Raw genomic sequence first — 72,089 nt, 5'->3', positions numbered from 1 at the left:
CGTTAGTTATTGTAATTGTTTATTGTTATTGTAGATGTCGCTATGGTAACGTCGCGCACTGCGATGCGCGTACGTGGGGTTCATCTTGTGGGCAGTTTGTGTTGAGCTGCGGAAGAAGGAAGTTGTGCCTTAATTTGTTTGGAAGTTCAGATTATTAAAGTTCTTGGAAACATTACTTGATCTGTAAGTGCATATTATTTCCTGTGTTGGTAACTTAATTTAGTTAAGTGATTGTAAGCTGATCTGAGAGTGTCTGTTGCACAATATATTTTTGTGAGAACGTCGAGTACAGAGAAAGAGCGGGTTCTGACTGAAGAAGTGACGCTACCCAGAGAGTGAGAGACCCGTTTTCGTTACATTATCATAATTTGCATGGGCGCAATCTTAATTTACGCTTAGCCTAAATACCACTGACGTGACCTCGGGTCATTGGCTTTGTTTACTCACCATTTAAAATGGCGCCCATGTCTGCGCATGCGCACTGATACAACTGTAAACTGGTGTATTGTAACAATCATGCTCTGCCAACCAATTTGTATAAATGCATGTTTTATCAGATCTTCAAAAAAACATATTATTTTATTTTTTAATTGAAAATATTCATTTGTATGTAGATATTTATATTTTTGTCATATTAAAACAGAATAAAACAGAGATTCATACATTTTCAAATTGGTTGGCAAAGCACGAACGCACACGTATGTCTAGTAAGGATATTTTACATTTTTAAAACCGTTATCACCGATCTTTGTGAGGGTTCGATGTGGTGCCTGTAGATCCCGTACTATCGCAGATGTATTTCAATCATCAAAACAAAAATAGAAATCATACTTTCGTACTGGTGGTGTATCACTATCAATTATTATGGATGGTCAGCAGCTATACCGTATATGCATTCGGACCGGTATTTACGGTTCAGGAAATGAGAATAGCTCTAGGCTTAACCTCCCGTAGTCAACTTCGGAAAATTGGTCACTGTAGAGGCCGTGGTACTGGCGGAGTACAGCTCCCTTCAGAACTGTTAAAGCAAACGATAACCGTCTTCTTATTTTGGAAACTTTAGTGAATATACATATAAACATGTCATGATCGTAAACTTAAGGTACTATGTCCCTTTTGCAGCCAACCTCAAATGCTGTAGAACTTTGCAGGACTATATATGAATATGTCATGTATATATGTCCTATCTGTGAAATCTAAACGTTAGCAGTGTCCTCATATTCAAATTATGCAAGGAAACCCGTTTACTTGCTAGACTTTACTGTCAGACACTATTGAGTGACTGACTGGTTTTTTTCTTCTTTGGTAATAACATATATGAAAAGAGTTGTAAATGGTACATGAGCATTTGTCTACATCAATAACCCACTTCTTGTGATGGCCAAGATTAAACTGATTGAATCTTTGCGCAGCATAAAACGTATGAACATTCGGTACAATTATTGTCTGAAAATCAAGACTATTACTTTTGGGCTCTATAGCCCTAAAGTCGATTTGACAACTAATAGTCGTTATTTTCCCACTTGAAGACATTTTTAAGCCCCACCTTTTTTAGGGAAGTTTTAAATTAGTATTATCTTTCAAATGCAGTTGGAATTTAACTTTTTCATTTTTTTGGCCTGCAAATGGGACATAGTACCTTTAAGGAGAAGATTTTCTGAGTCTGAAACAAAATTGAGAAATAATTGAGTCGTGTCCGACTTTCCAGCAATTGTATATTGTTCTACTTCATTTGTAGTATACGATTGACCGTAAGAATTTTTGGGCGAATGGCATTCCAATATTTCGGATCCAGGCGCGTACGCAGGGGGGGGGGGGGGGGGGGGGGGGGGGGGGGGTTAACCCCCCCCCCGGTAATTGGTATATGTGTATTTTGGAGAAACCCATCCCCCCCCTCTTTGTTTTTGTTTTTTTTTTAAATAAAAAAATTATACCAATGGCTGACCTAATAGGTTGACCTTACCCCCCCCCAACGGAGTGTCCTCTTCTCCCCCCCCCCCCCCCGCTTATTTAGCGGCTGGCTGAGTCGTTGCGATTTTTTTTTTTTGGGGGGGGGGGACATAAACCCCCCCCCCCCTGGAGGTGCTGCGATGTAGTGGTTCATTCACTCGAGTCCCAATCCAAGGGTTGTGGGTTCGAATCAAAGCCCGGCACTAACGTCTTTTGACAAGACACTAATCCACATTTGCAACTCGCCACCCAATATGATACTGATGTCGTAGTTTGCTCATCATTGTGAACGTCTGTAAAATTGCGCCTGGGTGGAATGCTACTCATGGGGGTGGAGATCGAATGTGTATACCTTATGCGCGGGGAAGCCTAGATCTGAATAGGGGTAATGACATATATTATTGTCGTGTAAATTGGATTTCGTTTACATATTATGAAATAATCAAAGTTCTATATACTTGTGAGAGAAGCAAAGTCCTCTTGTTATTCGAATAATATGCAAGTTCAAGGAGTTAGTTTTCTGGATTTCTTAAATAAACCATATATTGTCACAACCATTTTATTAAAAGAGGTACGATTATTAGAAATTTCATGGGCAACAGAGTATGCTTGCGCAATGCCAGAGAATCTAAAATTTAACGATCCATGTTTTTTTATGGGAATGATGTTAATGTTGTTTGTTTTTAAATAAACCCTTGCCAGTAAGTCCTAAAATGTGAGAACCTAACGGCTAATTTTGTCTTACTCCCTCTCCTGTTTGAAAGCATCATGCAGCGCCTCATTCAAATTAATGAAATCACTACTTTAGAAAGTATCAATCTCTTAAAAGTAGACTTAACGATTTGATCAATTTTAAATCCGTATTGAAATAAAGTGTTCGAACCGACAAATTCATTATGTTACTCTGTATGCGAAGGGAATATAAAGTGATTTAAATGAGTTAGTCCTCGCAAGTCAGAAACTGAAATATATCTATTCATATTCAGGAGTGTTATGGTCTTGCCAAGTTTTGCTTTTCACATTTTCGAAACAAATCACGAATTATGTGTGTGAAATGAAAACAAAGTAAAACAACGTTTCATTCCTACAGTACATTTGACTATGATAGTTTTTATTTTTGCAAATCTATTCTGCGTGATCAGAATGATAAGAAAAATGTCTCCCTCTGTCGTGTCTGTATCAGTAGGCCTATATCTGTCCACGTCGTGTTCTGTTTTTCTGTTACTCTCACTCGTCCCTCCCTCTCCTCTGTCCCTCTCTCTCTCTCTCTCTGAGAGAGAGAGAGAGATATCTTCCTTTCTCGACTACCCTACCCGTCTTCCTCTCTCTCTCTCTCTCTCTCTGTCACTTTCTTACGTTTATCTCATGTTCCATCGTTTTCCCTCCAAACGCTATAGCCTCTGCATGACTTTGCCCCAATTACTTTACCTGCCCCCTTTCATTTTCATCTCAATTTGTAGCAAATTTGGGTATCTATTAAAATACAATGTAAAAGGAGGTGCGATAGCTCAGTCGGTAGAGCAGTGGTCTCGTGATCCGGTGACCCGGGTTTGAAACCAAGTCGATGCGCTAGTGCCCTTTGGTAAGGTATTAATCCTTATTACCAGGTCCCTCGGAGAGGACCTAAAACCGTCAGCCGTCTAGTTGCTTAATTACAAGCATGTATTGCTTTCTTAGCTGTCAGGTAAATAACCACCACTATCACAAAGACCCTTTGGCTTAACTCGTGCAATTTAAGGGCCCCGTTTTTATAACAAGTAAAACCTTGCCCTTAACTTTGGCATATTGACAAAATGTTTACAGACTGGCGAAGGATACAAGGGACTGCACGTGAACAATGAAAATAACAAGGGAACTATTAAAACTTACCCCTTTTAACAAAAGTGTTTGAAATGCATCTAAAGAGTTAAACTTGCAAGATCGAGGGGAATCTTGAGTGTATTTAAAAAGGAAGCATAGCTGTGTAGCTAACGCTACCGTCCGCAGGCTAAGCTGGTGACAGGCTCAGATACCTGGACGAAATAATTATGACAAGAAATAGCTGTCGTGTTTAAATTTTACGTTTGTTGATACATTGGCTTCGGGGTCGGTTCATCGAGGTAAATTTGTCTGTCGCTTCTGAATTCCTAGGCCAGACTTTGGTGCTATTCATAGCTACCTCATACACTGTGCTGTTTAAGAGCAATTCAGAGCATGACGGACCTTGAACTTTAAACACTGTTGAATGGGTAATGTTTACCTAATCATTGAAAAGAAAATTATAAAGTTCTTAAGTAATCTGATATTAGGTTTTGAAACACTTTATAAAATGAAATTGTAATTTTATTTACTTTGTTCTATTTTTATTTTTCTTGTTATTCTGCTCGCTTGACAACGACTCATGTGCAAAAAGTAATACTTGTTTGGTCTTTTAGACTTGTTATGACATGAAGTAAAACTATATTTTTAAAACTATCGCTATTCAAACATTTCTGAATATTATAATTGCTCGGGTGGCGATTCCAGAGTGTTAGATGTGGCAGATATACCTCCTTACCTTTTTTTAAATATATGTCATGCCCCTTCTGCGATGAGCGGTTCTAGGACAGCTACCCCCTGGACATCTACCCCTCGGATAACCACCCCAAGTCAACTACCCCTAGGACAACTACCCCCTAGGACAACTACCCCCTAGGGCAACCGGGGGTGTATGTCCAGGGGGTTGGTGTCTGGATACGCTTGGTGACGTATACGGGACACCAACTGAACAAGTACCTTAGACTTGCCCCTTGATAATTTATTGAGAAGGTGCCCTTTTTGTCTTACATTCATACCCCAATTTCCTCTTGAATTAATTTAATTTTATATCTTCATAGACGAGATTTGCATGACGCATAGAGGCAAATGTGATTCCATTGGTTGAGGGACAATTAACCGCCTTTATCATGAAATACCATTAAAAAAGTGAGGGATTATTTTCTGTTATAAAGGTTTTAAATTTCATGTTATAATCGTTAAAGTCCTGATATCTACAGCGCTAAAGACTAATCTGCAGCAGCACAACATTTGTATTATGAAGTGAATTAAATTAAATGTATAAAGACATTCAATTAAAATCAATAACGTTAACTTCATAGTGCCGTTACATACAGTTCACACTAACGATTCTGGAAATTTATCAGACTTTTCCACCCACCAGTAATGGTAGTGTCCCTGTTATAATTAAATGTCCTTATTTGGCGCTACCCTTCCCCATTGGAAGTGTCGTTACCTCCTCATATTCAACCTGGGGGTGTTTCACAAAGATCCTAAGTGGAAATTATCTCTACGTTGGACTGTTATGAAAAGCTGTTAGCATCTCTGAAAATATTTTGTTAAAGTTATTTTAAAAGGCATACAATGTTGATTCAAATCATTCTTATCTTCTATTATCACGGAGATTTCATGTTCTTGATGTGGAATTTATGAAAAATTTAAATGTATTTTATTTTAAGGCTACAAATGGATCTCCATAATTTTTAAGTCCAACTTAGAGTTAAGTTCGACTTAGGATCTTTGTGAAACAAACCCCTGATGCACTTTGTACATATGATCCCTCATCTTCAATGATATCTTTTAATATGTTCTTTAAAAATAAACATATATATGCAAGTCTGAACAAGCTAGCTCGCGATTATCTTAAAATACCAATTATAGGTTCTCTCTCAAATAAATAGATATATATATATAATTCACTTTAACAAGCTGTGATATTATTTGGAAAAAGGTACAATGGCAGCAATAGCAGAAGAGTGGCAACTAATTGAAACCATCGAAACAAATAGAGGCTCTGGCCATCATCTAATAATTGGGTCAGTAGATGAACAGAGTGTGGTTCTTAAGGACACTCATACCGGTGATATTTTTGCCATCAACTTGGCAAATAGAGAAACAACTCGGGTGATTAGTAGGACAAGGAAAGCGGTGTCTAAGGACAATTTATTCCGTTGTGTCTCTCTCGGAGAATATAGAACAGAAGGTCACTTAGTCGCATTTGGCACCCGTGATAGAAAGATCATAATCATCAAAAACTTCAGGCTATTCGAATGGAAAGTCTTCAAAGAAATCAAATTGAAATTTCCAATAGATAAGAAATATAGTATTTTGCTAACTGTCGCTACAGACGGTACACTTATGGCAGCTGCCTATGGTTTATCTAATATCCATTTGATCAACCCAAATGATTGGAGCGTCACAGAGAGACAAGCTGCCCCTCGTGGGGCAGTGGTAATTCATGAGATGCATGCCATGGCAGATGGACATATTGCAATCAGGACAAAGTGCAGTCCCAGGAACAAGGATGTCTGCATCTTGAATGTCTCTGGAGCTATCGTCCGTACCCTACAAGGCCTGCATGACAAGGATGTGAACAGCATCGCCGTAAACAAGGCAAATAATTCCATTCAAGTCTTGTACAGAGACCGTGACCGTGATGACTTTGCTGTGGATGTCTATTCTTCAAGTGGGGAGTTATCTGCGCAAAGGATCTTGAGTTTCAGAAAGGCGGGAGTGACTTACCCATCCTTTCTCTGGATGAACCCATATCGCATTGCAGTCCATGAAGACGCTGGGGTGATATCTACGTATACAGCCAGGAAGGGCTGGACCTACTGTGATATAGAAAGGATATTCCAGGATAAAACATGTCACTGACTTGCCCACAGACACGAACATTATTCTCAAACGGCAGTGTCGATGGTGACTTTTGTCCACGGTCCGTTGACTCGTGCCACGAGTGAAACACAAAATGTACATAGTTCCTTGTAAATAATATGTAGCTCTTGTTAAAACTCACTGTGGATACTTCAGCACGAGGTACTCAAGCAGCAGTATGATAATACACCATGGGTGGAGTGTACTTATTACATAGGAAGAAGAAGAAGAAGAAGCGAGCGATTAACTATTTTAAACAAATTTGTATAGTGGCATCTTCATGTCTACATGGATTTGCTAAAGTATTAATTAACCATGAAACCATGTTGCTGCCCGAAATGGGAGATGGTTTCAAAATAATTCACGTACACCTGTGCTTTTAAAACAATTGTTTTATAGGCAGTTGATTTTAAAAGAAGGTTGAGTTCTGGGAAAAGGTGAAAGATAATTTGTGATCGTTATCATTGTTATTATGCAAGGATGGAAGAACATCAGATAAAACATGTTGCCTGAAAAGTGTGGCTCTTCAAATGCCTTCATATTCTAAATATGGCATGTAACATCGTACAAATCGGGACGGATTTTTACGTCACGTGTTCGTGTAGTCCTGTATACATCCTTTTGTGTACAGTGCTTGTAATTTTACCAAGACTTGGCCAAATTTCTTATCACTTTGATGATTCCAGAACCTTACAATACACAAGAATACTTATATGCTAGATGATCCTATTTTGATCGACTCCACACCATTTCCTTCACAATGCAATCGCATGACCAGAACTCAGCTGCTTCCCGTATCCTAAAAATGTCCTACTAAGTCTTGGCATGACTTTAACCCTTGGTTAAAGATTCGAGATTCGAGATTCGAGATTCGAGATTCGAGATTACAGATTACAGATTGTAGATTCAGTATTTCAGATTCGAGATTCAAGATTCGTGACAAAGCGTATATCTCGCGTATTAAAAGCTACTCTACAGATGAAAAAAAGTAGTTCTTTTAAAAACGACACGCTTCACTCTTCAACTTCCGTGATCTGCTCACATGCTTCTCAATCAGAATTTCTCCTTTATCTTTCCTGTTTCCATTCCACCTCATCGTTTGGTGTACAACCACCGAAAACAAAGCAATTTTTTTTCTTCTCATGTATTAAATGTCAAATGTAATACAAGTTCATTCCATTTAATATACTTCCCTCTTTTCATTTCCTTTAGTGTTCCTCAATTCATCTAAATGGCGCGTAAGCGGTAACTTTCAACGAAATGATATATCAAGTCTGCCACATGATATTAAGGAAAGCCTTCAATCTCGAATTAGGTAGCCTAGTTTCGAAAGAAGCTTCACCTATTTTGTCAAAGACAACGAATTTGTTTCAATTCTATGTCAGAATGGTGGAACATTTCTTGGCAAGGCAACGTTGAGCAAACCACATTATCGAATGAGTTCGCAGAGTGTAGAGGAGCCTCGCAGAGACGGGGAAGTGTGACCACTCAAAAGTGTGCCTTGCTCAAGCTGATAATATGCATACAAATTCATACTTTCTAAACATTGTTAGTCAAGATGTCCCCATAAAGGGTCTATACATATTTCGTACTTTTGATTAAGGTAACATAAATGTGAAATGTGTTAAGACGCCTAACAATGATTTGGTCTGGCTGTATGTCAGTAAAATAACTCCCCATAAAAGCAGACATGTAAAGGCATGAATCTACAGTTTAAACAATGGGCGTTTAAAAACAAAACTTATAAACAAGAAATTTAATACCTGAAAGTTTAAACAATCTAATTATTGATCAAAGGTTGCATCAAACCAATAACTTCATTTTATTATTGTGTAAGATAAGAAAGTAGATATGGAAAATTAGACTTAAAAACAAACAGTGACAGGGTCATGATTATTATGAAGGCATTGTTATTCTGCATTCTTATTGGAATATTGGCATCGCTTTATACGAGAAAAATATATATATATCACAAAATGAAATATAAGGTGATACATGCTAGCTTAAATGGAAACGCGTACAATCGATATTGAGATAAATATTAAAGGTAATAAAAAGTTTTGGTATGGGGTCATGAATTTGGTTCAAATGAACATATTTGAAGCATGTGCGATTTTACAATATTCAATGATCGTTGTCGCGGTTGAAATCAAGTCTAAAGTAATGAAATTGTAGATAATAAACTCTTTATGTTGTATAGCGCCATCTCAAGACTGATATTACTTTAGGTCTAAAACATTGTTCCCTGAATAGGATCGACCGATTTGCCATTACCGTTTGGAAATTATATATCAGAACTGAATATTCTGAGATTATAATGGTCGCAGCTACCATGGAATAGCCTTATGCGCTATTTAAAATATTTGAAATTTACCGGGAGCACCGGTAAGTTTGTGATTACTCAAATTCTGGAAGGCGGAAGTGTTTTAGGGGCTAAATTTTCTAGTGCTTATAATACATCCACAGGGCATCCAATTATATCGAAATTGTAAAGAATTACTATCAATCCAATTTTCGAGATTTCCCAAAACTTTGCATTACCTTTATTAATAAATACAATAATGATAACATTGAGATAATTCTAATAGCACATTATAATAATATACATGATATTGATATTGTATCTTCCAAAGCGTATTGCCCTGCTTTTGAACAGCTCAGGCATGTTTTATAGTTAGAAGTTGGAGAGAAAAATATGTCATATTTTAATAGTAGATAATCTTTTTTTTTTTTTTTCTGGCTTTAAAATATTACAGCGCTTGCATGTTTGATTGCCCTTCTCATAATAATGATCATTCTTATCAACGGATAAATGATAATTAAAACAAAATAATCTGTGGTTAGGTTTATTGTGTGGTGTGGTATTTTCTTTCCTATATTTCATACCTCGTACAGAATTCAAGATTTTACATATTGTACACATTAGCAAGTTCTTATTATGGTCAGTGGTAGGTACATAGTCATACCCAGAATTAAAATGCAAAGTGCAAAAACAGGAGGGAGAAAACATGAAAGAGCAGAAGCTAAAAAAAGGAAAGAGGGAGAGAGGGAGAGTGAAAAAGAAAGAGGAAGATACGGGAAAAGAAAATTATACAATATTACACTATAAATAATATGTCATGAATTGTGATATTTTCATTTGATTGCTGACGTCTGCACAATCATTCAACATGTCCAAACAAGAATTTTTTTCTCAGAACTTGATAAGAAAAGCTAAGCAAATATATGAAATAATCCCACATAATCAAAGCAAAGACATTTATTTACATTCCATTCATAGATCAATATGAACTAAAGGGTTCGGGGTTCGAACCCCTGCCATGACACCCTTTAGTCAGACATTAATCCACATGGCTGGTATAGAGGAATCCACAACTATCATTATTGACAACATATAGCGTATTACATAATTTGCTGTATCATACCTCATTTACTCTAATTCTGGTCATAATGTTCGCTGAATGTTATTCTTACAAAAGTGCAAAAGTTACTTTAACGTTATTTGTAGTAAGACTTATATACAAAATTATATAAACTGTTGGTCATAATGGTGGCATAATTATTTTTTATCCCAATTTATGGAATGATTTTGACAATAATTTATTCCTAATAGATCTAGATAATAGTATACATTCTCAGATTTTAATGAAAAGTGTTTTGTGAGTGTTTGTTTTGTGTGACTGTCAAAGCATGTGTGTGCTACTATGCTAATCAACTAGGGGACCTACGTCCTTAAGTCTTAACTGAAAGTGATGAAGACTAATGCCTCACAGAAGAGCACTTATATAGCTGATCGACACGGTTTTTATTATGGGGCCTCACAGTAACGAGGCCATTGCTTGGCCACTGAATCATGACTGTACGCAGCGGGGCTAGGGTACGTCGCCGCCCCCACAAATAACATAAAACAAGGAAAATGCAATAAATTATCAACAATTCATTGCTTTTCGCCCCGACCCCCAACATAGGAAATTCCTCTACGTGGGCATGCCTTGAACTATAATGCATGGCCCTAGAGAGGAATTGTTCCTGCTGGGGACCGGGGGGAAATGCAATGAATTATTGATAATTTATTGCATTTTCTTTGTTTCTTTGTATTTGTGGGGGCGGCGACGTACCCTGATTGATATGTACTTTGCATTAATCGTGTAAAGCAGATACAAGCATATTAACATAAAAAGAAACGTCATAACATCCATCCGTGCTTTTTCATTATTTGTTCCAGTGGTGTTCTTTTTTCACCGATAGATATTCAGGAGTTGCAGCATACAAAGGTCTTCCTCGTAAGCTTCCACAATTCTGCCCTCACACGTCTGTTTAGGAAAGCATATATGAGTGGATCGAAGAGGGCGTTACAGTATCCCAGCCACATCGTTAAAACACCAAACCAGTGACCCTCCCCCTCACTGACCCGAATGTAGTTTGAGTGATACAGGAAGTATGGAGTCCAACAGATGATCGTCGTGAAAACAAGCAGTGCACCTAGAGTCGAGGGAAAAGACGGATAGAAGATGCCAGTGTAAATGAACAGTTGAAATTGAGACTATACCAGCTTCCAATATCTAGTGATAATAATGACGTTGCACGTATACGCGACATGCCATTTTAGTTGCGCTATTTCCTACGCTAATGCAATTCGCGAATCGGCCTGTAATTCAAAAGAATATAAATTTTACACTGTTCATTTGCATCATTCACTTTGTGGACAGTGCCACTCTCAGCTCATCAAAATCCCGTAGCTGACGCAGCCCTGCGCCAGCCATCGTGTACGACGCGCATACGAGACGTCATTCAATGATGCTAGTGGTTCAGTTTATTGCTAAATAAGTCATACCTCAGTAAACACCGAATATGCTTAAAGCTATGAGACGCGCATAAAGATTAATACCTAAGCTAGACTGTCGAAGATAATGTGAAAACGAAAGGAAATGCAATCTCTTTATTATTTGTTAACGTTGATTATGGAGCTTTTGGAGGTAATTGGCCACACACAAGTAATTTTAAAGCAGTATTTGTCCTTTTGATTTTGAATTCACTCTTTGTATTGTGACTCTCGCATGGCACATCCGCAGTTTTCGTCACCTATACGACGCCTTGTGTGCAATGTGCAAACGATCAAACTACCTACCCATGAGAATGACACGTTTATGGGATTCATGTCGTTGACGTCGACGTTTCATCGTGACCCTTTTGTCCGTTCTAGTTGCGTTGACGTTCCTGGCGCTGTGTGCCTCTGTACTGGCGCTGATGTCTCCGTCGTTTTCAGCCGAATCTGACAAACGTCTTCCTGTTGCTGGGTGGGGAAGGGTCACATGCGTCCCCGATTCCTAATCAACGGGATGTAATTATCGTTATTATTCAGCTGGCCATTGTTACAAACTTCAATTTGCATTCAATTTAAATCAATAGAAATCAACGAACTGAATGTCATAAGGTTTGATTTTAAAGTTAGTATCTAACAGACACAAGAAAGATGGGAAAAGCGAAAGAAGGGAACGAAGACTTCAGGGAAATACCTGAGATATTGATAATTCATTAGCTTTTACTAACCATAAGATGATAAAGCGGATCCTAATCAAATGATTAGTTGAGAGCGTACACATGATCACGCATTTATTTTGCCTAACACCTAATTGTACTAATGACCGGTAATTAGTAAAATCACCATTTCATAAAACAAATAAAACATCAACTTATAAAACAAATAATGCACATCATTTTGTTCGGGCATTAGTAAAATTACCCACACTCGGTACTTTCGACACAGTCTAAATAACCCTTGGCTATCGCCTCGGAAGTGTTAGACTGTTCCAAAGGTACCTTGTGTGGGTAATTCTTACTAATGCTCTCACTGCCGTGTATTATTGATAAATCATTACAACTGATAATTATGTCAATTGTCCTTGAAACACCATTATTCTGATTATAGCTGCATCGATACATTATTACATTGTGTGCAGTTTAAGTTGTAATACTGAAACCGAATCTAATTAATCTTTTCTATCGGAAGCTTTCTCCAATCCGGTCCACTAAAATGGTATTTTCCATCTGCAAAAGTGCGCTAAGTTAAATGAAGAGAATGATTAATGAAATATGATTGCCATATCATTGAATTAATAATATATAGTTTAAATAATTTAGCAAGGTCGTCATCGCACGTTTCCTCAAAGTAGCTGCAGAATTAAAAAAAAAAGATAAAGGGAAAATGCATATCTAGATAACTATTCAGCTAAGAATGCCCTTAGTCAAGAAAAAAGTGACTGTGTGTGCAACTCCGGTACAATATGTAATAGAAAAAGATTAAAGGCCTTTACCACGAGGAAGGGGGAGGAAAACGCAAACTGTGAAAGAGAGTGAAAGAGAGAAAGAGAGGGGATAGAAAAAAAGAATTATATTAGGCAATGTAAGGAAACTCACTTCACATGAGTCCATCGATATTGTATTCACACTTCTATTCGGCACATTCGACAACGCCCTCAAAGTGGACATCGATGAGAAAAGTAGGTGACTTTGAAGACTCAAGCCCTTCTTCCGAATGAAGTAAGCGATGATGACGTACATGGCGATCAGACCTGGGATGGTTAATCCTAGATAAAAAGCACTGCAGCTGATCCGGAAAATGTCGCTTTCCCAGAGACGAGTGCAGTGTTTCGTGCTTTCGTCGTATTCGTAGTCGATCAGGAAACCGGCCGCCGCGATGGATGCGATGCCGATTCCTACGAGCCAGGACGCGACGACCATCACATAGATACGACGTCGATTTGGAGGAAAACGCCGCGATAGAACGACGATGAGGAGACGGTCAGTGGCGATGGAGAGAATGACGGCAAAGTTGGTGAAGGAGAACATGATGGAGAAGAATCCGTTCATCTAAAGGTGGAGATAAAAAAGGTTAAGTTCTGGGGAGAGGTGTAAAGAATTTGGTGAGCGTCATCATTGATATTTTGTGGAAGAACATCAGAGTAAAAATGTTCCCTGTAAAGCATGGCTCTTCAAAAGCCTTCACAGACAAGTAACAGCTTGAAAATGAGGTCCGATTTTTATGGCACATGTTTGTGTAGTCCCATATACATCTCTCTGTGTACAGTGCCTGCTACTTTATCAAGACTGGGCCAAATTTCTTTACATTTTGATGACTCCAAAACCTTGCAGTAAACACCAGCACATGAACAACTTTTCTGATCGATTCCTCTCCGCAGTATTTCTCAAGGCAATCGCATGACCAGAACTTAACTTTGTCTTTAATCCTAAGTCTTTTACGCCCACTGCACACTATACGATTCTCCCGCGATCCGTTTTTTCAAACAAATGGCAAGTATTTTAGATATGAAAAAATTAAGCAAACATTATTTCCGTACTTTCGGTTCTAAATAATGATAAGAATACTAACAACCAACCGCAATTTTAGTGCATTTAAGCCTTCTTTTCATAATAAAAGCCTAATCGGTTTCAAATCGTTTTAAGTGAGATGGCGACTTCAGGACACGTACTGTAGGGTTGTGTAGAGGTGTCGTGATTTAGTGGATACGTCACCAGACTTTTGATCATATGGAGCGTGGTTCGAGTTCCACTGCGGCACTAATATCCTCTAAGCCCCCATCACACCAAACTAGTTCGCACTACGTTCTCAAAAATGTTGCCAAACGGGCTCAAACTGTGTGCGAACGGAGTTAAACGTAATAGGAACTGTTTGCGACTTGTTTAAGGACTTTATGGATGGGCTCGGACTGGACTATGTCTCTAATACGATCCTAGTTCGTTCATTAACAGTCCACAATATGTTCAACTCGTCTGTACTCGTCCACAGTCAGTTCATATCAAGTTTAGATCGGATAAATTTGATATTTCCAAACAGTCCAAACCATTTTTACTAGTTCGGAACTTGTTTTAACTAGTTTATAACCCAACCACCCCGTTCAGAGACTCGTCCTCATCTCGTTCTTAGTGCGTTCGAACGCGCTTCTATCGTTCTTTGCAATCCCGTCCTGGTTCGAGTGCTATACAAACCCAGCGCGTTCTTCCTCATTGATGCTCGACCACATCACGTGGTAACACGTTCCTAGTAGGATCGAAGTACGGCAATTCCGTTCGTAGTACGTCCATCTCGTTTTAAGTACGTTGTCACTCTGTCCAATTACAGGACGGGGAGAAATTGGCCCGTTTGGCAACATTTTCCAAAACCTAGTGAGAACTAGTCTGGTGTGATAGGTGCTTGACCTGAACGTCTTGATCTGCAAAGCCTAAAGCGTTGAAGTTGAACGGGAATGAGGAATGGCGAGAACGCGCTGGGTTTTTATAACTCCCGACTCAGGACGAGATTGCACACGAGATGAGGAAGACTTGCACTGCGTCTGAACGGGGTGGTTGGGTTAAAAACTAGTTAGAACAAGTGGCGAACTAGTTAAAATGGGTTTAGACGTATTGGGAACGAGGTAGAACTAGTTAATAATGGGTTTAAACTGACTACGCACTGGTTTGGACTGCCTAATTTACCGATCTGAACTTGATATGAACTGGCTGTGGACGGGGTACAAACGAGATGGACGTATTGAGGACTGTTTACGAACGAACTAGGATCGTATTAAAGACATTTTTTACACACTCTGCCCCGACCACTACCCGTTTACGATTTTCTAGGACGGTTCCAGAACGTAGTGAGAACTATAGTTTGGTATGATGGGGCTTTAGCAAGACCTTATTTGTATATGCCACTCTCCACCCATATGGCACTGGCTGTATGGGAGGTCGCGCCGATTTCGTGTGAAATTGTGCCAATTTCAAGGTTGTGAATTGGCGCCATTTTTTTCGTGAGATATGGCATGGTTTTCTATAGGAGATTGCGCCAATTACATGAGATGTGGCATCAATTTTATATGAGATGGCGGCGATTTTTAATGAGCAGCCCATGGGCGCCTGCGGTGATACGGAAAAAATAAGAGGAGCCTCTGGATCAGTAATATGCCAGTGTTTGGGATTCTTACGTAATTATGTCTAAAATAAAAACTATGCCTATGCGATACCTATTGTCAATAAACTCACTTTGCACACTCCGTCATGTGTTGTTAAGAAATGTCCACTATCAAAGACAGATACCAATGAGAACGTCATACTGGTCAGCGCTACACCAAGATCCGCCACAGATAGGTTGAGGACCAACATGTTATGATGGTTCTGTCTCAGACTACGTACACGTAGGATGGTGGTGATGACGAGGATGTTGAAGAGTATTGCTCCCAGCATGATGATGATGAGACTGTTTGATGGAGGCGAGAGGAGTGACGAAATAAAGAGGCCAACATATTATATGAGAGAGGGGATAGAGGGATGAAGCAGGGATAGAGCTCGAATAAGCGGAAGGGAGGCATTTGGAGGGAGAGATATTAGGGGGAATAGAAAAAAGGACGAGACAGCGAATCAGACAGAGAGAGAGAGAGAGAGAGAGGGGAGAGAGAAAGAGAGAGAAGGAAAAGAGGGAGATGGGAGAATCGAAGCTTTAAAGTTGCACAAAACATAATACATTACAGACAGGCGAAAGAGAATTAATATCAGCACTTAATATAAGGAACCATACAATGTTCAGATGAAGGGTAAAGAAGAAGGTACGGCTCTATTCATTCTGTCACTGCATACTCACATTCTGATCACAAATTGTCTAAAAATAAAGAAAACACCATACCTTGATGACTCTAGCACAACTTGAACAATCGAGCTGGTCTTGTTTTTTCCAACAAGAGAGAGATGTGTATCATCCATAGTAAACATTATCACCTTTCTGAAGTCGAAAACAATGGTTCCCTGATCATCGCAGACCAATAACTATCAGGATCTGGAAGTGACTAGAAAGCAGAATGATTTTCTTTACAAGTTTCATATTGATTAAGGCTGAATTTCAGTTATATTTATTAATCTCAATAGAATTCATAAGAGTGCCCTTCAGTTTTTAAGAGAGCGTGGTATTAAAGTGAAACTAAATGTCAGATATATTTTTATTAGATATCAACGTATCATATTTTATTTCCTCGTTTTATTAATACACTATACAGATTATAAACAATTAATGTGTACAGATATAGTGCTATTATTTATGACCACCTCTTTTATCCTGTCCGTTTTATATTATTCTGGAGATAACCATCTATTTTCTTCCCCCCAAAATGCCCCCCCCCCTTCTGCTATCTGGAAAGTGTCATGCCGTCCATGCTTCTTTTTCTTTAACTTCAACAACTGAAGTCCGCGTCATGCCTTTAGCAAGCGGTTCTGTATCAAAATAAAAAGAGATTCAATCATTCACATTATGCCCTCTAAAAATACAAATATTGCACCCCCCCCCCTGTCACATACGCACAACCCACTCACACACACATATGTTTCATATTTTTCCTTTTGAAAGTCTAATCACTTAGCTCATTAGTAATTGTAGATATATTATTAAGTCCAACACCCAGGGCATGAAGGCCAAATACTAGACATAATTCAGCATAAGTTTAATATCCACTTAGACATTCGGACAAAATACGGCCTTCCCCTTCGTTTGTAATTTTGACCTGAGAGTATCAAGGAAATGCTCATAGGAAAAAAATTACTTATCAGTTAATGTTAAGTACTGTAAAAGGGTGAGAGTGCTGAGGCATTTTTGTCATAAATAACCTGTCCATCGGTCAGATGCTGAGAAATGAACAAATTAAAGAAGAAACTAACACAAGTAATTATTTCTAATATGATGCAAATTGATAAATCATATTTATTAAGCTTTTGTATTTAGTAGAAAATGTAAAAATTGATTTCACGGTAAAACAATTATTGAATGGCAGAAAAATAATTGATTTTAATCTGTCATTAAATATAAATAAATCAGAGAATGTTGCTAGGTCTGTAAATGTCCCAAATGATAACATAGAAATATGTTTTGCAACAGCCAATTTTCTAACGATAAAGTTAATGCATAAATTGTATATTTTTGTAAAATATCATCAAAATGGTTTAAATCAGGATTTCAATTTATTCAAAGTACATAAATTGAGTAGCAGTTATCGTTAGAATGTGCCCTCAAACATAATAATTTGAATTACATTTTAAAAATTAATACATTTTGTTATCCTTCGAAAAGAGTAGGTATATGAAGAAAAAAGCGACACTTTTACATGCATATTTTTGGATATTGATCAAGTCGATGATACAAATATCATGATCTTGAACTGAAAGAAAACCAAGATGATACTTTGGAGCAAAGAGACAGCACTAAGAACTTGAGTCTTGCTTTCTGTTTCGATATGAAATAGATTGTTTCATATTAAAGAAATTCAATCAATGAAAAAGTTATTTGATTAGGGAGCAATTTTTCCTGTCACTTTTGAAAGCTCAACTATTATGAAGGTTATTGTGTCATATTTGTTTCTATTTTTCATTCTAAAGATACCTTAACAATTTGATACACGTTGGCAAAAGTACCACATCTTCAGTCTTCACTCTCAGTTTCATTGCAACACGTGAACGAAGGTGTTAGCAATTCGTCATTGTTTTTGTGCTTGTTTTCAGCAAGGTTATTTGTGTCCCGTCACAGAATTAAGTTTAATGGATTAATTACATAATTGTGCATATAATGTGTTGATGATGTGATTATGAAAAAGAAGGTTAACTACAGTTATTGACAAAAGTTAAAGTTCATTATAAATGTACATTTGAAAATAGGTTGAACTTAGTGTACGGTCTTTATGTCAATATGCTTGTGTTGCCAACTCATGGATATTGTTGCCAATGTGTGCTGAAAGGATAAAAAGTCTCAAAAAATGTATATTTAATTTACACACAAAATTAACGAAATGTGTCAGTTGATAGATTTTGGTTTGTTTAAAAAGCTTATGGTGGTGAAAATATGAATAAAAAAATTCCAAGTAGTTATGGATTCTTTTGAAAAAAGCGATGTAAAGGCAATGTATTACTATTAGTGAGTTAGAAACATTGCTAAAATGATTTTGATAACAAGCAATCTTGTCTGCTACACTCAGACACCTAGACAATTTAGTGGATCTGCAGGATAAGACCTAATTTAGTCTGTTTACTTTAAAAATGGGATATATACTTGATGTTAGAATAATCAGTCAAATTGGATGAATAGATGTATCAACATCAATCGCAGTTGAGATTTATCAATGTATTAGAGGATAGTTTATTGACAATTCATGTTTTTGTAGATTCTTTTATATTTATTTACAAAGGAAATATTTAAAAAATATTGACTTATATCAACGAGAAATAAGAACCAGCTCACACAAAGAGGTGTACATTTTCAAACCATTTATTAAGTACATGTCAAACTCAAATTCATATGTATGAACAAGATGACTCAAAATATGTTATTTTCTGTGCATTATCTTTACATATTAAATAAAACCTACACTAGTAGGACTATCTCATTCTAATAATAATAATAATAATACTCAGTTTTTTTATATAGCGTTTATTACAATCACTAAGCGCTTCCAAACTTGGGGCTCATCTCGGCCTTTTCTGTTCTATCCAGAGTGCCCTCTGTACCTGCTCTGTTCTTATACACGCACCCACCCACACACAACCCACTCGCACACATAGGTTTCATATTTTGAAGGTCTAATCACTTAGCTCATGACTAATGATGATGATGATGATGATGATGATGATCTAAAGGAAGTGAAACGTGTCATATCTATTCCCTAAAAATACAAATGTGGCAACAATCCTGCATGACATTTAACATTGAATCTTGGCACCCCCCCCCCCCCCATAAACGAAACCGACATCCTACAAATCGAGCTGGTTCGAAGATGCGTCGGTGATTGAAGCAATGCCACTTCCGGATTCACACAATTCTGTTTCGACACACGCTAGACCAAGGGTTCTTTAACTTTTTACAAGATGGTCCAGATGTGATTTCCTTGAAAGCTATGACAATATGCAATTATTATTATTATTATTTTTTTTTTAGGGGGGGGGGAATACTTACACACGCACATTTGTGAGAATTACATATTTTGATAGACATGTGATGATATTCTGTCACCTATCACCCGAACCATAGGTCCGCCCATAACAAATTTGGTATCAAAATGTGCAGGAGCCATGAAGGGAAAAAAAATCATAAAATTTCAGCGCCAAAGGTTTAGGGGTTTTGATAAAGCGGCAAGAAGTCGACAGGGGGGGCATTATGCCCCCCCCCCGCCCTTATTAGGGTTAAGAGCTGTATACACAATATGATATAAAAGTTCGATATACTCGTGAGAGAAACAAAATCCTATTGTTATTCGAATAATATGCAAGTTCAAGGAGTTAGTTTTCTGGATTTCTTAAATAAACCATATATTGTCACAACCATTTTATTAAAAGAGGTACGATTATTAGAAATTTTATGGGCAACAGAGTATGCTTGAGCAATGCCAGAGAATCTAAAATGTAACGATCCATGTTTTTTATGGGAATGATGTTAATGTTGTTTGTTTATAAATAAACCCTTGGCAGTAAGTCCTAAAATGTGAGAACCTAACGCCTAATTTTGTCTTACTCCCTCTCCTGTTTGAAAGTATAATGCAGCGCCTCATTCAAATTAATGAAATCACTACTTAGAAAGTATCAACCTCTTAAAAGTAGACAGAACGATTTGATTCATTTTAAATCCGTATTGAAATAAAGTGTACGAACCGACACATTCATTATGTTACTCTGTATGCGAAGGGAATGTAAAGTGAATTAAATGAGTTAGTCCTCACAAGTCAAAAACTTAAATATTTCTATTCATTTTCAGGAGTGTTATGGTCTTGCCAAGTTTTTCATTTCACATTTTCGAAACAAATCACGAATTATGTGTGTGAAATAAAAACCAAAGTAAAAGAAAAGTGTACAAATTTAAAATATAAGGGATTCTCTGGACAATGGATGTCTTTATTCATACATCTAACTAGGATAGTTTTTGAAAGCAAATCTATTCTTCGTGATCATAATGATATGAAAAATGTCTCCCTCTGTCGTTTTTTGTATCAGAAGGCATATGCCCCTCTGTCCACGTCGTGTTCTATCCTTCTGTTAATACTCTCACTCATCCCTCCATCTCCTCTGTCCCCCTCTCTTTCTCTCTCTCCTCTCTTCTCGACACCCCTACGCGTCTCCCCCCCCCCCTCTCTCTCTCTCTCTCTCACTTCCTTACGTTTATCTCATATTCCATCGTTTTCCCTCTCAAATCTATAGCCTCTGCATGACTTTGTCTCAATACTTTACCCGCCCCCTTTTATTTCCATCTTTATTTATAGCAAATTAACGGCCCTTTTATATAACAGGTAAAACCATGCCCATAAATTTTGCATGTTGAAACAAATTGTTAACAGGTTGGCGAAGGATATAATGGACTGCACGTTGACAGTGACAATAAAAAGGGAATTATACTAAACACTTCTATCAAAAGCGTTTGAAAATGCGTTTTTAAAAAAACCGTTAAAAACTTGCAAGATCGAGGGAAATCTTGAATGTATATAAAAGGAAGCATAGCTTTAAGGCTAACGCTACCGGCGGCAGGCTAAGCTGATGACAGGTTCAGCTACCTGGACGAAGTATTTATGACAATATTAATTGGCTGTTGTGTTTTGACCAAACTTTTTGATTTTCACGTTTGTTGGTACACTCGCTTCGTGGTCAGTTCATCGAGGTAAATTTGGCCGGTCGCTTCTGAATTCCTAGGCCATATTTTGGTGCTATTCCTAGCTATCTAATAAACTGCGCTGTTTATGAGCGATTTACAACATCGTGATGGACCTTGAGCTTTAAACACTGTTGATCAGGTAATGTTTACCTGCCTATCGAAAAAAAAACGATTAGTTAACAACGCCTTGAAACACTTTATCTTTTACACTTTATTTACTTTTTTCTGTTCTTTTTTTTTCTTTTTTCTTTTGCTTGCTTTTCAACAACTCTTGAGACTTAACTAATGCTTCAATTTCTTTTGTCTCTAAGACTTGTCATGACATGAAGTAAATTTTTCTTTTGAAGCTATAACCATTCAAACACTTCTGGAAAAAATATAAGTGTATGGGTGGCGACCCTTAGGGTTAGATATGGCAGATATACCTCCTTGCCCTTTCTTTTGATGCAATTCCCCTTTTGCGATAGAGAAGTGGGTAAATTAACAGCGTCATCACTCTAACAGAGAGGCCCTTTTGACGAACTGCAACAAAATTGCTTTTCTTGACGACATGTCACCCTAGGTGCAAGTACAGGCTCCTTTTCCCACAAGTCACAGACCACATAATCTATGGCAGTAAAACAGTCTTAATTATGAAGCGAGCTCAACCACCAATTACATGTATAAAAGCATTTTACTAAAATTAATAATTTTATTTAACTGCTGTCACATAAAGTGGTTAGTGTTTTTATGGCACTCAGTAAATTTTGACTATTATCATCAACACATTTTGTTTATAGTTCATGTCAACAATTTATGTACAGTCTTGTTTCATTACAAAATTTATCAGACTTTTCTACCCTTCTGCCTCTTTTTGTAGATAAATGTCTTTATTTGCACTACCCTTCCCCACTGTGAAAAGACGTTACCTCCGCATATCCAACCTGATGCACTTTGTACACACTTCTTCATCTTCAATGATATTTTTTTAATTTGTCCTTTGAAAATAATTATGTGTAAATACATGCAAGTCTGAACAAGCTAGCTCGCGATTATCTTAAAATATAATTTATAGATTCTCAAATAAATAAATATATATATATATACACATACACATATAAAATATTCTTTAACAATCAGTGATAGGATTTGATGCAATGGCAGCAATAGCAGAAGAGTGGCAACTAATTAAAACCATCGAAACAAATAGAGGCGGTGGTCATCACCTAATAATTGGGTCAGTAAATGAACAGAGTGTGGCTCTCAAGGACACTCATACCGGTGATATTTTTGCCATTAACTTGGCAAATAGAGAAACAACTCGAGTGATTAGTAGGACAAGGGATGCGGTGTCTGAAGACAATTTTTTTCGCTGTGTCTCTCTTGGAGAATATAGAACGGAAGGTCACTTAGTCGCATTCGGCACCCGTGATAGAAATATTTTAATCATCAAAAACTTCAGGCCATTCGAATGGAAAAGAATCAAAAAAATTCAATTAGCAGATCCACCAGGCGTTGAACCAGGCGTTCTACCAGACGTTCCACTAAAAAAGAGTATTTTGCTGACTATCGCTACAGACGGTACACTTATGGCAGCTGCCTATGGTTCATCTAATATCCATCTGTACAACCCGAATGATTGGAGTTTTATGCGAAATGTCTCTACTGGGGCTGTGATAATTCATGAGATGCATGCCATGACAGATGAACATATTGCCATCAGGACGAAGAAAAAGGATGTCTGCATCTTGAATGTCTCTGGAGCTATCGACCATACCCTACAAGGCCTGCACGACAAGGATGTAAACAGCATCGCCGTAAACAAGGCGAACAATTCCATTCTAGTCTTGTACAGAGACCGTGACCGTGATGACTTTGCTGTGGATGTCTATTCACCAAGTGGAGAGTTATCTGCGCAAAGGATCTTGAGTTTCAGAAAGGCGGCAGTGACTTACCCATCCTTTCTCTGGTTGAACCCAAATCACATTGCAGTCCATGAAGACGCTGGGGGTGATATCTACGTATACAGCCCGGAAGGGCTGGACCTACTGTGATATATAAAGGATATTCCAGGATAAAACATGTCACTGACTTGCCCACAGACACGAAAATTATTCTCAAACGGCAGTGTCGATGGTGACTTTTGTCCACGGTCCGTTGACTCGTGCCACGAGTGAAACACAAAGTGTACATAGTTCCTTGTACTCACGCAGCAGTATGATAATACACCATGGGTGGAGTGTACTTATTACATAGAAAGAAGAAGAAGAAGAAGAAGAAGTATAAGAACAAGAAGAAGAAGCAAGCGATTAACTATTTTAAACAAATTTGTATAGTGGCATCTACATGTCTACATGGACTTGCTAAAGTATTAATTAACCATGAAACCATGTTGCTGCCCGAAATGGGAGATGGTTTTAAAATAATTCACGTACACCTGTGCTTTTAAAACAATTATTTTATAGGCAGTTGATTTAAGATGTAGACTCTATTCTGTGGTAGCTGCTTCCCGTATCCTAAAAATGTCCAACTAAGTCTTGGCATGACTTGCTTTAACCCTCGGTTAAAGATTCGAGATTTGAGATTCCAGACTCCAGATTACAGATTGTAGATTCAGTATTACAGATTGTAGATTCAGTATTACAGATTGTAGATTCAGTATTTCAGATTGTAGATTCAGTATTACAGATTGTAGATTCAGTTTTTCAGATTGTAGATTCAGTATTACAGATTGTAGATTCAGTATTACAGATTGTAGATTCAGTGTTACATATTGTAGATTCAGTGTTACATATTGTAGATTCAGTATTACAAATCGCAGATTCAGTGTTACAGATTATAGATTCAGTGTTACAGATTGTAGATTCAGTGTTACATATTGTAGATTCAGTATTACAGATTATAGATTCAGTATAACAGATTGTAGATTCAGTGTTACAGACTGTAGATTCAGTATTACAGATTGTAGATTCAGTATAACAGACTGTAGATTCAGTGTTACAGACTGTAGATTCAGTGTTACAGATTGTCGATTCAGTGTTACATATTGTAGATTCAGTGTTACATATTGTAGATTCAGTATTACAAATCGCAGATTCAGTGTTACAGATTATAGATTCAGTGTTACAGATTGTAGATTCAGTGTTACATATTGTAGATTCAGTATTACAGATTATAGATTCAGTGTTACATATTGTAGATTCAGTGTTAGAGATTGTAGATTCAGTGTTACAGATTGTAGATTCAGTGTTACAGATTATAGATTCAGTATAACAGATTGCAGATTCAGTGTTACAGATTGTAGATTCAGTGTTACATATTGTAGATTCAGTATTACAGATTGTAGATTCAGTGTTACAGATTGTAGATTCAGTATTACAGATTGTAGATTCAGTATTTCAGATCCGAGATTAAAGATTCATGATTCATGATTCAAGATTCGTGACAATGCGTATATCTCGCGTATTCAAAGCTACTCTACAGATGAAAACGTACAGTTCTTTTAAAAACTATACACACTTTACTCTTTAACTTCTGTGATCTGTTCACATGCTTCTCAATCGCAATAACTTCTTTATCTTTCCTCATTCCATTTCACCTCATTTTGTTTGTGTACAAACACTGAAAACAAAAATCAAAAAATGTTCTCATGTATTAAGTGTTTAATGTAATTTAACTTCATTTCATTTTAATATCTTTCCGTTCTTTCCATTACCTTAAATGTTCCCTAATTTCGTAGATACCCTTCGGTATTCGTTACTTGTACGATTCAATAATTTTATTGGATTTTGTAATAATATATGGTTTATGTATATATGTTATTAAATTTTTGATATTTGAATGAGAAAATAAATAAAACATAACAAAATCTACATCTGTTCCTCTAAATGGCACGTAAGCAATTCGTTATTTGTATAATTCAATAATTCTATTAGATTTTGTAATAATGTATGGTTTAAGTATATGTTATTAAATTTTTTATTTTTGAGTTGAAAAATAAACGAAAAGGTATATCAAGCCTACCACATAGTATTAAGAAAAGCCTTCAATCTCGAATTAGGTAGCCTAGTTTTGAAAAAGGCTTCAATCATTTTGTCATAGACAACGAATTTGTTTCAATTCTATGTGAGAATGGTGAAACCTTTCTTGGTAAGGCAACATTGAGCAAACTACAATTTCGAATGAGTTCGCAGAGTGACCTTGCACGTTGCAGAGGAGCCTCGCAGAGACGGGGAAGGATGCCCTCTCAAAAGTTTGCCTTGCTCAAGGTGATAATACGCATACAAATTCATACTTTTTAAACATTGCTCGTTTAGATGTCCCCATAAAGGGCTTATAAGAATAACATGTAAAGACACGAATATACAGTTTAAACAATGCCAATGGGCGTTTACAAAACAAACATAAACTTATAAACAAAAAATATAATACCTGAATGTTTAAATAATCGAATTATTGATCAAAGGTTGCATCGAATCAACAGCTTAATTCTAGTATTGTGTAAGATAAAAAGGTAGATATGGACAATTAGATTTAAGAACAAATAGTGATTCTGCCATCTTTTAGGAATATTGGCATAACTTTATACGAGAAAAATATATATTTCACAAATGCTTTGAGCAGAAAAAACAAGAAAAGTCTTCAATCCTTGGCAGCAAAGTTTAGTACTGCCCTCCGATTTGATTTGAATCCGGTATTAATTTTTAAGTTCAATGCTATACAAGATAACAGGATCAAACTGTACCGTCAAAACATAACCTAAATAAATGGAAAACATTTAAAGTGATTATGTATGTAAAGATTTTTATTCCATTGAAACATTCCGGCATATGATGCTAAAGTGTAAAAAGAAAAGTGTGTGTTGAATTACTTGGTAAACATTCTTATTTATTTTGCTGAATATGTTATTTATAAGACTTACGTTAAAGGTAAAGACCAGTATTGGAAACACCCCAATTTCAAAACATGAAATGGAAGCTCTTATTACCAATCATGTGAAAGAATATGTTTTGACTAATACATGATGATACAAAATTTGCCGGGAAACCGCCTACTAATTGATATATTTGGTAAATTAATTTATCTATTGGGCTGTGAGAGATAAACGCACGTGTCGCGCACGTGTGCGTAGAGTCCCATATACATCTTTCTGTGTACAGTGCTTGTAACTTTACGAATACTGGGCCAAATTTCTTATCATTTTGATGATTCCAGAACCTTGCAGTACACACCAATAGTTATATGCTAGATGATAAACCCTTTTCTATCAATTTCACAACGTTTCTTTTATAATGCAATCGCATGACCATAACTGGTCTTTAGCTTTAAACATTTGAAAAACAAAAGCAAAATGAATGGTAGAATCCTTTTAACTGATTTGAAGTACGAATTGATGTCACATTCAAATTCTAAAACAAAAGCAAAGGTTAATGAAAAACAGGTGAAAGCGTTGACTGATATGCTAAGATAATGTTTTAATTCTATATATATTTGTTACTGTGAACGTTGTAGATATGAGAAATAAAGTTCCCTGAATTAAAGGGTTTAAAAAATAGATATATATATATATTACAGAAATATTACAGAAATTATAGAAATGCATGCTCGCTTAAATGAAAACGGTTTGAATTTATACTAATAGTGACATTAATGATACTAATTACAATAACGATAAATTATCGTAGTGGTAATATTACATTATGACAATATATCTAATATACGCTTCCAAAGTATACCGCCCCACTTTTGAACAGTTCAGGCATGTTAGTCAAAAGCTGGAGTGAAGAATACGTCATGTTTTGTAGGTGATGTTGACGATTTGGCTTTTACATATTGCATCACTCAACTGATAAATAAAACATTTTAAATCAGTGTATCGATAATTGGGTGTATTTTGTGGTGTGGTATTTTATTTCCTATATTATACCTTGCACAGGATTTTTAAAGCATTTACCAGATTTTGCACTTTAGCATGTTCACAGTATACGATCAGCGATAGATACATAGTAAAATATACAATATATTACACTATAAATAATGTGTCATGATGTGTAGGCTGACGTTTGCTGACGTCTGCATAATCATTCAACATGTCCAAACAAGAACTTTTTAATCAGAACTTGATAAGAAAAGCTAAGCAAATATATGAAATAGTTCCACATAATCAGAGCAAAGACATGTATTTACATTCCATTAATATTATTTATAAGGGTGATACCAAATCGATATGAAAATTGATATGACCTCGGCTTTCTAAATGAGGTTAAAAAACGTTTCATTCCGATCCGAGAATGCATGGACAATAAAACAAGTTATTTCCACGAATGAGGAAATGAGGACCATACGAAGAGGGAAAAGGAGATGATATTAGACAGAATTATATTTTATTAAACTTAAAGGAAACCAAAACCTTCATACTAAGTTACTTTTATTGTAAAGTTTAAGATATTTGAAAAATATCAGTGAAAATTCGAACAAAATCGGGCAAGGAATAAGGAAGTAAGAGCTTTTTGAAATTACTAGTCACTAGAGGGTGGTATTCAATTTGATGACATCATCTGTGGACATCCATGCCTTTTGTACAACAAATTTCATGTTTTTCCTCCTTTCTTGTGATTGAGATAATGTACTCCCCTGAAAGCAAGATATAGAATGCAAAATGATATTCTACTTCACATGTTATGAAGTCGGATCAAGAACACAAATAAATACGAAGAATACAACAAAATTGTGAAATTTTATATACAAATGGCATGGAGAGTTGTTCACAGATGATGTCATCAAATTGAATACCGCCCTCTAGTGACTAGTCATTTCAAAAAGCTCTAACTTTCTTATTCCTTGCCCGATTTTGTTCAAATTTTCACTGATTTTATTCAAATCTTTTAAACTTTACAATAAAAGTAACTAAGTATGAAGGTTTTGGTTTCCTTTAAAGTTAAGAGTTGAACAAATTCAAATTTTGTCATCTATTCGCTGGAGCGCCCTATCTGGGAAGCCAACCAATAGCCTCGATAATGATAATATACGCTCTTTTAAAGCACATGCGACATGGATACATTCGTGTAATATGTGCTATATAGGCCGGGCCTTAATATTACGTTACTTGGCGAAATATCAAAAATTCGTATTTGTAAAAAGCTATTTAAGAAACAGGATAAGCTGATGTTGTGCAATTACGGTTTCTCTTAGAAGTCCAGTTGTCAGTTGTGATGGATATTTAATAATTTCAAGATTATTATCAGAGTTCTTTAGATTTCATGGGGACTAAATTCCAATCTAATTTTCAGAGTAGGCCTTGTGTAAAAAGACATTAAGTATGGCCTGTTCTCGCCCGCATTGGGTTCAACGTGATGAGTTGAAACTAGACGTTGAGGACTCGACCCGATTGCTGATGATCGGGGCCATTGATATGAACTCGCGCTGTTGTTCTCAAGGATAGAAACAAGACTCACCACAAGAACATATTAGGAGAGAGTAACTCTCTGTCCGCAATCATCTCTGATTGAAACCGAATCTAAGTACTCAATTGTGAGGCTGTGACTGTGTTGGTGATGGGAGATTTGTGTGTAGTACCGACAGATGTGAGATCTTGATCTACGAAGAAGAAGATGGGACACCAGGACAATCAGTGCCATGTATGTGACGCGATGAGCATGGTGGAAGGAATCTTCTGATTACGGTCGATGGAGGTGGCATGCTACGTACTTGCTGCCTATATGCGGGAGAATCGATGTCTTCGATGCATCCTCGTGTACGTTACTGAGGAAGCTCACTGCTGGGAACACGCCGTCCCTTAAGATACACCAGATGCATGTCATGTCTTCAGGAAAGATCGTCGTGCTCTCCAGACAGGAATCAGGTGATTGATTTAGAATCCTTGTAGACACCTCTGGTGATATTCAATAACGGCTATTCTATCCCGGACGATGTCTATGCAATATCGCTGTTAATAAATCAGCAGACTTCATTTTGAGTATGTACCGGACTTGCCTGGAGGAAATTACTCAGTTTCTGCTAATGGAGAGGTGGTAGGACACACGACTGTAGAGTTCCAGTCAAAAGTGTTGGTTAATACGTTAGTCGTGCCGTGGCCAGGGTGAATCATAATACAAGACGATAACATCCCTTCATACATCATTGCAACAAACATGTAAAATAAATCTTTCTTCCTCTTCAGCATCTTCTGTTCTTCTTTTTCTTCAACTTCTGCTTCTTTATTTCTTCTTCTACTTCTTCTTTTTTTCTCCTCATTTTTCTTCTTTTACCTCTTCTTCTTTTTCTCTTTCTTCTTCTTCTTTTTAATCTTTTTTTTTCGGAACAAGGGCAAAGACTACATGATCTGCCGATTTGTTGTCAATGTTTTATTTTGTCAAGAAAAATTTTTAGTGTTCCGAGCTGAATCACTACAAAATCATGTTCCTCTTTCCATTTTTTCAAAATGAGATTTTCACAATCTTACCTATTATGAAATATGGAACTTTCCGCAAATTAAGTTCACGTGCGAACTGTGATCACACCACTATTAATAGTCAAAATAACAAGGATCTTTCTTTTTAGTCACTACATGCGCATGAGTATTTTACTCATTTTCTGTTGTTCATTTTATGTCATTTCAGCAACATTTGTGAATCGCTCTATCGAATTAAAAATAAACCACGTTGGATAAAGCCACGTTTGAATTTTATTATTAAAGGTTTGTTAGTACGCCAGTGGCTTGGGGATATATACCGTTCAAAATCAGTAAAATTCATTTTCCGGAGCTTCGAGCTGATGCTGCTCTGTACTTAGCCGTAGATGGCGTTTCATAGTTCAATGGTTGCAAGATGGCTAAGTTCGAGTATGACGAGTCGGGTGGCACTTCACTTTATTTTCTGGTTTCTTTCTATGCACTTGTCCTTTTTCCACTTACGTATTACTTGTGGCCTTCTAAGCACAAAAAGGGTGAGTAATATTTCATTGGTAAATCTTATATTGAACCGTGACAAGTAACTTTGTTCTTGAGATTGCCAATGCGCTGACGATTGCCGTATGGGATGAGAGCCCGAGAAAAGACACGTTAACTTATCGTGCATCGACCCCGGCGTCCTAGCGTAGGCCGGATGCAAAATGGTGTGTGCCATGCCCGCCTGTACGTGTAACGTTAGATCTAGATCTACGCGTTTTCAAGACCTAACTAAATCAGACTCTAGATCTAGATCTTAATTGTATGAAAATTATGTATTGAATACCAACAATTACTGTCAATCTAGGGTGTAGATGTACATGTAGCCTAGATCTACATCTATCTTTTTGTAATTAAAGGTGAGTTTTGGTCGTCCGATCCGATTGCATTGTGAACATGGTGAAAGAAAACTTGGGTGTGGAATCTTCTTCTTCTTCCTTTTTGAGTACAGACCTCTTTACAGAGTATTATTGTACTATACTAGGGGTGTGTCCAGGTGGACCACGTACACCGGGGTTTCCCCCTACTCTTGTACAAATAGTGTAGTGGGTTCTTAACGTGCAAAGGTAGTGACTCTTCTCTACACGGAGCCTCCATTTAACGTCCTAAGCGAGGGACGGAGTGTTTTCCACTTTTAACAATAACATAACCTGCGTCTATGAACAAGGGAAGGGAAGGGAAGGGGCACGTTAACACTCAACGCAAGAATCGATCATAACAAGTTGATCATGTAGCATGTATGTAAGTAGATCTATTGGTGTGTATACTGCAAAGTTCTGGAGTCATCAAAATCATAATAAATTTGGCCCAGTCTTGCCTCTTGGTAAAGTAACAAGCACTGTACACAGAAAGATGTATATGGGACTACACATATAGTGTCGGGGCTACTAACCTTGATTTCCTAATCTTTCTATTCTCATTACCCAGCCAGTATAAATTTTCTACCAAAATTGTTTGGCAAATGACATTTATTTGTAATCTTGAACATTCAGTGTAAGTTTTGTTTGATTCTGTGAGAATTCATTTTCTTTTTTAATTTTACCTGAACTCCTCTTCATCTTTACCGTGGATGGATGCATTCTAAAAAATAAGAATCCTCCGCCTTGGGTGTGCTAGAGTTAGACTGTTCCAAAGGTACCTTGTGTGGGTACTTTTTAATGCCCTCACTGCTGTGTATTATTTGTATAGAAGCTAGATCTATAGATCTACATGTAGCTATGTGAACCTTGCAAGTCTACTTTAGGCGAGACGGCTATTGCTGGAACTTGGAAGAGTCTTCTTTCTTTCTAACCATGTAACACACTTCGAAATTGGTCAAGAATTAAACTTTAAAATGTGGAACTTTTTTACAAATTTATTATAGAGCATGTAGAGCTTTGCATACCTTCCATGCGTTCTTTGTGAGAAAAAAAACGTTCGTCTGTGCAAAGACTTTGCAACATGGTAAGAGAATGCGATGGTCAGGAAAGCAGGCAATCAGATGTATCGTTGCCAGTTTGATGCTGACATTAAGACAGTAGCGATTGATTTAGTGTGAACAAGCGCGCATGGGGTATTCGCTGAATTCGGGGATACTCTAAGCGCATGCCTTTTTACACTAATTGGTATCGTCATGATAAAGAAATTTATTTATTTTTCCTTCCTTTCTTTCTCTGTTCCTCTTCATGTACAGATGATCCAGAGAAGGCCCGAAAAGCATGTCACTGTGACCCGTGCGAGTCAAAAAGGGCCCAGATTAAGGCCCCCACCACTTCCAGCACTGTCAAAAACTTTGCCAGGTAATTAGTTTCAAGTTTTGTTGTACTACAGACATTTTTTTCCATTGATCTCACATGCAGTATGAAATACCATGTGTTGAGGGCCAGAAAGGCAGTCAGTTCAAAAGAAATCGGTCAAAGCAGTCAGTCAAAGCAGTCTGTCAAAAAGAAAAGTGGATAATAATTGTAGCTCCTCCAAATTTCAAAATACCTCTACATGTAGGCTACCTCAAAAAAATTCCAGGTATCATAAAAAGGATTTTTGTTTCTCTTTTTAAAATTGTTTTAAAATAATAAAATACGAAATAGTTAGTTTTTTTGAAGTAGCCACTAGCCAGTAGTGCAACAACAACAAATAACCCACACACAATAGATATCAAATTATCAATCAACTCTGGGTAAAAGATATAGCTCTATTTACTTGGGCTAATTCTTTGCAAAGTCATTAGAATTAGATACCACAGTTACAATGGAAAATATTTGTCATTTTTGGGAATGCATGGCCATGGAAAGTCAAGTAAGTGAGTTTTTCAATGAGGATGGTGCTTATTTTCTTGCTATTCGCTTCATATTCTAGCACACTTACCGGTAGTCAATTTTACTCAGAACGTACCCTGTGATGTACAGGATTGGGACTCTGGAGATGAGATTATCAACAAATATTATTCTTTCTGTTATGAAACATTGTTCCAAAACATCTAACTTGTGAATGAATCAGTTTTTAATTTAAAGAAGAAATCAAAGCTTTATCTTACTCACAAATTGAAGCATTCCTATATTGATATTTTGTCTGCATTTTAACCACTCATGTCATTGACTCATTGAAAGGATTTATAATTTGAGTAACAGACTTTTAAAATTCAAAATTATGTCTTCTTTTCTCTATCAGGTGGACATTTTTGTTTTTGGCATGGGTCATCTTTATTCTAGTAGCGCTGAAAGCTTCCCAAGTAGAAAGAGATCATATTGAGTATGATCCCTTTGAAATTTTACAAGTAGACAGGGTAAGTGTATTTTCGAGGAGTCAGTGACGCAAAGACGTAACTCCATTTTGGCCTTTTTGAAAAAGGGTGGTTTATGTGTCACTGAGCACTTGGGCCTTAAGGAGTTAAGTCTGTGTTTCACTAGCCATTGACTTCAACAGGGTGTTGTGGAGTTAAGTCTTTGTGTTTCCTGGAAAGCACACATTTTTCTGAACTATTTGATATCAAATACTCAATTTGGCAAAATATGGAGTTACGTCTTTGTGTCACTGAACCCACGATATGTACATGTAGCTTATGACACAAGATTTACAGTTAAAGATAAAGTTGAGTTCTGGTCATGCGATTGCATTGTGAAAGAAACGGTGTGGAATCGACCAGAAAAGGTTGATCATCTAGCATATAAGAATTTGTGTGTATTGCAAGGTTCATCAAAATGATAAGAAATTTGGCCAAGTCTTGATAAAGTTACAAACACTGTACACATAAATATGTATATGGGACTACACGAACACGTGGTGTAAAAATGCTACCCGGATTTTTACGATGTTACACAACATATTTAGAATATGAAGGCATTTGAAGAGCCATGCTTTTCAGGGAACATGTCTTATCTGATGTTCTTCCACACTTGCAATAGGGACTTTTAGATTGAGTGGAGGAGAACACGATGAACGCCGACTGATCATGCGTGTCAACGTACTTAACTGCCCATGTTGACTACAATTATAAATCTTTTAGATTGCACTCGACGATAAACATGCATGCAGGAAGTAACACTATGAACATCATGGACAAAGAAAGAGGAAAAAATATACAGTTCCTCATTCTATCCTCAACAAAAGAACATCCCTTCACTGCTATTATGTAAAAATGTGTAGAACAGGTGAATATGCATGTGACACCTGTTCTACACATTTTTACATAATAGCAGGGAAGGGATGTTCCTTTGTCTACCTGAGGAACTGTATATTTTATGCGCACGCGGCATACTAGTACCTTGAGCATGTAAAGGCGCTATATAAATATCAATATGTATGTATGTATGTACTAGATTTAGGAAAATCAAGGTTGACACATTCTCGATCGCCGACTGAGACGACGTAACGCATGCGCAGTGCCTTAAAATGACGTCACACGTTGCAGTCAAAGCTGTCGACGTGCAAATCTAAAAGTCCCTATTATAAGAATGATAACACTCACAAATTATTTTTCTACTCTTCCCAGAACGCAACCTTCTCTTTAACTAAATTATTTATACCCCTTGTAAATTTGATGTATTATGTGTTTTTCGTATTCATACTAAAAAAAGAAAGTTGGACTAGTTGAGTAGGGGCATTTGTTGTATACTTTTCGATAAAAGCTTTAATATTTCATGTATAGGATATTAGCAATTTTAACTATTTATTAGGCACAACCGTATACAATTATTAGAATATGAATCCAAAGACTCAATATATATATATATTTGGAAAACACTGTAAATATTGGTTCAAAATGTGGATTGGCAGTTGTGCTGGGAAAAAAAGATGTTTATATGATATAAGTATATATTTGATATTACTTGATTTCCTGTGTATTCAAATTCATGAGATAACCATCCTCTTAGGCTGATATATGTAGAGGAATAATCTATTCCACTCGGCCCCCTTCCCCCCCCCCTTCTGCTTCTTGGAATCGAATGGCTTTACATTGTTCAGTTTCTATTTTTTGTTACAATGAATTGTTTCATCTGTATAAAACAGAAATAGTGATACTAAAGTAATACATAAATTCCATTTAGATCAATGTGAATATCAAATCAGTATTCTTTGTTTGCAACAAACTCAAGAACTTGTGGAAGACAGGTCTTTTAAACCATTTTTCTTTGTTTGATCAATACAAGGGAGCGTCAGAGGCAGAGATCAAACGTCAGTATCGTAAACTCAGCAAGTTACACCATCCTGACAAAGAGGGCGGCGATGCGTCCATGTTCATGAAGATCGCTAAAGCTCATGCTGCGTAAGTCAACTACATGTACTGTAACTCCTTTTATATATGCCACACAAATAATCTCCCTGTGCCATATTGTATTTTTCAAGGAATAGATATACCAAATGATTCAAGATTATTTAATTGTTTCCAGTTCAAGATTAATAAATACCAGTAATACTAGGGCTGTCATAATGCTAAGCAAGACCAGAAACAAAATGGGTAAATTTGCAAATCCATTTTGTCGCACAAGGCAATCCTTCCGTCAACTTTTGCCTTTTTTTGTTTGTGCAAAATTGCTCGTGTGGCAAACAGGCAACCGTGCAGAGAGGCAAAGAGAGCAAACGGAGTGTTTATTTCAGTATGCTTTATCTAAAGCATTTAGAAAACACTTTAGACTTTGGAATACAATAAAATTCATCTGTGGCCACCTCTCTTTAGTTCTCATGTATTTTGTCTCCCTCAAGAATGAAATGTGTGCTGTAGAGCCTGTCTAGAGTGGTCACTATCTCTGTTTTCCCTTAGGTGACCTTAATAGACGGGTTTGACCTGATTTAGATTTCTCTTTGAGTCAGTGTATAATATATGTGGAATTTATGTCAGGAATATTTCTGAAAATCAACTTGATTAAAAAGTTGGCAAGGAGGGGTAGAAGTTTATCTGTTGAAGAAGATATAAACATTAGTAAATGGAACATTTAAACTACTTTATGATATATTTCAAAGTGTAGTCTGACAAATGTTGTACTGGCAATATTACATAATGTTATGATATTCAGGTGAAATTTTGATGAAGGATATGGGTCAGTGAAATATAAGAAGATGAAGAAAAAAGAACTAGATGGAAGGTAATTTTGCCCTTCAAGTATTATAATGAGCTTTGTCATTGAAGTATGAAGAAAAAGCCCTATTTTGTAATACTATTTTGTCAGTCAGTTGTAACACATGAAATTGTCCCAAAAGGACTCGTGATATATCACTGGGATAAGCCTCGGAAAATACAATTTTATTACTTTTTAAAAATCTCTTTCCACCCTGTCATTGTTTTTATACAGGTTAACAGATGAAGAGTCGAGAAGGAACTGGGAAGAGTATGGCAGCCCTGATGGCAGACAAGGTAATGAACATCCCTAAAAGATGGTATCTTGCTCTAAGAACCTCTGTGGGCCAGCATGACGTTAACTCTGTGTCAAAGGATTTTTCATTTCATTTATTTATAGAAAACATGTAAAACACAAACATGTGCTTTGGATCAAAATACGAATAAATTCACTGAAACAAACATACAAACAAACAATTAATTGACAAAAAGGGGGAAATAATGTGAAAACTAGTACATGGATGGGGAAAAATAAAAGTAAAGTTGCTTGCCAGGGTTATTGCCCAGATTAATAATTGTGTTGGAGGGGGGGGGGGGGGGGTCATTATATATCAGTTACCGGGCTAGGTAGAGAATTGCATACTAAACTATTTTTTTGTTTTTTGTTTTGTTTTAAAGCTTTATATTTGTGTGATTGTGAGAGCATTCACATGATTAATACAATTAGTGAAATTTACATTTATCATATATGTTTTTCTCATAACACAGCAATGTGATTTAAAACATGGTCACAAACTGGAAGAGTGAATGTTTTCCTTGCAACTGAGTGATATTAATTGACATCAAACCCTTTAAAGTAAACAGCAGTAGTTGTGAAAACTTGTGTAAAAATGGCATATGTCTTTTAATAGCTTTAAAATATGGATATATGTTCTTCCTTTCCTCCTCCAGCCACAACTTTTGGTATTGCTCTGCCTGCCTGGATTGTGGATCAGAATAACTCTGTATGGGTAAGTGAACTTCAGGTACTTACATGATATCGTTAGTTTGGAGCCAGAAGGGTGTTAACTCATATACTGTACCACAGAGTTATTGACCTTCTGGCTCTGAACAGGTGATAGGAGGTTTGTCACCATGATGACAAATGTGAAATTCAATATTGAAATTGACTATGCGCAACATTTTTTTTCTTCCAATGACAGTGGGAAGGTGCACATACGTGATGCATTGAAGGTTGAAGATGGTTTGTGTCTTAATTTAAATAAGGAAAGGGAATTGGCTTTGAAAATTTCCAAGTGATCAAGTTATAATCCCTTTGCTTTTGATTAGGATAATGTCAAGTTTTGGCAAGGCTAAGGGAAATCCTTTAAAAACAGAAGAATACCATTTCCTTCTTTCGCAAGACTGTCTTCTCATATGACAGAAAGGGCTACAGTGTATGTCATTCAATTCATATTTTCATGATTCATTGTATTGCCTTATTTGCCAGGTTGTTATTTGAAGAAAAGACAAATTTTAAACAAAATATTGGAATGAAAAGGAATTGAATCATGTCAAAAGCAAGCTGTAACATGTAAAGCTGTCATGGTGGAGTGGTTTAAGCACTTGACTTGAAATTTAAAGGTCGTTGGTTCAATCCCCGACGCGACACTAATGTCTTTTGGCAAGGCATTAATCTATATTTACTACTCCATACCCGGGAGAGAAATGGGACCCTGTAGGATGACAAAAGCCTTTGTGTTAGTAATTGCCATACGTGTATGCCCTCAAGGTGACCATATCGTAAGAATACTCCCCAGAGTATGGAGATGGTGCACATTGTGCGCCAATGAATCTGATGAAAGGGGTAATAATATCTGTAAAGTGCTTAGAGACTGTATTTCGTTTGAAGCGCTATATAATTCCAGATTATTATTATTATACAAAAGATTGAAACCAATTTACAAGTTTCTGATTCATCATCCAAGAGTGAGTTAGACACAGCTTCCCTAATACTTTAAATCATCTTTCCCTTCTTGCCTTGTTCTCTAGGTGTTGGCTGCATATGGATTAGCCTTCATGGTCATCTTGCCAATTGCTGTGGTGAGTATTTAACCCATCAGAGTACATCGTCAGTGAAAAAAAATGTTATAAATGAAGTCACACTTTATATGTAGGTTGCTTCATTGGTTCAACTTGGTATTTCATAAGGCTTGTTTCATGTATGATGTAAACTGCAGCGGTTTTGTAATGATGTCGTCAGATGCAAGCAATAGGTGTGACAAATGCGATTCACTGATCAGACTATTAATATAAATATTAGGATCAAATACACCATGCAATAATGTTTTATTGCTGGGATGCATGGCATTACTATAATGTTTGGTAGAAAATATGTGTATGGAATGTGAAAGTGAGAATATACTGATAAGAATAAAGTTAACTGATAGAAATATAAGCAGTGATTTGCTCGAATATAAAAATAAATGATTGTTATTGTTTTTTCTTATCAGGGTACGTGGTGGTATAGATCCATCCGCTACACTGCAGTAGAGATCCTGATAGACACCACACAGCTTTTCATGCACTTTCTCTACAAGACCCCTTGTATGAACCTCAAACGTGAGTACAATCAATCTCTCAAAATCAATCAAGGTTCCACTTAAAGGGATCGTTTAACAATGTTAAATCTAAGATACACGGCCCTTCGTGTTATCAGTGTCTGTGATATGGTGTAATTTTGAAGCCCTAAAAAATTGCGCTTCAAAATGATCAAAAAATGCCTCAAAAAATTAAAAATCTTTGAGTGACCGGTTTTACCATACTTGTTTTCCCCAATAGACTGTAGTGTTATACAAACCGTTTTCAAAATTTGTAATTCCAATCATAAATATGTTGATAATCAAACAGGCGATCGGTTTGTAAAACTCATGGGGTTCCTGACTGACCTAAAGGTTTATAATTATGATTGCATCATGAGCTAAATCCAGAATTTTGTTTCAGAATCTGAGACAAAGTTACCGGATCCCTTTACCAGAATGTTGCATCATTAAGAAAGGATTTCTTTGAAACATTCCAAATGGTTTTTTGGACTGAAGTTAGCTGCTAGTTTTTGACAAAAGATGCCCTTTGCATACATGCCAACTGTTCAGATTAAAGAGGAACATTCCTCTTTTTGGGAGAAGATAATTATCATTTTAATGCAGGTGTTCCTCTTCCTGTACAAATTTGTCTGTAGTATTGAATAGGAGAGTTAGGATTGTTCCTCTTTTTTTTGAAAATAGCATAATTTGTACAGATTTCTGATTTTCAAATGTTGACATGTATGCCTTTGGCTATCACCGCCTCATAGATCTATGCCAGACCCCTCCACCCCCTGATGAAATTGTTCAGGAGTCAGAGTGTTGCATTGCTTACACTTGAAGAGGTGTTGTGGTTGGGTTGATATGAATCAAATGGTTGAGGCTCAGAATCCCTGCCGCAAACTAAATTACCTTTGGCCAGAAAACTCATCTACATTTGCCACTCTCCAACCAGGTGAAGTAAATGGGTACCCGATCAGTAGAATTTCCAGAAATCTGGAGAATTTTTTGGTACATGTAGCTCTGCTAAAGCCAGGTAAATAATTGACTTAGCAAACCACAGTGGAAATTACTGTATAGTGGCAACATCTCTGTATGAAAATGTATACAATTGTATCTTTGTTCAGTAATTCATTTTGACCAACAGGCACTTTTATTCATTTATAGATGTCTTTCCCGGCATTATTTTACCTAGGAAGAATGTTTTGGAATAAGTATTTATTTTGTTGATTACCTTTTACAATACAATACAATACAATACAATGAACATTTAGGGCGCCATTCCCATAAGGCTCAGAGCGCTAACATCAAATAATATTATTGGTCTTTACTACATGTAGTAATTAAAGGCTACAATTAGATATTCCATATAAAATATTAAATTCAATTGATTAAATTAAATACCTAAACATAGAGGAGAATTCAGGTAAAGAGATGAGTTTTCAGAGCCTTCTTAAAAATATCGATAGAGGCAGATTGTCTGATGGACATGGGGAGATTATTCCACCCTTTGGATGCTGCTACCGTGAAAGTCCTATCCCCGGCTTGGACACGTGTAATTGGATAATTTAGACGGAGGTTATCATTTGAAGATCTGAGATTTCTGCTTGGTGTATATAAAGTTAAACAATTAGACAGGTAATTGGGAGCTAGGTGGTGCAATGATTTATAGACATATAAGAGTAACTTAAAAATGATTCGCTGTTGAATTGGAAGCCAGTGAAGGGAATTAATTAATGGTTGAGCTGAATGACTTCTACCGACCTCAAACACAAGACGTGCTGCCCAGTTTTGTAGGCGCTGGAGACGGTTTACATGTAACTTTGGAAGAGAGGAAAGAAGTCCATTACAATAATCAAGTCTAGAGAGAATTAAAGACCTTACAGCATGATGACAAGTTGATTGATCAATATATCTACGAATTCGTGATATGTTCCTTAAGTGAAAAGTGACCGTTCTACTAACATTGTTAATATGTGAATTCATACTCATATGAACATCAAAGAATGCGCCCAAGTTTTTAATTGTGTCTGTAGGTTTTACGGAAATATTTCCTATGGTGAGAGTTATGTCTGGCAATTTTCTAAAATTGTGTGGTGAAGCAGCAATAAAAAACTCTGTCTTACTGTCGTTCAATTTCAACTTGTTAATGGACATCCAATTCTTTATATCACAGATGCAGTTTTGCAGTGACAACAATGCACAATCTAATTCACCACGTATTTTGGGATCAAATGAAACATATAACTGTATATCATCCGCATATACATGGTATGACACATTATGATGCTGAGTAATATCACTAACCGGGAGGGTGTAAATTGTAAAACCAACAGGACCTACTACAGAACCTTGTGGCAGACCAAACTTGGAAATGATAGGCGCAGACAATTCCCCTGCAATGTCTACTTGTGTTGACCAGCCATCGAGATAAGACTGGAACCATTTTAGGGCAGTGCCTTTGATACCAATCCTCGTTGATAAACGACAGACTAGGATATGATGGTCGATGGTATCAAAGGCTGCTGACAAGTCTAATAATACCACAAGAATTACTTTGTTTGAGTTAATTGAAAACATAATATCATTCTTCACCTTGATCAAAGCAGTTTCTGTGCTATGTCGGGGTCTATATGCAGACTGAAATGGGTCAGCAAGATTGTTAGCTTCAACATGCTCCATTAGTCTTGAGCAAGCTACTTTCTCAATGAGTTTTCCTACATACGTTAAATTAGACACAGGTCTATAGTTCTTAATATTATTCTTATCCATGGATGCATTTTTCAAGAGAGGCTTAATTACAGCACGATGAGCTCCTTTAGGAAAGATACCAGATGATAAGGAGATATTCACAATATTAGTGAGTACAGGTAGAAGATGATCAATATTCTCTTTCAAGAACCATGTCGGTATAGGATCTAAACGACTAGATTTACTAGGAGATCTTGTAATGATTTTCAAAAGATCACTTTGGGAAACTGGTCTTAAGACTTCAAGCGATGGTATATCATCATTCAAAGTATTATTGAAGTCAGGCAATGGCATAACAGGAAGGTTATCAAGTTGATCACGAATGGTATTCGATTCTTTACAGGTCGAGTCTTAATTGTTGCTGGTGCATATGTGTCTAACAATTCTTCCATTCCAGATTCATACCATTCGAACAAAGGGTCAACATCCACATTAATTGGTTTGGATGATAACAACTCAGTTAGTGAGTTAACAAATTGATTCTTATCGATTTTACGATAGTTGCGAAGAGTTGATACAGTTTGCATAGGTATAGGTTTTGGAAGCTGCAAAGTGAAACACACAATATGATGATCAGACATACATGTTTCATCAATGTAACAATCCTTAAGCAAAGATTTATCAGATTCATCACAGCGGGTAAACACCAAGTCTAAGGTGTGCCCAAGACTATGTGTTGGGCCATTTACACATTGAGCAAAACCAGCAGCAGTTGTTGTTGAAGAGAAATGAATAACATCATTTTTAGAGGGATTATCCCAGTGGACATTAAAATCACCCAGTAAAATTAGCTTTCCTGGAAGAAGAGATACTTCATTTACAAAATCATCAAATTCACTAAGAAAATCTGCATTAGTGAATCCATTCATTGGTGATGGGGGTGGCCTATATACAACTATAAAATTGACTGAGTAAGAACTATTAGTGATATGTACGCATTCGAATGTAGAGTAAACTAGATCATCATTTCGCCTAATACGCATCTTAAGTGGAGTTTTAAACAACATAGCAATTCCGCCTCCACGAGTACTAGAGTCACGAGGCTCATTTAGGAAAGTATAACCAGGAGGGGTACACTCACCTATGACAACATTATCATTTTTGTTTAGCCACGTCTCAGTTAAAATCATTACATCAGTGTCATGTTCACAAATATAATCAACCAGATCAACTGTCTTATTTCTTATAGAACGAGCATTCCAAAGAGAACATGTTATGCCAGACTTTACATTAGGATTATATTGAGAAGGATATATCAAATTGTTTCGATTAGATCCTTGTGACCGATCTTCGTTGGTGTGTCTTGGTCTTCTTCTTCCGGATGTGACCACGGATATCGGTGAAGTTACAGTACAGAGCTGAAGTGCAACGGATATATTTGACTGTTTCTCGTGTCTGATGCTGGCTTTTCCGTAGCCACCTCGAGTCCCTCTGCGTGTTTTCTTTCGGTGAATTCCATAAGAATGAATGATGTCGCAAATATCCCGTGGAAGCTGTGCCTTGGAATGTCTCCATTTCAGAAGTTCAGCTGGGGTATACTTGATGTAACGTTGAACTTGATGAGTAGCACGATGAATGGCGGATGTGGAAGAAACACATCCATCTTGCATATGGGGCCCTGGATTTGGATGAACATCTCCGGCATGAAAAAGTTCTAACTGAAAGGAGGCAGTGCAGTTAGAGCTGTATGGTATTCTCCTTTTTAGAAAGTGCTTTCTGATGAATGTTCCACAATGAAAAGACTGCACAAAAGACTGATCTTTACAATGCACAAAGTCAGTCAGAGAAGTGTATAAACAAAGTACAACAAAGACTTTGAGATGAATAGACCCCATTGTGCTCAGATTGTAATCCAGATGTTCAGGTTCATCCAGGCAAACACTGTACAATAGATGATGCTACTTACACAGTGATATATAGGAAGAACATGGCAAACCGAATACTGCAAAATCAAATCTATCCAAATACTTTTACACTGAAATATGACATAAATATATTACTTTACCAACTGCAACTTGTCTAGTGGCTCCTAGGTACTATTACAAAACAAGTGGTAGCAATACAATCATATGAAATATCCAAATTACAAGTAAAATTTAACTCTTTTGGAGAGCAAGCAAAGAGCATGTGCAACATGCTAGTGCGCTCATCCAATTTGTGATTTCTTTCCACGTTACAGGTGCCTTGATGATCTTATCTGGATCATTTGAGTTTGAGAAGAGTCATAACAGTCAGGTCGTCAACAGACCAAGCGACAATGAAGAGCTCCCTCCTGTGAGTATTATATGCCAATGTTACTTTTCTCTGCCTGGGTTTGTTTTCAATACTACAAAGGAAAGTTGATAGAGCAACATATATGTATTTAAAGCCTACATGTATCTGCACTAGTTTGGTCGGGAGGGATTAGACCTCCCTGCATGGTCACTGACAGGTGGTTATCTCATCAAATCAGCTCTCTATTATTTGTGCCATATAAAATGTATGTCTTTTTTCTTTCTTTTTGGTAAATTATCACACTTTGCCTTGCTTTTTTCAAGCTGTTGAAGGCAGATTTTTGCTCTATTTGAATAATTATATACTATTAAACATACATTAGTTCATCCAAAAAATATCTTATCATTTAATCATCTTTAATTGCATTGCATTTCTCGGACATGCAACAAAACTGTAGACAAATTCTGTTTATTGTTCTCTTTTGTAGCTTGTGAGGGAGTTTTCAAATGACATTGGTCTGAAGAACAAGGAGCGGCCATTCTGCTATCCGTACAGTGTGAAGGTCCGGACACTGATATACGCCCACCTTGCTCGGGCAGACCTACCCCCTAAAACATTGGATGTCGGTGAGTATTTGCTTTGAATGATTCAATCTTACTGAATATCCAGGTTTTTCAATCATGGTATTGCTTCTTGTGAATCTTGTTGCAGATATTGTCATCAGGGGTTACAGTTTTCAGGCTCTTGTCTGATTTTAGGCCCTATCAACTTTAGTTCCAGGCCTTTCCACGCTTCATACTGCACAGGATGTATGGCCTGTATCATGTGCGGGTCTCTTCTCAAGTCAATTAGGTCAATCCAACTGATTCATTTTGTTGCAGATATTGTTCCAAGTTATTCGACTATACAATATTTAAGAACCCTTTTTAGATTGATGTTGTAGATTGTAACATCTTACAACATATTTAATATGACCTCTATCTTAAATGATGCACCCAAAACTGTACCTAGATTATGATATAATACGATATAACCTAATATTGACTAGCAACCCATACACTAACCTAATGATTTATACAGGATAATTCCTGAAGAAAATGTTTTGGGAGCTATTGTTGGAATGATTAGCATGATATATTGTGGACCTTGTGTGATTGCTTTTTGTAGATCGTCTCTATGTTGTGAAGAAATGCCCTCAGCTCATTCAGGAGATGGTCAACACAGCTGCACAACTCATCTTCTGGCACAAAATTAACAAAGGAAATCGTGAGTTGATAATTCTTTCTTTATTATTTAAGTAAGAAATCAAGGAAACCGGGCAGCATTTTAGGTAAGTACAAGTTCACTGACAACCCATATTACATTTAACCCTCGTTTCAATGGGACTTCTGTAAACTTGTATTTATAACAGTTTTATGTAATAATACCCAGGAGTTCTTAGTCGGGAAGCGTGATCCCTGTGTGGGTCTTAAAACAAGTTCTTGAGTAGTGAATGTGTCATGGAAGGAACTCATCCATTCAAATGTTATGTTAGGGTGTGTGAAAAGAACAGATATGTCAAATGGGGTCACTGAAGTAAACTCTTGGATTAAACAATTGAAAAAATCCCTAAATGTAATGTGCAAAAGTTCTTGAATAGTGATTGTGTCTTGGAAGTAACGCATCCATTCAAATTCTACGTTCAGTTGGTTTAAAGACCGTCACCACTACTGGGCCAGAAGGGATCAGACCACACAGAGAGCCATCGAGGTCACTGTGACAGGTGGCTATCTCATTAACTCAGCTCTCATTTAACATAAGAAAAAGAGGATCATGGGGGACCAACAGGCACCGATTGGGGAAGTTTTCTATATAGAGGGAGCAAGTAGCTACAAGTATGGCAGTGTGCCTTTAAAGGAACAGATATGTCAGATGGGGTCGGGGGGAATAAAAATGAAGTAAACTCTTGGATCAAACATTTAAAATAATCAAGTATTATCATTCTTGAAATTTGATTTTTACTTCAAAAATTTGAATTATGAAATGAAATATCAACCATGTGTAGCTATATAAGTAATAATAATAACAATTATTTTGTTTCTTCCACTGCTGCTGTAAACACTTACCCAATCAATGATAGAAATGATTGAAATTGAAATTTAGCATCACTTATTAAATCTTTCTTTCTCTTTTGTTTTTTTCCAGCTTCCAAAGAGCCAAGGCTGGAGACAATAGAACACATCATGAAGCTGAGTCCAATGGTTGTACAGTCCACATGGGATAAGTCCCCACTCATGCAGCTTCCACACTTCACAGAAGAGACGCTAAGACTGTGCCAGTCAAAGAGGGTAAGCAGAGCAGGGGCAGGGCTTCTTGACAGATGGTAGCACACTTGATGATCAGATGGGCGTTTCACAAAACTTGTCATCAGTGACAAATGACAGTTTTTGTTATAAGCTACTGAAATCCTTGCTTCTGATTGGTTATCAACAGATTTGTCACTGATTTTTGTCATTTGTCATTAAAAAAAAGGGTTTGTGAAACGGGTCCCTGATCAAACATGAGGGACTTGACCTAAACGGTCTGGAGGAGAGGGGGCAGGGAGGGCAACAAGAAGGAATTGGAATGACAAGTTCTACTATGATTGTAAAGTGTTTTTTTTTTTTTTAATTAATGTAATGCAGTATGTTACACATTTGATGATCAGATTAAACATGGAGGAAAGAGAGGAGTGAGGGGGGGGGGGGCAAAAAGCATGGATTGGAGGGATTGATAATACCATGAATGTTTCGAGCATTGAAATGTTCACGTATTGCGTTATGTAAATGCGTTTTTAATCAGTATTATTGAAAGAGAGACAGACGAAGAGAAAACAAAAAGTCAGAGACACAGTCAGAGATATACACAAAGATTAGGATGAATACAAATTCACAAACCTAGAATGAAAGAAAGTGAGAGAAAAGCTATGATAATAAAGCCAAAGAATTATAGGGGGGGAATTCCCCCTTTTTATGGGATTGCTTGTGTGATATCTCAACTGCCTTGAAGGTCCTGTTTTCCAGGCAAAATACAATAGAAAAATGGCAAAATAAAATGGAGGAGGTAAAAGAGGGGAAATGTGGATGCCGATGGGAATAGACATAAACATATTTATTTGTTATATAATCCTTCTTGCAATTAAGTTTGCTAAATTACTTCCTTTTTTTCTTCCAATTACAGAAAAATGTTAAAAGTATATCACAGTTCATCAAGCTGAAAGATCTTGACAAGAGGTAAGTTACATGGATCACAATTGGTTTAAACCTCAGTATACAACCCTTCTGTGCTGCCAAATTTGTGAATGATAATAATAATAATGATATTGATGATAATGATAATGCTAATAATAATAATCTGGATTTATACAGCGCTTAATACAAAATACAGTCTCCAAGAGCTTTACAGATACCATTACCCTGGTCATTGGATTCGTTAGGGATCCTTAGGGATACTCCTACCATATGGTCACCGTGAGGGCATATCTCAATTACTTACACAAAGGCCTTCCTCATCCTACCAGGTCCCCATTTCTCTCCTAGATGTGGAGATGCAATTGTAGATCAATGCCTTGCCAAAGGAGATGACCCTGAAAGGCCAAGAGTTGATCAGTTTGTGGAATCTGCTTGGCAGTGTCACTGTTTAATAGGTAGTGTGATATTGATGATATGTTGTGCTCTTGGTAATATAGAAAGAACGAAAGAATTACTGAGATTTAACGTAAAGGAATGGTATTAATGTTGTCTCTTTCTAAGCCAAGTGTCACGTTTAAGGATTCAGACATATTGTTTTGCTGTTTTTGCAGGTATATTCTTCGTCATCTAGATGAAAGGCAGTATCAGGATGTGCTTAACGTCTGTGCTAGTCTGCCTCTGATAGATGCAGACCTTAAATTAGAAGGTAGGAATTACTTTGAAAATACAATCTATCAACTGAAATTTAAAAAATCAGTCCATTAGCATACAGTGTAAGGGAGAAGTGAAAGATAATAGAAATATTAAGATTTCATAGATGTATTTTAAAAGAAATGGGCAATTTCAGATCATTTCTGTTTTGATAATTGTTTTTTTTTTAATACCTTATTTTATGCAGACTTAATCATTTTTAGATAGTACATCATCTCCTATTTTTCTTCACTTTTTTTTCTCTTTTTTTTTCTTACATATTTTCATTGCCCTATAATTTAATCGTATTCATGTAGCATAATATACATGAAGTAAACCCATTAATGAATTTGAAATTTTAAGACTGAACAAATATATCTACCATATGATTTGTTTCAGTTGTTGACGACGATGACAAGGCTACAATAACAGCTGGAGCCTTTGTGACTGCCACAGTGTATCTCAGGAGAGATACATTTACAGTAAGTACCACCACATTATGATTACAATGATGATGATAATAATGATGTTAATAATAGTAATGATAATAATAATAGTCACATTTGTGTATGAGCTAGATACTTCATTGGAATTATAGTCCCCCATTCATCAGATTCAATTGCTAATCCACACATGCTAGTGTACATGCTCCAATCCTAGGGAGTATTCCGGCCAAGTGCCATTTTTCAGGCGCACACATGCCAATAATCCAACATCATTGAGGTTTGCATCTTAATACTGGGTACCCATTTGACACCTGGGTTGAGAGTGGCAAATGTAGATTAATGTCTTGCCAAAGGTCATCAGTGTCATGATGGGACTTAAACCATGAACCATGTGATTTCTGGTGCGATGACATATCATGGTCTAGGACTGGATGAGGATGGTATACCACTTTTGCTTTTAAATATTTTGTTTTTCCTACATGCAGTTATTTGTTAAAATATTTTTTTAGGGGGTTTGTTCATGTTTACAAATATGCTTAAAGTTGTCTGAGGTAAGATATTGTGAGTAATGTATCTAAAATGTAGATGTGTATTGAGTACCATTCCTGGAATCATATTGCAATATTCTTCACATACCGCAAATCCCCCTCCTCCCCCCCCCCCCCTTTTTTTTTCTCTGGTTTATGTTTAGAGACCATATCTTGTTTTTTGTTTTGTTCTTGTACAGTTACAATCAGATGGTGATATAAGCAGTAGTAACATGGCTATAGAAGCAGGCGGCGACACAGAAGATTTAAAGACAGAAGAGAAGGTGGGTACTTCTAGAGTCTTAAAGGGAGAGGGCCGTCAGTTATATACAACTTTTATATCTATTGATGATTTTATATAGTCTATTATCCTCACATCTGTTTAAACCCTTTAAAATTCTAGATAGACAAATAGAAGTAAGAAAGTCAGCTAACAGGATGGAGTTTAGAAGGATAAATAAAGCATTACCTATTTAATTTTTTTTTTTTGGACAAAACCTGTTCAATCAAATTTAATTAATCGTTTGAAGAGAGGCAAGGAAATGAATAATATGTGATCAGCATTTCAATGCTTTAGTATCAGTCTAGTTGAGAAGAGGACTATGCCAAAAAAAGGAAAGTGAGAATGATAACTTATATCATCATGTACTGATTGTGACTTTCTTTGATATTTCTAAAGGATTCTCCATCTGTCAATAAAAATAAGCCCAAGGCCTGGGAGAAGCAGCAGAAGAAGAAGAAAGGAAAGACAGGTGGTGGTGGAGGTGGTAACAAGCCCAAACCCAAGAAGCAACAAGAGAAAGAAAAAGAAAAAGAAAAGAAGTCTGCCACGAAGCCTGCCTCTCTGACAGCTAACAGCACTCCTTCTAAGGACAGCACTAATGATGATAACCTTGATGTCATGGCTGTGAGTATTTGATCTTACAAACAAATGACATGTGCAAAATAATTTGTAACATTGTATCATTGGATTCCGCACATCGAGATACAGGTTTACTTGGGTTTCGCTGGTCGTTAACCTGTTACATGCAATGGATTTAGATACAGCACCTGCAATTATTTTAAGTTGAGCTAAGCATGAACTGGTTATGTTTCCACTCTAAAATTTTAATGTTATGAGGTGCCAAATGGTGCAACATAATGGCTTGTTCAGAGACAAAATCACTGCATATTTTTGTTTACTTAAAGATAAAGTCGAGTTCTGGTCATGTGATTGCATTGTGAAAGAAATGGTGTGGAATCGATAACAAAAAAGTTGATCATGTAGCATTTAAGTAGTGGTGTGTACTGCATGTTTATGGAGTCATCAATATAATAAGAAATTTGGCCCAGTCTTGGTAAAGTAACAAGCACTGTACACAGGAAAATGCATATGGGACTACACAAACATGTGTCATAAAAATTGGGACTTATTTTTAAGCTGTTACTTGTCATATTTAGAATATTGAGGCATTTGAAAAGCCATACTTTTCAGGGAACATTTTTTCTCTGATGTTCTTCCACACTTGCATGATGACAATGATAACGCTCAGAAATTATTTTTCACCTCTCCGCAGAACTCAACCTTCTCCTTTAGTGTAATAAGCTTCGCATTTCTGAATCGGATAACACAGAGCTCAGTGAATACGCCAAGCCTTTGTTGCGCACAGTTTCTATTCATTTTACACGTTAAAGAAACGCTGCAGCTTTTTTGCAGTGGTTTACTGCGTCATATCTTAACAAGACTTAAGTATTATGTTTGTTGGGAATTCTTCTAAATCATAAGTCACAATTGTTACCCAAAATTGTTAATGTTGACTTTGCACTAAGATTTATATATCAAGTGGATTTCGCACTTTCAGATAACTTTTTTTTCGTCCCTAGACATTTTGTTGAAACATGAACTTTATAGTTTAAACTTTTCGATTCAGCCATGCTGTAGACTAGTAGCTTCTGTCACTTTCCATGTTTCTGAATAACTTTTAAAGGGACTTGGTAACATTAGTAAGATGAGAGATAGTGGTGCTAAGGTAGTGACTTCAATGCTAGATGTATAATTAAAGATAATCTGAAAATTTTAGTGAAAACGGACCATTATTCATGGTACAAATAGGGGAAAACTGATCTGATCGATTCCTTAATTCTCCCAACTATATTATTACAATTTAATTACATTTTAGGTGAATGGAAATCGTCACAAAGCAATAAAATGGCTCTACATTCCATTCCAGACTTTTTTTCATGGAGAAACGGTTGGGAAACTTCAAAAATGTTTGGGAGAATTTAGTGTTAATCACTGTTAGAGGGTGTCATACATCGACCTTTTCTAAGAAAACCATAGATATCTTCGTGGTTTGAGAATTTTGTCAGGATTTTTTGCATACATGTCAGAGGGTTAGTACAGTAGAAGGAATATAGCAAGCAACAATGTTACCAAGTCACTTTAAAGCCTATCTGCACTAGTTTAGCCAGGAGGGATTAGACCTTCCTGCATGGTCACTAACAGGTGGTTATCTCATCAAACCAGCTCTCTATTAACATATGAAAAAGGGGACCATGGGGGACCAATGGTCACCGCTTAGGCATTGTTTGCTATATAGAGGGTGCAAGTAGCTATCAGTAGTGTAGGGGGGCTTTAACATGTCTATGTTCTCATCCTTTTTGTTTGCAGGTTGATCAGGACGATGAAAACGGGAGTGGTCTGGACAGCGATGATGAGGCCAGCCAGAAGTCTGCAAGGTAATTATTCTATCAAACCAAACCTATTTTATCAAATGTATTAGGTATCTGATAACAGAATTTTGTGTTATGATCCATTTGCTGTATGATGTATGTGCATCTCTCTCCCCCCCCCCCCATTATGATTATCTTCTACTTCCATAATGATTATATACTGTTTTTAGTACAGTTGAACCTCTTTATAATGAGGTCCTTGGGACCATGGAAATTACCTCGTTATATCAGGAATCTTGTTGTATCAGGGTGAAATAAACCAAAAGAATATAAAGAGATGGGACCAGCAAATTTGACAAGTTATATCAGATACCTCGATATATCAGTGCTCTTTATAATGTATGGCCACTGTATTAGGACTGATAGCTTAATTCTTGTTCCCTCAGTCCAATGACAATCTGATGTTTAATACATAAGTATTTTCCTAAAGCTAATGTACAGTTTTGTTAGCAAAAGGGAAACTGAAAAGAAACATGTGTTATCCTGGTATAAAAATTTAAGAAAATCATGTGGTATCTTTGCATGATTTCGGATGAATCGTAGTGTAAATATCTACAAGGAATACTAAATGACAACCATACACTCCCCTACACTAGACCCTTCCACCCCAATGGCTCCTAGTACATTAATCTTAGCGCTTCGCTTGGAGATGGCATGTAGATTATAGTATATACACTCAGTCCTCATAGGTTTTACATGTGTGAATTGCAGGTTACCATTGTTACTTGACATTCCAGGATGGTATCTAAATGGTTTTCTACCTCTCATTTGTCTAATATTTCACTTGAGGAAAAAATTTACAGCAGCTTAGTAGCTCCCTATTTATAAAATCATGAAATATTTTGACGGAAAGCTTTGAGGCTTCTTACTGAAACTGTACATGACCTTTAAGTGATGCTCCCATGTACCAAGGTAATGATAGAATGCTTTTTTGTTTTTCAAAGTTAAAAGTAAATTTGTCTCTCTCTCTCTCTCTCTCTCTCTCTTTACTGTTCCAGTGATGAAGAAGTAATAGAGGATGCCGGAGAGGATGAGGAGGAGTGGGATGAGCTTCAGTCTACTCTGACTAGGAAGGAGAAGGTCCTGGAAGGCATTAGTAAAGAATCTCATGAGGTTCACTCACCTTACTACCCAGAGGTATATATCCCCTCCCTGCCCCCTCCCCTAATGACATTTCAACCTAGAGACTCCCAAATTATCCCATTCCCCTCGGTTTCATCCAGGGACAGCTTGGTTCCTTTTGAGAGTTTGATTACACAGTATGTACTTGGAAGGCGCTGTAGCTATTGACTTACTTGAAACAAGACTTTCCTGATGTACATTATAAATAATTCTCCCCCCCCCCTCCCTCTCTGTGATATTGAACCCTTTTCTTCACAAATATCTTTTACACTAAAGAAGGAACTAGAGTACTTATGAAATTTACTCCCCATCCTTTTTGGATGATGTATTTCCCCCATAATATTTTTGACCTGTACGCACTTGGAAAACTTGTACCTTGTAGGTTTTCATGCTATTTCTACTAATGACAATTTAGTGTACCCAGGGAAGCCCCATCAGCTTCAACGCTATTCTTCCTGAGGGCCCTGAAATTATTATTACCCCAGCAATTGCCAGGTACCCATTTACACCTGGGTGGAGAATGGCAAATGTGGATTAATGTCTTACCACAGGACTTTAGTACCGGGCTGGGATACAAAACTTTTACCCTTAGATTTAGAGTCAAGTGAATGAACCACTAAACATCATACCGTGACACCTCCACTTCTAATCAATGGAAGAAGAATCTTGACAGAAGTTATTTTGACTTTAAAGGGACTTGGTAACGTTGTTCAGATAAGAGAATTGGTGCTTAGGTAGTGAATTCAATGCTAGATGTACAATTAAAGATAGTTGAGTGAAAACGGACCATTATTAATGATACAAATTGAAAAAAAATGATCTGATCGATTCCTTAATTCTCCCAACTATATTATTACAATTTAATTACATTTTAGGTGCATGTAAATCGTCACAGGCAATAAATTGGCTCTACATACCATTCCAGACATTTAAGTGTCGGAAGATTTTTAATAGCCTGTTGTATGTCTTTTTTTCATGGAAAACGATTGGGGAAAATTCAAAAATTGTTGGGAGAATTTATTGTTAATCACTGTTAGAGGGTATTGCACAGTGACGCCTTCAAAGAAAACCATAGATATCTTTGTGGATTGAGAATTTTTTCAGGATTTTTTGCATGTCAGAGGGTAAGTACAGTGGAAGGAATAATGAGTAACATTTTATATAAAAATTAAGCAATTTTCCATCGACCTTCCACAATGTAACCAAGTCACTTTAATGTATTTTGTTTTGTTGTGTCTTCTTATCGTACATCAGGTGAAGCATGAGTGGTGGTGGGTTTACATAGCTGATAGGAAATCACACAAGCTGGTCACATCACCAACCATGGTCTACGATCTCAAGAATAAGAAAGAGGTAAAAACATCTGATCTCTCTGTCTTTGTATTTTTGTCACTCTCTCTCTCTCTCTCTCTCTCGCTCTCTTATCCCTTTGTTATTTGTCTTGTGTCCTCGCATTATGCACTCTTTGCGATTTCCTTCCTGTCCTATTGATCTTTTTGTCATTCTCTCTCTCTCCTTCTCTCTATCCCTCCCTCCCTCCATCCCTCTCCCTCCTTCTCTCTCCCTCTCTTCCTCTCTCTCTCTCACTCCCTCCCTCTTTTAATCTCTCGCTTGCTGGTGTGTTCTTGCTAAACAGTATTTGTTTTATTCTATTTTACTCTTTGAGAGCCAGAAGGGCATTAACAGATACAGTCAACAACTAAATTATTTGTACCATTTGTAAATTTGATGTTTTTTTTTGTAACCCAAGAATGAAAGATGGACTGGTTTAATTTTGGCCTTTGTTGAATACTTTAAGATGTAAGCTTTAATATGTCACATTCTTTAAAAAAACGTAAATTGGGACAAATAAATTCTTCACATACTCAGAACAAAACATAAGTAAGGTTATGAATTGTGTAGTTGCTAACCGTATACTCTAACTCAGAGTCAACAGCCTTTTTGCTCTCAACAGTGCCATTTGTGGAGGGCTGTGTCTTTCTTTAATCCTTTGATGCAACCCTTGCTAATAACTTGATTGATTTTGTCTTGCCATCTGTAGGTTCAACTCCAGTTCCGAGCCCCGTCGAAGGGTAACTACCAGTTCTCTCTCTGCGTTCGTTCAGACTCCTATCTGGACTTGGATCTTATCAAATCAATCAAGGTAGGTACCTGAGAAATGTAGTATTGTACCTTTAAAACCACCTCAGCATCATAAATATCATCACCATTATCATCTTCCTTACTATTAGCATCATCTTCATCATCAATATAATCATTAACTCCATTGCGAACATTGTCGTTCCATCATTGGCATCCGTAGCTTGATTACCACCACCAACATCATCAATAATAATCACTTCCACCACCATCATGGATCTGTCTGTTGAAACAATGGGGTGACACCAACAATGAAACCACACTGTCTTGCCATTCCTTTCACTCACGTACCAACAGCAGGACATCAATCAAGCAATCATGTATAGAGTTGTGTTAACGATAGATGTCAAATATTTGTATTTCTTTGTAAACTGAAAGCGATTCGGTCTTCATGCATCCATGATTTTAATATATTTACTATTCATATGCCACTCAACTAATCTCCCTGTCCCACAATGTGGGCCTATTTATCATTGGAAAGATATACAAAGAGCTACAAGATTATTTTACTGTTTCCGCCCCAATATATAAAACAATGCTAGTGATAAAAGGGTTGTCATCAAGGAAACTGGATGGCTCAATGGTAGAGTAGTGGTCTCGTAACCGAAGGGCCCCGGATTCAAAACAAAGTTGATGCGCTATTGCCCTTATGGTAAGGCATTAATCCTCATTATCACGTCCCTGTTGGTCCCCTGGTTGCTTCCTTAAAAGCATACACATCCTTTCTTAGCAGTCAGGTTAAACAAACCATCCAGATAATCAAGACTGGAAAATTTTGCAAAGCTATTATGTTGCACGAAGCTAACCGCCTGTCGATTGGTGCCTGTTATTTTGTGCAAAATTGTACATGTGGCAAACAAGCGACGGTGCAGAGAGGCAAAGAAAGTCACCAACGTGTTAAAGCCCCACTGTACTACTTATAGCTACTTGCTTCCTGTCTATAGAAAACAATGCCTAACGGTGCCCATTGGTCCCCCATGCTTCTCTTTTTCTTAAGTTAATTGAGAGCTGAGTTGGTGATATAGCCACCTGTCAGTCACCACGCTGGGTGGTCTAATCCCTCCTGGCCAAACTCGTACAGAAGGGCTTTAAATTAACCATTTCCCCATCACTCACTTGCTTATCACTAGGTTGACGTGAAGGAAGCAAAGAAGGTGGAGGAGCACCATCCGCAGTGGGACATCTCTGACGATGAGAAGGAGGACGATGCAGAGGACAGCGCTGTCTCTGATTACACCACTGATGATGAAGAGAGTGACGATGAATAGATTCAAGGAGATCCTCATGCAAAGCGCTGGCTGCAGACTAGAGATGGGCATTATCAGGCGAGAGACATCACCTTCTTCTCAGTCAGTTGGAGATTGTTTTGAAAGGCCTGTTCACACTGAGCTCTTTTTCCTTGGGCATGTAGTGACCCGGCAAATGTGAACAAGCCTTCAAAAGCATATTTAACTTTTGAAAAATATGTGTCGAAAAATCAATCTAATAGGAAGCATTATTGTTTGGATAGTTATTTATGATTACTTTTGTCAATATTAGTACCATGGCACCCATACAAATTATGTTGAAAGTCACAGTCTATTTTTCCCTCGTCCCAGTATTAAATTGGGGTCACAATTTCAGGGATAATTGTTCATATAGTCTTTGCCAAATTACATGTAAAGATCATAATCTCATGTCCATTTCAAAACATCAAATGGTATGTTTTAACAAAGATGAAAAAGTGTGGATGAGTCAAGTAAGGAAATTACATAATTTCAATATATAGCAGAACAAAAATTAAATGTTGCTGCCTTTTTTAACCTATGGGAGGCCAATGTCAATCGAATCTTGTGTACATGTACCATTATAAATTAAAACATCATTCTGTTTTGGGGAGAATTTCTGCTTTGAGAGGTTTCGCTGTAAAGTGTGTCCCAGTAAACATGGCAGAAATTTTCCATCTTAATGAATAATTTCCTTGATGAGATATACATGTCTGAAAAGCTTTGCTTCTTTTCTTTCATTTGATGTACCACTTATTATTTATAACTCATGCATGATTGAATTAAAACTATGGAAAGTGGTGCTGCCGAAATGTCATTGGCACACACAAATTGCAGCTTTGAGTGAGTTTTGCTAGTAGTAAACCTAATTAATTTGAAAAAAGAAAAATATCACATACAGTTTATAACTTTCTGTTGCTTTCTGCTTGTGGTAATGAGACGGGGGCTACAGTATTACAAGAGTTTCCAGATGTGTAGTAAGCATGCAATCGCTTGTAAAGACTCACCCGGAACTCATAAGGCAAAAATTATATTACAAATTTGGTGCATCTAAAAGTGTAATCTAACAAAAATGTCAGTGTCTGGATAATTAGGGTATATGGTACCCTTTTACCTGTATACATGTTTATACTTTCTCTGTCTATGCAGTACAATTTTGATTTTCAGTTAATTTTTTCAGTTTTCCCTTTTGCATTCCGAGTTCCTATGTGGCAACTGCATTTTTTGCAAAACCCCCTTTGAAGGCCTGTTATTAGGAAAAGGATGATTGTTTGAAATTAATTTCTAGGAAAGGTACTATCAAATTTCTTTTGCTTTGACAAGATATCTGTCAAGCATCTCGAAATGGACCCTGCACAGACAAAATATGAAGCGAAATTTCTCAAAAAGAATGAAACAAAATGTTGTTTTCATGAAGCTTTCCAATATGCATTTGTTAAAAGTAGTGTAGATTTGTTGCCTATTTAATGTCATTTTTTTTTTTTTTAAGTTTGTGGATTAAATAATACCTTGTTAGATGGGTAATCTGAAAGGAATACAGTGTTTACTGATTTATTCTCACATTGGATGAGTGCATGGGATTTATGTTACCTGATGTTCATTTTCTCTTTTTTGTAATAATATTATCTCTTATTTTACATTGCTTTTTTCATTAATTTATGACGTAACATTATCAAATCTATGTCTTAACAGTAAAATAATTTATTGATAGATAGTGTTGATGAAATGATAATTTATTCATGATTTTGCTAAATGTGATGTTTCTTCCAAGAATTTTCTACTCCCTAACTCCAATATATCAAGAATTAGATATTTAGTTGATGTATTTAATATTGAATTAAAAAATTAAACAAAGTGTAGATAACGTGATAGAATTTATTCCCTTTCCCAATCCCTAAAACACAAAAAAGGGTGATGTTTTTTTTTTTTTCTTCATGTAGAGATATGTCGTTATTTGTTTGCCTGATATAGTTAACATGTTCATATGTGTTCATATACATGTAAGTGCATTATTATGTATGTCTTTTTTTCTTTTAATTATGTTTTTTGTGAAATGTAATTCTCTTATCCTTTTAAGACTATTATGTTGGCATTGCCTACTCTAAAGATTTCTAAGGGCTCATGCTTATATGCTTCACTGTGGAGAAGTTATACAAATACATTGTACATAGTACATTCTGCTATTCATGGAAGAAAGTTTATCTCTATTTGTGTTTACTTATACAATTTTTAGTTTTTTATGTATTAGGGCATGTCTCATCACATTACCAGGGTAGATTATCCAACACATGCATCATAAAGTGAATTACTCTTTGTTGCAGTTAATGCTGATGTTTTTGCCCCTGTTTCAGATGTCTTAATGTTTAACAAACTACATTGTTTAAAAATCATTCCTTCAAATTGTCGGTCAATTTCAAGTTGTAGTGGGTATAAGTACATGATATGATGTATATGATACAATTTTAGTGTTTATGTTTGGTCTGTTTACACACCGAGCTCCAGCCAAAATGCGCTCTTATGTTGAGAAGTTATTGCACATTTAGTAACGAGCCCCACCACATTCTTGTCTACCCACTTTTATTTTATTTTGTTGTCGTAGCTTGCTCTTGTTTTTTAGTTTTTGTTTTAGGGGGTTTGAGGGGTAAATGAAAAGTGCGAGATGGAATATGGAAATTGAGCATAATATTCTTTTTTTGTTTTATTTATGTACATTTTTAAACATTGCTGAACATACAGCATGCAACAGACAAAATATGCATTATCAATTGAGATCTGAAGTCCTAATAACTTTGACTACTCTTACTACACATTTTCTTTTTGTTTTCAGGTTTTTAAAGTGGCATTTAATCGTACATGTACATCTTCTATGATATTGTTGGTCATTGTATTTGTACATTACATTATCAACTGCCTAATCTCTCTCTCTGATTAAATGTTATGAATGCATCGATCTATCTTGACTGAAATGTGATGTTTTATTCTTTGATGTACCCTGTGGACTTCTGTGGTATATTGTTGAAGGCTCTTTTACGAGAGGTCCAAGGTTCAATCCTCCCATGGGCTTACGTCCTTGGGCAAGGTGCTCTACACACGCTTGTCTCTCTTGACCCAAGTGTAAAACAAGGGTACCTGGCAATCACTGCAGGAAGACCAGTATTGATACAGGTTAATAAGACCAAATAATGATGGTGATTGCGGTGAGGTGTTGGTGGTGATGGTGATGATGATTATAAGGTGAAGGATCGTGGTGGTTGTGGTGGTTGTGGTGGTAACAATGATGGGTGATGATGAATTGAGGAGGAGGAGCATGATCATGATGGTGAACATGATGATGGTAGGGGGTGGTGGTGGTGATGGATGATAGTGGTAATGATGATTATGAGGTGAAGGATTATGGTGATATTGATGATGATATGATATTAAGGAGGAGAATCATAATGGTGACGATAGTGGTGATGATGATGATGGGGTAGTGGTGGTGATTGTGATAATACCTGTAAGGATTATGAAATGATCAAATGATCATACATAGTAATCAAGACCTTTTTCCTTTTTTTCTTCAAAAAGGGGCATTTTTCCGCGTTCATCAAAGTTAATGATTTGCAATAACAGATTTTGAATAGACAGGGGTAATAGACACCTTCTAGAGATGAAAAGATATGAAAATATGCCGTTTTGAAAACTCATAAAATTTTGGCCAAAATGTTTGTCAAAAAGTGTCATTTTTCACATTTCATGAAATAATCTGCAATTTTATTTTTTGATCAGACAAAGGGTCATTCACAACTTCTATAGATGAAAAGATATGAAAATGGGCCATTTGCAAATTCATGAATTTTGGCCAAAAATGATAGGCTAACCCCTTGCCATTTTTGTCAAAAAATGTCATTTTTCACATTTCATGAAATGATCTGCAATTACATTTTTTTGATTAGACAGAGGTCATACACACCTTTAGAGATAAAATGATATGAAAATGAGCCTTTTGCAAATTTATGAATTTGGGCCAAAAATGATAGGCTAACCCCTTGCCATTTTTGACAAAAAGTGTCATTTTTCACATTTCATGAAATGATCTGCAATTACATTTTTTTGATTCGACAGAGGTCATACACACCTTTAGAGATAAAAAGATATGAAAATGGGCCATTTGCAAATTCATGAATTTTGGCCAAAAATGATAGGCTAACCCCTTGCCATTTTTGTCAAAAAATGTCATTTTTCACATTTCATGAAATGATCTGCAATTACATTTTTTTGATTAGACAGAGGTCATACACACCTTTAGAGATAAAATGATATGAAAATGAGCCTTTTGCAAATTTATGAATTTGGGCCAAAAATGATAGGCTAATCCCTTGCCATTTTTGACAAAAAGTGTCATTTTTCACATTTCATGAAATGATCTGCAATTACATTTTTTTGATTCGACAGAGGTCATACACACCTTTAGAGATAAAATGATATGAAAATGAGCCTTTTGCAAATTTATGAATTTGGGCCAAAAATGATAGGCTAACCCCTTGCCATTTTTGACAAAAAGTGTCATTTTTCACATTTCATGAAATGATCTGCAAATACATTTTTTGATTAGACAGAGGGTCATTCACAACTTTAAGAGATAAAAAGATATGAAAATGGGACATTTGAAAATTCATGAATTTTTGCCAAAAATGATGGAATAACCCCTTGCCATTTATGTCAAAATGTGTCATTTTTCACAATTCATGAAATGATCTTAAATTACATATCATAAAAAGAGAATAGTCATACACACCTTCTATAGATGAAAAGATATGAAAATGGGCCATTTGAAAATTCATGAATTTTGGCCAAAAATGATGGGCTAACCCCTTGCCATTTTGGTCAAAAAAGTGTCATTTTTCACAATTCATGAAATGATCTAAAATTACATATTTTGAATAGACAGAGTTTATACACTCCTTCTAGAGATGGAAAGATATGAAAATGGGCCATTTGCAAATTCATGAATTTTGGCAAAAAAATGATGGGCTAACCCCTTGCCATTTTTGTCAAAAAAGTGTCATTTTTCACATTTCATGAAATGATCTGCAAATACATTTTTTGATTCGACAGAGGTCATACACACCTTTAAGAGATAAAAAGATATGAAAATTAGCCATTTGCAAATTCATGAATTTTGGCCAAAAATGATGGGCTAACCCCTTGCCAGTTTTGTCAAAAAGTGTCGTTTTTAACATTTCATGAAATGATCTGCAATTACATTTTTTGATTTGTCAAAGGTCATACACACCTTCTAGAGATGAAAACATATGAAAATCGGCCATTTGCAAATTCATGAATTTTGGCCAGAAATGATGGGCTAACCCCTTGCCAGTTTTGTCAAAAAGTGTCATTTTTCACAATTCATGAAGTGATCTTAAATTACATATTTTGAAAAGAGAATAGTCATACACACCTTCTATAGATGTAAAGATATGAAAATGGGCCATTTGCAAATTCATGAATTTTGGCCAGAAATGATGGGCTAACCCCTTGCCAGTTTTGTCAAAAAGTGTCATTTTTCACAATTCATGAAGTGATCTTAAATTACATATTTTGAAAAGAGAATAGTCATACACACCTTCTATAGATGAAAAGATATGAAAATGGGCCATTTGAAAATTCATGAATTTTGGCAAAAAATGATGGGCTAACCCCTTGCCAGTTTTGTCAAAAAGTGTCATTTTTCACAATTCATGAAATGATCTTAAATTACATATTTTGAAAAGAGAATAGTCATACACACCTTCTATAGATGAAAAGATATGAAAATGGGCCATTTGAAAATTCATGAATTTTGGCCAAAAATGATGGGCTAACCCCTTGCCATTTTGGTCAAAAAAGTGTCATTTTTCACATTTCATGAAATGATCTGCAACTTACATTTTTTGATTCGACAGAGGTCATACACACCTTCTATAGATGAAAAGATATGAAAATGGGCCATTTGAAAATTCATGAATTTTGGCCAAAAATGATAGGCTAACCCCTTGCCATTTTTGTCAAAAAATGTCATTTTTCACATTTCATGAAATGATCTGCAATTACATTTTTTTGATTAGACAGAGGTCATACACACCTTTAGAGATAAAATGATATGAAAATGAGCCTTTTGCAAATTTATGAATTTGGGCCAAAAATGATAGGCTAACCCCTTGCCATTTTTGACAAAAAGTGTCATTTTTCACATTTCATGAAATGATCTGCAAATACATTTTTTGATTAGACAGAGGGTCATTCACAACTTTAAGAGATAAAAAGATATGAAAATGGGACATTTGAAAATTCATGAATTTTTGCCAAAAATGATGGAATAACCCCTTGCCATTAATGTCAAAATGTGTCATTTTTCACAATTCATGAAATGATCTTAAATTACATATCTTAAAAAGAGAATAGTCATAAAAACCTTCTATAGATGAAAAGATATGAAAATGGGCCATTTGAAAATTCATGAATTTTGGCCAAAAATGATGGGCTAACCCCTTGCCATTTTGGTCAAAAAAGTGTCATTTTTCACAATTCATGAAATGATCTAAAATTACATATTTTGAATAGACAGAGTTTATACACTCCTTCTAGAGATGAAAAGATATGAAAATGGGCCATTTGCAAATTCATGAATTTTGGCAAAAAAATGATGGGCTAACCCCTTGCCATTTTTGTCAAAAAAGTGTCATTTTTCACATTTCATGAAATGATCTGCAAATACATTTTTTGATTCGACAGAGGTCATACACACCTTTAAGAGATAAAAAGATATGAAAATTAGCCATTTGCAAATTCATGAATTTTGGCCAAAAATGATGGGCTAACCCCTTGCCAGTTTTGTCAAAAAGTGTCGTTTTTAACATTTCATGAAATGATCTGCAATTACATTTTTTGATTTGTCAAAGGTCATACACACCTTCTAGAGATGAAAACATATGAAAATCGGCCATTTGCAAATTCATGAATTTTGGCCAGAAATGATGGGCTAACCCCTTGCCAGTTTTGTCAAAAAGTGTCATTTTTCACAATTCATGAAGTGATCTTAAATTACATATTTTGAAAAGAGAATAGTCATACACACCTTCTATAGATGAAAAGATATGAAAATGGGCCATTTGCAAATTCATGAATTTTGGCCAGAAATGATGGGCTAACCCCTTGCCAGTTTTGTCAAAAAGTGTCATTTTTCACAATTCATGAAATGATCTTAAATTACATATTTTGAAAAGAGAATAGTCATACACACCTTCTATAGATGAAAAGATATGAAAATGGGCCATTTGAAAATTCATGAATTTTGGCCAAAAATGATGGGCTAACCCCTTGCCATTTTGGTCAAAAAAGTGTCATTTTTCACATTTCATGAAATGATCTGCAACTTACATTTTTTGATTCGACAGAGGTCATACACACCTTCTATAGATGAAAAGATATGAAAATGGGCCATTTGAAAATTCATGAATTTTGGCAAAAAATGATGGGCTAACCCTTGCCATTTTGGTCAAAAAAGTGTCATTTTTCACATTTCATGAAATGATCTGCAATTACATTTTTTGATTCGACAGAGGTCATACACACCTTTAGAGATAAAAAGATATGAAAATGGGACATTTCAAAATTCATGAATTTTGGCCAAAAATGATGGGCTAACCCCTTGCCAGTTTTGTCAAAAAGTGTCATTTTTCACAATTCATGAAATGATCTTAAATTACATATTTTAAAAAGAGAATAGTCATACACACCTTCTATAGATGAAAAGATATGAAAATGGGCCATTTGAAAATTAATGAATTTTGGCAAAAAATGATGGGCTAACCCCTTGCCATTTTGGTCAAAAAAGTGTCATTTTTCACATTTCATGAAATGATCTGCAATTACATTTTTTGATTCGACAGAGGTCATACACACCTTTAGAGATAAAAAGATATGAAAATGGGACATTTCAAAATTCATGAATTTTGGCCAAAAATGATGGGCTAACCCCTTGCCAGTTTTGTCAAAAAGTGTCATTTTTCACAATTCATGAAATGATCTTAAATTACATATTTTGAAAAGAGAATAGTCATACACACCTTCTAGAGATGAAAAGATATGAAAATGGGCCATTTGAAAATTCATGAATTTTGGCAAAAAATGATGGGCTAACCCCTTGCCATTTTGGTCAAAAAAGTGTCATTTTTCACATTTCATGAAATGATCTGCAATTACATTTTTTGATTCGACAAAGGTCATACACACCTTTAGAGATAAAAAGATATGAAAATGGGACATTTCAAAATTCATGAATTTTGGCCAAAAATGATGGGTTAACCCCTTGCCAGTTTTGTCAAAAAGTGTCGTTTTTAACATTTCATGAAATGATCTGCAATTGACATTTTTTAATTGGTCAAAGGTTAAACACACCTTCTAGAGATAAAAACATATGAAAATCGGCCATTTGCATATTCATGAATTTTGGCCAAAAATGATGGGCCTTGCCATTTTGGTCAAAAATTGTCATTTTTCACAATTCATGAAATGATCTAAAATTACATATTTTGAATAGACAGAGTTTATACACTCCTTCTAGAGATGAAAAGATATGAAAATGGGCCATTTGCAAATTCATGAATTTTGGCCAAAAAATGATTGGCTAACCCCTTGCCATTTTTGTCAAAAAAGTGTCATTTTTCACATTTCATAAAATGATCTGCAAATACATTTTTTGATTCGACAGAGGTCATACACACCTTTAGAGATAAAAAGATATGAAAATGGGACATTTCAAAATTCATGAATTTTGGCCAAAAATGATGGCCAGTTTTGTCAAAAAGTGTTGTTTTTAACATTTCATGAAATGATCTGCAATTGACATTTTTTAATTGGTCAAAGGTTAAACACACCTTCTAGAGATAAAAACATATGAAAATCGGCCATTTGCAAATTCATGAATTTTGGCCAGAAATGATGGGCTAACCCCTTGCCAGTTTTGTCAAAAAGTGTCATTTTTCACAATTCATGAAATGATCTGCAATTACATTTTTTGATTTGTCAAAGGTCATACACACCTTCTAGAGATGAAAACATATGAAAATCGGCCATTTGCAAATTCATGAATTTTGGCCAAAAATGATGGGCTAACCCCTTGCCAGTTTTGTCAAAAAGTTTCATTTTTTTTACAATTCATGAAATGATCTTAAATTACATATTTTGAAAAGAGAATAGTCATACACACCTTCTATAGATGAAAAGATATGAAAATGGGCCATTTGAAAATTCATGTGATTTTGGCAAAAAATGATGGGCTAACCCCTTGCCATTTTGGTCAAAAAAGTGTCATTTTTCACATTTCATGGAATGATCTGCAATTACATTTTTTGATTCGACAGAGGTCATACACACCTTTAAGAGATAAAAAGATATGAAAATTAACCATTTGCAAATTCATGAATTTTGGCCAAAAATGATGGGCTAACCCCTTGCCAGTTTCGTCAAAAAGTGTCGTTTTTAACATTTCATGAAATGATCTGCAATTACATTTTTTGATTTGTCAAAGGTTATACACACCTTCTAGAGATGAAAACATATGGAAATCGGCCATTTGCAAATTCATGAATTTTGGCCAAAAATGATGGGCTTACCCCTTGTCATTTTTGTCAAAAAGTGTCATATTTCCATATTTCTTGACTCATCTGCAACTTACATTCTTTGATTCGACAGAGGTCATACACTCCTTCTATAGATGAAAACATATGAAAGTGGGCCATTTGCAAATTCATGAATTTTGGTCAAAAATGATGGGCTAACCCCTTGCCAGTTTTGTCAAAAAGTGTCATTTTTCACAATTCAGGAAATGATCTTAAATTACATATTTTGAAAAGAGAATAGTCATACACACCTTCTATAGATGAAAAGATATGAAAATGGGCCATTTGAAAATTCATGTGATTTTGGCAAAAAAATGATGGGCTATTTTTGTCAAAAAAGTGTCGTTTTTAACATTTCATGAAATGATCTGCAATTACATTTTTTGATTTGTCAAAGGTTATACACACCTTCTAGAGATGAAAACATATGAAAATCGGCCATTTGCAAATTCATGAATTTTGGCCAAAAATGATGGGCTAACCCCTTGCCAGTTTTGTCAAAAAGTGTCATTTTTCACAATTCAGGAAATGAAATTAAATTACATATTTTGAAAAGAGAATAGTCATACACACCTTCTATAGATGAAAAGATATGAAAATGGGCCATTTGAAAATTCATGAATGTTGGCCAAAAATGATGGGCTAACCCTTTGCCATTTTGGTCAAAAATTGTCATTTTTCACAATTCATGAAATGATCTAAAATTACATATTTTGCATAGACAGAAGTCATACACTCCTAGAGATGAAAAGATATGAAAATGGGCCATTTGCAAATTCATGAATTTTGGCAAAAAATGATGGGCTAACCCCTTGCCATTTTTGTCAAAAAAGTGTCGTTTTTAACATTTCATGAAATGATCTGCAATTACATTTTTTGATTTGTCAAAGGTCATACACACCTTTAAAAGATAAAAACATATGAAAATGGGACATTTGAAAATTCATGAATTTTGGCCAAAAATGTCAAAAAGTGTCATATTTCCATATTTCTTGACTCATCTGGAACTTTCATTTTTTGATTCGACAAAGGTCATACACACCTTTAAGAAATGAAAGTTATGAAAATGGGCCATTTTAAAATTCATAAATTTTGGCCAAAAATGATAGGCTTACCCCTTGCCATTTTTATCAAGAAAATGTCATTTTTCACATTTCATAAAATGATCCGGAATGACATAATTTTGGTTAGACAGAGGTTATACACACCTTCTAGAGATGAAAAGATGTGAAAATAAGACATTTGAAAATTCATGAATTTTGGCCAAAAATGATGGGCTAACCCCTTGCCATTTTGGTCAAAAAAGTGTCATTTTTCACATTTCATGGAATGATCTGCAATTGACATTTTTTAATTGTTTAAAGGTTATACACACCTTCTAGAGATAAAAACATACGAAAATCAGCCATTTGCAAATTCATGAATTTTGGCCAAAAATGATGGGCTTACCCCTTGCCATTTTGGTCAAAAATTGTCATTTTTCACAATTCATGAAATGATCTAAAATTAGATATTTTGAATGGACAGAGGTCATACACTCCTTCTAGAGATGAAAAGATATGAAAATGGGCCATTTGCAAATTCATGATTTTTAGCAAAAAAATGATGGGCTAACCCCTTGCCAGTTTTGTCAAAAAGTGTCGTTTTTAACATTTCATGAAATAATCTGCAATTACATTTTTTGATTTGTCAAAGGTCATACACACCTTCTAGAGATGAAAACATATGAAAATCGGCCATTTGCAAATTCATGAATTTTGGCCAAAAATGATGGGCTAACCCCTTGCCAGTTTTGTCAAAAATTGTCATTTTTTTTTACAATTTATGAAATGATCTTAAATTACATATTTTGAAAAACAGAATAGTCATACACACCTTCTATAGATGAAAAGATATGAAAATGGGCCATTTGAAAATTTATGTGATTTTGGCAAAAAAATGATGGGACATTGCCATTTTGGTCAAAAAAGTGTCATTTTTCACATTTCATGGAATGATCTGCAATTACATTTTTTGATTTGTCAAAGGTCATACACACCTTCTAGAGATGAAAACATATGAAAATCGACCATTTGCAAATTCATGAATTTTGGCCAAAAATGATGGGATAACCCCTTGCCATTTTGGTCAAAAAGTGTCATTTTTCACAATTCATGAAATGATCTAAAATTACATATTTTGAATAGACAGAGGTCATACACTCCTTCTAGAGATGAAAAGATATGAAAATGGGCCATTTGGAAATTCATGAATTTTAGCAAAAAAATGATGGGCTAACCCCTTGCTATTTTTGTCAAAGATTGTCATTTTTCACATTTCATGAAATGATCTGCAATTACATTTTTTGATTCGACAGAGGTCATACACACCTTTAAGAGATAAAAAGATATGAAAATTAGCCATTTGCAAATTCATGAATTTTGGCCAAAAATGATGGGCTAACCCCTTGCCAGTTTTGTCAAAAAGTGTCGTTTTTAACATTTCATGAAATAATCTGCAATTACATTTTTTGATTTGTCAAAGGTCATACACACCTTCTAGAGATGAAAACATATGAAAATCGGCCATTTGCAAATTCATGAATTTTGTTCCAAAAATGATGGGCTAACCCCTTGCCAGTTTTGTCAAAAAGTGTCATTTTTTTTACAATTTATGAAATGATCTTAAATTACATATTTTGAAAAACAGAATAGTCATACACACCTTCTATAGATGAAAAGATATGAAAATGGGCCATTTGAAAATTTATGTGATTTTGGCAAAAAAATGATGGGACATTGCCATTTTGGTCAAAAAAGTGTCATTTTTCACATTTCATGGAATGATCTGCAATTACATTTTTTGATTTGTCAAAGGTCATACACACCTTCTAGAGATGAAAACATATGAAAATCGACCATTTGCAAATTCATGAATTTTGGCCAAAAATGAAAACCCTAACCCCTTGCCAGTTTTGTCAAAAAGTCTCATTTTTCACAATTCAGGAAATGAAATTAAATTACATATTTTGAAAAGAGAATAGTCATACACACCTTCTATAGATGAAAAGATATGAAAATGGGCCATTTGAAAATTCATGAATTTTGGCCAAAAATGATGGGCTAACACCCTTTGCCATTTTGGTCAAAAATTGTCATTTTTCACAATTCATGAAATGATCTAAAATTACATATTTTGCATAGACAGAAGTCATACACTCCTTCTAGAGATGAAAAGATATGAAAATGGGCCATTTGCAAATTCATGAATTTTGGCAAAAAATGATGGGCTAACCCCTTGCCATTTTTGTCAAAAAAGTGTCGTTTTTAACATTTCTTGAAATGATCTGCAATTACATTTTTTGATTTGTCAAAGGTCATACACACCTTTAAAAGATAAAAACATATGAAAATGGGACATTTGAAAATTCATGAATTTTGGCCAAAAATGTCAAAAAGTGTCATATTTCCATATTTCTTGACTCATCTGGAACTTTCATTTTTTGATTCGACAGAGGTCATACACACCTTTAAGAAATGAAAGTTATGAAAATGGGCCATTTGAAAATTCATAAATTTTGGCCAAAAATGATAGGCTTACCCCTTGCCATTTTTATCAAGAAAATGTCATTTTTCACATTTCATAAAATGATCCGGAATGACATAATTTTGGTTAGACAGAGGTCATACACACCTTCTAGAGATGAAAAGATGTGAAAATAAGACATTTGAAAATTCATGAATTTTGGCCAAAAATGATGGGCTAACCCCTTGCCATTTTGGTCAAAAAAGTGTCATTTTTCACAATTCATGAAATGATCTAAAATTACATATTTTGAATAGACAGAGGTCATACACTCCTTCTAGAGATGAAAAGATATGAAAATGGGCCATTTGGAAATTCATGAATTTTAGCAAAAAAATGATGGGCTAACCCCTTGCTATTTTTGTCAAAAATTGTCATTTTTCACATTTCATGAAATGATCTGCAATTACATTTTTTGATTCGACAGAGGTCATACACACCTTTAAGAGATAAAAAGATATGAAAATTAGCCATTTGCAAATTCATGAATTTTGGCCAAAAATGATGGGCTAACCCCTTGCCAGTTTTGTCAAAAAGTGTCGTTTTTAACATTTCATGAAATAATCTGCAATTACATTTTTTGATTTGTCAAAGGTCATACACACCTTCTAGAGATGAAAACATATGAAAATCGGCCATTTGCAAATTCATGAATTTTGGCCAAAAATGATGGGCTAACCCCTTGCCAGTTTTGTCGAAAAGTGTCATTTTTTTACAATTCATGAAATGATCTTAAATTACATATTTTAAAAAGAGAATAGTCATACACACCTTCTATAGATGAAAAGATATGAAAATGGGCCATTTGAAAATTTATGTGATTTTGGCAAAAAAATGATGGGCTAACCCCTTGCCATTTTGGTCAAAAAAGTGTCATTTTTCACATTTCATGGAATGATCTGCAATTACATTTTTTGATTCGACAGAGGTCATACACACCTTTAAGAGATAAAAAGATATGAAAATTAGCCATTTGCAAATTCATGAATTTTGGCCAAAAACGATGGGCTAACCCCTTGCCAGTTTTGTCAAAAAGTGTCGTTTTTAACATTTCATGAAATGATCTGCAATTACATTTTTTGAATTGTCAAAGGTTATACACACCTTCTAGAGATGAAAACATATGAAAATCGGCCATTTGCAAATTCATGAATTTTGGCAAAAAAATGATGGGTTAACCCCTTGCCATTTTTGTCAAAAAAGTGTCACTTTTCACATTTCATGAAATGATCTGCAATTACCTTTTTTTTAATTAGACAGAGGTCATACACACCTTTAACAGATAAAAAGATATGAAAATTAGCCATTTGCAAATTCATAAATTTTGGCCAAAAATGAAGGGCTAACCCCTTGCCAGTTTTGTCAAAAAGTGTCGTTTTTAACATTTCATGAAATGATCTGCAATTACATTTTTTGATTCGACAGAGGTCATACACACCTTTAAGAGATAAAAAGATATGAAAATTAGCCATTTGCAAATTCATGAATTTTGGCCAAAAATGATGGTCTAACCCCTTGCCATTTTGGTCAAAAATTGTCATTTTTCACAATTCATGAAATGATCTAAAATGACATATTTTGAATAGACAGAGGTCATACACTCCTTCTAGAGATGAAAAGATATGAAAATGGGCCATTTGCAAATTCATGAATTTTAGCAAAAAAATGATGGGCTAACCCCTTGCAATTTTGTCAAAAAAGTGTCATTTTTCACATTTTATGAAATGATCTGCAATTACATTTTTTGATTCGACAGAGGACATACACACCTTTAAAAGATAAAAAGATATGAAAATTAGCCATTTGCAAATTCATGAATTTTGGCCAAAAATGATTAGCTAACCCCTTGCCAGTTTTATCAAAAAGTGTCGTTTTTAACATTTCATGAAATGATCTGCAATTACATTTTTTGATTCGTCAAAGGTCATACACACCTTCTAAAGATGAAAACATATGAAAATCGGCCATTTGCAAATTCATGAATTTTGGCCAAAAATGATGGTTATACCCCTTGCCATTTTGGTCAAAAATTGTCATTTTTCACAATTCATGAAATGATCTAAAATGACATATTTTGAATAGACAGAGGTCATACACTCCTTCTAGAGATGAAAAGATATGAAAATGGGCCATTTGCAAATTCATGAATTTTGGCAAAAAAATGATGGGTTAACCCCTTGCCATTTTTGTCAAAAAAGTGTCATTTTTCACATTTCATGAAATGATCTGCAATTACATTTTTTGATTAGACAGAGGTCATACACACCTTTAACAGATAAAAAGATATGAAAATTAGCCATTTGCAAATTCATGAATTTTGGCCAAAAATGATGGGCTAACCCCTTGCCAGTTTTGTCAAAAAGTGTCGTTTTTAACATTTCATGAAATGATCTGCAATTACATTTTTTGATTTGTCAAAGGTCATACACACCTTCTAGAGATGAAAACATATGAAAATCGGCCATTTGCAAATTCATGAATTTTGGCAAAAAAATGATGGGTTAACCCCTTGCCATTTTTGTCAAAAAAGTGTCATTTTTCACATTTCATGGAATGATCTGCAATTACATTTTTTGATTAGACAGAGGTCATACACACCTTTAACAGATAAAAAGATATGAAAATTAGCCATTTGCAAATTCATGAATTTTGGCCAAAAATGATGGGCTAACCCCTTGCCATTTTTGTCAAAAAGTGTCGTTTTTAACATTTCATGAAATGATCTGCAATTACATTTTTTGATTTGTCAAAGGTCATACACACCTTCTAGAGATGAAAACATATGAAAATCGGCCATTTGCAAATTCATGAATTTTGGCCAAAAATGATGGGCTAACCCCTTGCCATTTTTGTCAAAAAGTGTCATTTTTCACAATTCATGAAATGATCTTAAATTACATATTTTGACAAGAGAATAGTCATACACACCTTCTATAGATGAAAAGATATGAAAATGGGCCATTTGAAAATTCATGAATTTTGGCAAAAAAATGATGGGCTAACCCCTTGCCATTTTTGTCAAAAAAGTGTCATTTTTCACATTTCATGAAATGATCTGCAATTACATTTTTTGATTCGACAGAGGTCATACACACCTTTAAGAGATAAAAAGATATGAAAATGGGCCATTTGCAAATTCATGAATTTTGGCCAAAAATGATGGGCTAACCCCTTGCCATTTTTGTCAAAAAGTGTCGTTTTTAACATTTCATGAAATGATCTGCAATTACATTTTTTGATTTGTCAAAGGTCATACACACCTTTAAGAGATAAAAACAAATGAAAATGGGACATTTGAAAATTCATGAATTTTGGCCAAAAATGATGGGCTAACCCCTTGTCATTTTTGTCAAAAAGTGTCATATTTCCATATTTCTGACTCATCTGCAACTTACATTTTTTGATTCGACAGAGGTCATACACACCTTTAAGAAATAAAAGGTATGAAAATGGGCCATTTGAAAATTCATGAATTTTGGCCAAAAATGATAGGCTTACCCCTTACAATTTTT

The 72,089-nt window shown here is 35.8% G+C and overlaps 2 protein-coding genes across 2 annotated transcripts; one reads left to right on the top strand and one right to left on the bottom strand.

Moving 5' to 3' along the window:
- Positions 1 to 11,741: 11,741 nt before the first annotated feature.
- LOC100893330 (melatonin receptor type 1A-like) lies at positions 11,742 to 15,861 on the bottom strand. Its single transcript, XM_030994148.1, has 3 exons — positions 15,661 to 15,861; positions 13,131 to 13,491; positions 11,742 to 11,914 (listed from the first exon to the last, which is right to left on the bottom strand). Exons 1-3 carry the CDS (start codon positions 15,859 to 15,861, stop codon positions 11,742 to 11,744), a joined length of 735 nt encoding a protein of 244 aa, XP_030850008.1.
- Positions 15,862 to 30,058: 14,197 nt separating this feature from the next.
- On the top strand, positions 30,059 to 56,255 carry LOC591295 (translocation protein SEC63 homolog). The gene is made up of 22 exons (XM_030994941.1): positions 30,059 to 30,205; positions 31,879 to 31,984; positions 32,853 to 32,967; positions 34,832 to 34,947; positions 35,972 to 36,033; positions 36,688 to 36,746; positions 37,768 to 37,818; positions 38,229 to 38,337; positions 43,228 to 43,322; positions 43,750 to 43,888; positions 44,430 to 44,528; positions 45,447 to 45,589; positions 46,461 to 46,513; positions 47,083 to 47,177; positions 47,561 to 47,643; positions 48,335 to 48,418; positions 48,814 to 49,041; positions 50,785 to 50,852; positions 51,845 to 51,983; positions 53,223 to 53,321; positions 54,010 to 54,111; positions 55,238 to 56,255. The coding sequence occupies exons 1-22, from the start codon at positions 30,088 to 30,090 to the stop codon at positions 55,373 to 55,375; spliced, it is 2,301 nt and encodes a 766-aa protein (XP_030850801.1). The 5' UTR covers positions 30,059 to 30,087; the 3' UTR covers positions 55,376 to 56,255.
- Positions 56,256 to 72,089: the final 15,834 nt, after the last annotated feature.

Source organism: Strongylocentrotus purpuratus, unplaced genomic scaffold, assembly GCF_000002235.5.
Source record: "Strongylocentrotus purpuratus isolate Spur 01 unplaced genomic scaffold, Spur_5.0 spur5_scaffold_21, whole genome shotgun sequence".
Taxonomy (NCBI): Eukaryota; Metazoa; Echinodermata; class Echinoidea; order Camarodonta; family Strongylocentrotidae; genus Strongylocentrotus; species Strongylocentrotus purpuratus.
This window is presented reverse-complemented; position numbering and strand designations above follow the sequence as displayed.

Excerpts from the sequence above, each read along its gene's own strand:
- LOC100893330 (XM_030994148.1), bottom strand. The coding sequence starts at position 15,861 with ATGCTGGGAGCAATACTCTTCAACATCCTCGTCATCACCACCATCCTA. Across the intron at positions 13,492-15,660 it reads CACATGACGGAGTGTGCAAA|ATGAACGGATTCTTCTCCAT; the intron begins GTGAGTTTATTG and ends CTCCACCTTTAG. Across the intron at positions 11,915-13,130 it reads GAAGGGCTTGAGTCTTCAAA|CAACAGGAAGACGTTTGTCA; the intron begins GTCACCTACTTT and ends TTCCCCACCCAG.
- LOC591295 (XM_030994941.1), top strand. The coding sequence starts at position 30,088 with ATGGCTAAGTTCGAGTATGACGAGTCGGGTGGCACTTCACTTTATTTT. Across the intron at positions 32,968-34,831 it reads AAATTTTACAAGTAGACAGG|GGAGCGTCAGAGGCAGAGAT; the intron begins GTAAGTGTATTT and ends GATCAATACAAG. Across the intron at positions 36,034-36,687 it reads CAGCCCTGATGGCAGACAAG|CCACAACTTTTGGTATTGCT; the intron begins GTAATGAACATC and ends TTCCTCCTCCAG.